The sequence below is a fragment of the Leuresthes tenuis genome, unplaced genomic scaffold (genome assembly GCF_036924035.1).
Source record: "Leuresthes tenuis unplaced genomic scaffold, fLeuTen1.0.hap1 SCAF_6, whole genome shotgun sequence".
Classification (NCBI taxonomy): Eukaryota; Metazoa; Chordata; class Actinopteri; order Atheriniformes; family Atherinopsidae; genus Leuresthes; species Leuresthes tenuis.
The window spans coordinates 1,799,284-1,869,489 of NW_027325360.1; the positions used below are offsets into that span (position 1 = coordinate 1,799,284).

General features: G+C 43.1%; 5 protein-coding genes across 8 annotated transcripts in view; all 5 read right to left on the reverse strand.

The window, feature by feature from the left end:
• Nucleotides 1–7,546: 7,546 nt before the first annotated feature.
• LOC140309354 (phospholipase A and acyltransferase 4-like) lies at nt 7,547–12,725 on the reverse strand. The gene is made up of 5 exons (XM_072387184.1): nt 12,684–12,725; nt 10,416–10,460; nt 10,103–10,196; nt 9,715–9,998; nt 7,547–7,797 (listed from the first exon to the last, which is right to left on the reverse strand). Exons 2-5 carry the CDS (start codon nt 10,416–10,418, stop codon nt 7,732–7,734), a joined length of 447 nt encoding a protein of 148 aa, XP_072243285.1. The 5' UTR covers nt 10,419–10,460; nt 12,684–12,725; the 3' UTR covers nt 7,547–7,731.
• A 3,442-nt stretch (nt 12,726–16,167) lies between these two features.
• Nucleotides 16,168–27,017, reverse strand: LOC140309002 (uncharacterized). Its single transcript, XM_072386843.1, has 9 exons — nt 26,912–27,017; nt 25,778–25,864; nt 25,427–25,559; nt 24,812–24,944; nt 24,127–24,229; nt 21,446–21,558; nt 20,503–20,595; nt 18,944–19,088; nt 16,168–18,896 (listed from the first exon to the last, which is right to left on the reverse strand). Exons 1-9 carry the CDS (start codon nt 27,015–27,017, stop codon nt 16,168–16,170), a joined length of 3,642 nt encoding a protein of 1,213 aa, XP_072242944.1.
• On the reverse strand, nt 25,943–59,783 carry LOC140309353 (dual specificity testis-specific protein kinase 1-like). 2 transcript variants are annotated; one of them, XM_072387182.1, is made up of 10 exons: nt 59,622–59,783; nt 57,090–57,162; nt 40,700–40,893; nt 39,384–39,505; nt 37,815–37,863; nt 36,956–37,105; nt 29,976–30,149; nt 29,255–29,338; nt 28,998–29,084; nt 25,943–27,159 (listed from the first exon to the last, which is right to left on the reverse strand). In XM_072387182.1, exons 2-10 carry the CDS (start codon nt 57,118–57,120, stop codon nt 27,055–27,057), a joined length of 996 nt encoding a protein of 331 aa, XP_072243283.1. In that variant the 5' UTR covers nt 57,121–57,162; nt 59,622–59,783; the 3' UTR covers nt 25,943–27,054. The 2 variants fall into 2 exon arrangements, with proteins under 2 accessions (XP_072243283.1, XP_072243284.1); XM_072387183.1 differs by lacking the exon at nt 57,090–57,162.
• Nucleotides 59,784–63,132: 3,349 nt separating this feature from the next.
• On the reverse strand, nt 63,133–64,241 carry b3galt8 (beta-1,3-galactosyltransferase 8). The gene has a single exon (XM_072386893.1). It carries the CDS (start codon nt 64,121–64,123, stop codon nt 63,164–63,166), a length of 960 nt encoding a protein of 319 aa, XP_072242994.1. The 5' UTR covers nt 64,124–64,241; the 3' UTR covers nt 63,133–63,163.
• Nucleotides 64,242–64,574: 333 nt separating this feature from the next.
• tncb (tenascin Cb) overlaps nt 64,575–70,206 on the reverse strand; it is a 53,533-nt gene continuing 47,901 nt past the window's right edge. For all 3 annotated transcript variants that reach the window (XM_072387187.1, XM_072387186.1, XM_072387185.1), the window contains 6 exons: nt 70,057–70,189; nt 69,693–69,844; nt 68,867–68,963; nt 68,439–68,600; nt 67,602–67,765; nt 64,575–65,926 (listed from right to left, as the gene is read on the reverse strand). In XM_072387187.1, coding sequence (XP_072243288.1) covers nt 65,816–65,926; nt 67,602–67,765; nt 68,439–68,600; nt 68,867–68,963; nt 69,693–69,844; nt 70,057–70,189 — 819 coding nt within the window. In that variant the 3' untranslated portion in view covers nt 64,575–65,815. The remainder of the gene's footprint in view (nt 65,927–67,601; nt 67,766–68,438; nt 68,601–68,866; nt 68,964–69,692; nt 69,845–70,056; nt 70,190–70,206) is intronic.

Sequence of the window (70,206 nt, forward strand, 5' to 3'; positions counted from 1 at the left end):
GCCCGCGCCGGATGCTAGCCCGCGCCGGATGCTAGCCCGCGCCGGATGCTAGCCCGCGCCGGGGAAGTCTCGCGGGACTTGGTGATTAAAAGACCGTGATATTTTACCAACTCAAGTTTTGGGAGTTTTCCAATGAATGTTATTTAGTGACACTGAAAGTAAAGTGAGTCCAGCTGAAGTTAAAAGTAAAGAGAGAAAGAATGTTCAAAGAATGCTAAATTCTACATTAGTTCTAAGGCTGGTAATACTTTTTGATAGGTAGTTAAAAATAGAGTACATGTTGATGTTTAGACCAGTCAATATGCAGTTAAATGCAGTAAAGCTCAGAACATATGAATCTTTCACGACTTTACTGATTTAATTTCAAAGTATTTACACCCACAGAGAAGTTTCAGAGAGTTATAGCTTTTAATCTTAATTTGAAGACTTTTGTGAACCTGCAGAAGTCTGGAAATCACCAAAGAATGCGTTTCCTCTGCCAGGCCTGAGCTGTTTCAGCTATCTGTTTGGGGGTCTGTCCACATTTAGTTTGGCCTTCAGTAAACAAAATGCAGTTTGAACAGGTTGATGTTAAGTGACTGAGCTGCAGAACATTTTATTTCTTTATCTACTTTGATGTGTTGTTGTCAACCTGCCGAAATAAAAGTGGAGCGTGAAAGTGTGAATACTTTCCAGATGCTCTGGATTTGAAGACCGTATATCCAACTATCTTCACCTTTGAACTCATCCATCTTCTTTCAGGTGTTCCTGTCATTTTTTAAAATCTTTTCACATCACAAGAAAAGCAGTAATTTCAGCCTGATAACCATCATCTGTCTAAGTATGCTAAATGCTTTTTGGAAATGAATAAAGAAGTAATCTGAAGTTAATCTGATGGTGACTTTTTGCTCTCACAAAGAATGAACACATTTTATTAACAACCATGCACGCTCACACTCACTCCTGGAGTCAGTTCACAGTCTGCAGTGAACCTGAGAGAAGCCACACCTGCAGGAGGAGAACCAGCTGAGATTTAAACCAGGAACCTTCCTGCGACAGACTCTGGGGCCTCATGACAAACTTAAAGTAATTCAAAGAAAAATCAACATCAGCTGAAGCCTTTAAAGGTGTACTTCCACCTATTCCCTGTCCATAGACCTCAGAAGTGGAATGTCTGATTGGAAGTAAAGCTATTTTTGACCTCAGGATCTGTAAGCTGTCGTTTGAGTAAGTCCACTTTCTGGAGTGTGTGACAGAGATTTGATCTTTTTTTTTTTTATTCCTCACACTCAGGCGCTCCCATTGGCTGTCGCACTCTGAGCTAAAAGGCTGCATCCCACGTCCTGAGCAGCAAAATATAAGAAATAAGTATGATAAATCCCAGCAAAGGGCTACATCTCCCTCAGAAACACACCAAAACTAATTTATTCTGGGTATGAAGACTTGGCTGAGAGTGAGTCTCCATGTTGTTGTTTTCTTTTAGGAATATTCTGCTCATGTGCCTCGAAGGACATTTTTGCAAAGTTTTCTTAATCATATCTGAGTCAGAAAACTCACACTTCAGTACAACTTACAGCGCAAAAACCAAATTTCCCTTTTTATAAGAAGAAGAAGAGAAAGAAAAACAGCTGAATTAAAACTATAAAGCTGAACATTGCTCTGCTCTTTGAAGTGATGAGAACTTCTAACTGATTATTCCCAGCATGCATCTGTGATGGAAAATTAATACATAGATTGTTTTAGATGGGAAAGGTTTTTATGTTTCTTATGAAATTTGTTTATGAACTCAACTCAACAAAGAAGCAAAGTCCTGCACAGACATCTGAATTAAGATGTTAACTGTGATCAAAACTTATGAACAAAATAAAACCGCTCCCTCTGCTGTCAGTTATGTGAAGTATGAAAGCCGCGTTAAAGATGGCGGCGCCGCGAACAAGTCGTCAGTGAACAACATGTTACGTTTTTGGTTGATTCAGGTGGAATTAATTCACTTTTAAGTAAGGTGTAAAGTAACGGGGACAGTCCCCGTTTTGGGTGACCTGTCCCCGGTCAAAGCTGTCCCCGAAAATGTGCCTGATTTTGACACTGAATGGGGGAAAATGATCGCAGACCCAAAGTAACACCAGTTATTACGGCAGCCATTTAACGCATCGCCAGAGACGACGTCATATGACGTAGTCACGCAGCAGCGTCCAAAAATCCAGAGACCAGCGCCCGCGGTAAATGGTATGTTGTGTATTAACTTATTTATTTTGTGTGAACTGGCGGTAGACTTGGCTGTGATGTAGCATTAAAGTAAGTATGATTGTTTTTCTGAATTGAAGACCTGACGTAAGGTTATAAAAGTGAGTGAACATTAACATTATGACGCTGTTTTCATATCCGTCATTAGTGAAGCTGTGACGTTAACATTAGCATGAGATTACCAGGTGATGACATGTTTTTCTCATGTTCTGCTCTTATTCTGCTCAGGCTCCTGAGGTGGAGGTGGATGAATGAGCAGATAACTGGAATGTCATTTTATGTTTTTATTTCCACCTTTTGTGTAATAAAAACTGGTTAAAATACATGAAAAAGTACTTGTCCCTGTTTTTTATTTCCTAATGATGATATTTGATGATTTTTCACAGAAATCTGGTCACCTGACTTTTAAGAGCTGATGTGTTTTCTTCTTCTCTTAAAATTAATGGCAGCTTCATGTATTCTACAGGCGCCTCTGGACTGTCCTTTATTTAAAGATGAAGTGAACATATCCAACAGCGTTTCTGTTCCTGTCTGCTCCAGAGGGTCTGAATGGTTTTACATGATTCTTTCCAATCATTTTGGTTTCACGGTGTCCTTTTGTTTTTTTCCTTTGTGTGAATCACTCCTGGGCTGACTGTACTTTAGTGTTTATTGGGAAAAAAAAGATGAAATGTCCAGAGGACGCGGTTCAAAATAAAGACTGAGTTTATTTGTAATTGATCTACAACTGATCAAAGAAAATACTGTAAACAAACTATAAAGGTTTAAATTAAGACCTTCTGTACGGTCCGTGAGGTCTAAAGACCGGCTTCAGTCAGCCAGCTTGCTCTTAAGCGCTCTCACCTGCAGGGATCACAGTCATTAATGAACACACTCACCTGTGAACATGGCCAAACTATATTCCAACAGAAGTCCAAATGCAAACTAACAAATTGGCTCCTACAAGTTGCATTTGTCCAACTGCAGCCTTTCTCACGCTCTGTTGCAGGAGGCAGAGAAAGTCATGCTGGCTCCACACACATTTTAATGATCTGATCTGCAAAGGTCGCCACAGAGATAGAAAGTTAAGTAACTGTGTGTTATTTATCTGCAACTTTCACTCCAAGACATGTGAAGGGTTTGTCATTAACATTGTTGAAAGACAGCAGCAGCTCAGTTCCTCTTCTTCTTCAGTTTAATTTAGGGTAACCCAAGGCCGCATTGAAAGAATGATAAAAGGACAATAAATTCAAAGAACTTAACATTAAAACCATTAAAATAACTAATATTAAAACAAAATGAACAAACCGACATGAAAAACAAAAGATTTACAGAAGAAAATGTACGCGATATCTCTGGTGTGGCCTTTGTATGTGGTTTGAAACAAATAATTATTTTTGAAAGCTTTTAATTTGATATCATTACCGGAAGTTGAATCCTAACGCTAACTATACTCTGGTGGTCATGTGCTGTAACTACACCCCTTAAGTCATGATGAACGTTGAAATGTCAGAAAATCTTTATAAAATCAGGTTTTGTGACGGAAGAGAGCAGTCATTAATATTTCCACAGCACCGCCATACTTAGTTATTATCATAAATGCTAGAATTTTACCACAGCTTACATTTCTTTCTGTTTCTTCTTGTCATTACTAAGTGAAGACAGACAGATTATTTAATTGTATTTACACTCTGAGTATCTGACTGAAAGTATGACAGTTCCACTATAAACTCAGCCTTATTGCACTTCTGATCAGAGTATTTGATCTATCTAACTAATTCCTGGTTAAAAAACGAACTAAGGGTGAAACTTATCTTAAACATGGTTTTACTTTGTTAGTTTGAATGTTTCCTGAAAGCATTGTTGTCTCGTTGTGTCTGAAATGAAGTGAAATCTGTTTGTTAATGATGTTGGCAACCAGCTGCAGTCCACAAGGTCAGTGTTTATCCGGTGAGCGGCGCTTTGCTGCCCTCTTGTGGCCACAAATGGTATCTATATCAAGAGTAAAGCTAGAAATATTACAAGTGAGATACACTTCCGGTAAAACTATTCAAAATAAAAGAGTTGTGTAGCGCTGTGCCGCATTTAACAAACGTAATTCTAGCGATTAAATCTGATAACAGCAGAGACTTCTCGTACATATAATGACTGAATGTAAATACGTGGGAGGCCATTTTGTGAGAAAAGCGCAGTTTTTTTATTAGCTGAAGTTATCAGGAGTCTTCCGGTGTAAACCAAGCTACAGTTAGCGCTAGCTAGCTTCTTTGTTAGCTCTGTTTATATTTAGTTTAAATGTTAAGTAGAAAATGAGTGAATGTGGTGCTAAAACGTGGTTACTTCATCTGACAGTAATCTTAAACAGACCAGACTTTTTATTTCTCGCTGTTTCCATGGTACCGGCGATCTAACTTCCGGTTACATTATGCCAAAGAAAAGAATCGGTTAACGTAGCTGTGCAGTTTAACCGCTAGAGGGCGTCCATGAGCGTTTCCAGCGCCTGCTCATGACAGATCTGAATGAACAAACACGCAATAACTTGTATTAATAAATACTATGATAATTAAAAAGAGAGAATTAAAGTCAAATTATAAGAAAGGTTCGATGGAAACAACTATGACACGTTTATTTATGGCCCAGAAGCTCAAACACTTGCATTGTAAACTTTTTAGATGAAAAATATTCAGTCAAAACTATTATCAATGATAACATGTTTGAAGATAGAATTTATTAAAATCATTAATTTCATTACCTTAAATCCTGTTCTTTATTTGAAGCCAATACTTCACATTTGGAATGCAATAAGCTCAAAATGACATCAAAACACCTATAACACTTATTTAGTCTCGTTCACACACACACATATCTCAGTCTTTACAGTTTTATACACAAAGGAGTCTACACTCCATTTTCTTGTTGGATTTGCCCCAAAACAGTTGCAGTCAAAGATCTTAATACCACTTACCTTCAAATACGATGTTTACATCAGATCATAGGACCATCCCTGCGGTTCCCTTCTGAGATGAAGATGTTTTAAAAGGGGTTAAAGGAGATGACTGCACAGCTAGAATCTAACCACACTTCCACTAAGCTGCGATGCGAGTCTGAAGCTGCTGAATAAATACTAAAAAGTGTTTTATGTACTTTGTCTAAAGCAATTTTATCAAGCTGCTCCACTGAAGCTATCTCACATATATCATATCAGTGTAATAAGATCAAATATTACTTTACATTTGTAAATAAGAAGATTAAAACAAGCAGAAAAGAAGTTGTTGCAGGCTGCTCACTTCACTCTCCTGTCCTCAGATTTATCCCCTGAGCAGGAATGGATAAATGTGCTCGGGTTGTAGGATCTGTGGGATGGAATTATGTCCTTTCTTTCATAAAGGATGGTCCTGTGTCTCCGCTACGAAAGTAGAATATAAAGAAAGCTGCGTTCCTTAGAATTTAGAAAATCAACACAGCTCTTATACTTCCGGGTAATTTCACTCAGTTATTAAACTCACGGTCTATACTTTGTTGTGTCTCAGCTACATGAAACCAACCGAAATACTGCGTGCACTTATGTTTATGCACCTAGCAGACGCTTCTATCCAAAGCAACTTGCACTGGTTTGGTAACATGGGATTTGAACCCAGGTCTCCCACACAAAAGGTGGAAATCACACCACTAAGCTATCCATGGAAGTCTGTCTTTTCATGGAAGTTTTCCCACTTGTTCCAGTTCAATTTGCTGAGAAGTGACGGGAAATGAACCTGCTGCCAGGATGACTTTGACCTGAATCAGTAACAGCTAAAAGGCCGACTGAAGGAATCCTTCAGCTGTTAAAGACATGAAACTGATCCACTGCTGACCTTTAATATCCTGGATCATAATATACAGTCATGTGACTTTATACAAAGCACATTCATTTTTACATGTTAATATAGACCAGTGGTTCCCAGCCTGGAGCCATCCCCAACTTCTTCGGGTCTTGGGCAAGACTCTGAACCCCAGGTTGCATACTGATGCATCTATTGGTGAAAGAATGCATAGAATAAAAGCTGATGTGATGTGTGAAGGTGGCATGTAGTGTTAAAGCGGTTTGAGTGGTCAGCTAGCGTGGAAAAGCACGAGAACAGTCCATTTATCAGTCATTCTGATTCACTTAATCTAATCATGTGGTCTGGTTCTGTAGGTTGGCATTAAATACAAAATGTTTCTTATGACAGATTTTGGCAATGAAACAGTTCAGTCTTGTCAGAAACCTTCTAGATGCACAGATTAGATCAAAATGAAAGCTGAGTTCACACACTGCTGCGGTCCATCTTAACAGAACCACCAAGAAGCTCTTATAGACCGAACAGACCAGAACAAGCAGCGGCTGTTTGGTCTATAAACCCCTCCATCCTTAGTGTGAAAGCATTCTGAAGTGGGACTGAACTCACCAGATAAACTATTTCCCATTGCGTCTCTCTTTAGTAAAAACCTGAAACACAGAATTATAAAATGTTAACCTGATGTTTAATTTGTCTGCTGCAGCCTTTTCTAAACACCTAAACGACTTGACCAAAGACAACAGGAGAAATGCTTTGAATGTGGATGATTATATAAGAAACACTTAGTGAATTGAAAAGAACTAAAGGGAGGGGATGGATGGATACCGGAATCATTCAAATAGTCTAGGTTTGTTACTATTTGAATTTAAAGACTAACAGCTTGGGTTAAATTATCATTTCAACAGCGAATTCTCTCGACACCCACCGCATACCGTCTGAAATGTGAGAACAGGGCAGATCTTACGGTTAGATCAGCTCCGAACCACAGGTCATCGCCAGCGGGTCCCACCTCAGTTTGCAACCTTGGTTGTTGCAAATCTGGTATTTCCACACTGACCGACCCCACAAAAGAATGCTGCAGTCATTTAAAGTCCTAAGTTTGTATTAAATTCCACACTTGAGTTCGCTGTCATCTACGAAGACAGATGTTACTATCAAAATGTTTCTGTTGTCTTCGTTTTGGAGCACTTGGCAGAGTTTGTTGCTTCGATGTTTGGAAAATAAATAACATTGTGCGATAATTTCTTGGCGATCAGATCAAGGAATCCTGCTGATGTTGAAGGGAAGCCATGACACTCACTGTAGATGCCAGGTTTGAGTGAAGAACTCTTTTATTACAGCGAGCATCTCAGACTGAGGAGAAACACCACATCATAAGTCTGGAGAACCACTTCTCTGGGCCTCATCTTTAGACGTTAAACAGTCATTTCTTAACACCATTAAAACAAGTGAAGGCCTAAAACTGCAACTCAGGGCCTTAACCTCTAACCTCTGCCTAGCCACTTAATGTACATGAAAACAACACCAGGTCATTTTATGTTGGCACTTTTAATCAACAGAACAATTATTGAGAAAGACGGAATATAATCGAAATTTGCACAAAATATTCTTCGCCGTGAAATTTCAGAAATGGCACAACATGGCATCTCAGGCAGAGAATCTCTTCCATCAGTGAACGCATCATGTGGCCACAGTGACGATTAACTTACTACGATTAGTTCCAGGTAAACATCTTTGCCAACCCCCGAACTGGTTGAGCTATCGGACCTGCTGCATTCATCTGTGGGGAGAAAACGAAGACCTTTTAGACAGAGAGTAGGAAGCACGATGAGCAGAGTTTTCAAATAGCACCTCCATATCAAAGCTTTACTCTGGTGTCTTTGTGCCTGTTTTCCCTGTGGGTAAAAGGTGATTTTTTGAGGGTTAAGACTTCGTTTTAGGGTTAGAATGAGGTTATGTTCAGGTTTAGGGTAACGGTTAGAAGTTAAGCGTTCAGCTGTGACACTTAAAGTTCGGGTAAGAGGCGAAGGAATGAATCGTATCAGCGGAGAGTCCCCACAGGCGTACTAATCAGACCTGTGTGTGTATCTGTGCGAGTACTATTTAATGCCATCACAGGCACGGATGTTTTCCATCCAATGACACAGATCAGATGTTTGCTTCCTGCCATTTGATATGATTTCATTCATATTTCAGTACAGTAAAAAACTACTCTGATGTAAGCATGAATAACTAAATAAGATCAATACTAGGTGACTTAGTGGGAGTTCAGTGTGTTGGGGGGGGGGGTTCTTCGAAGAGATGAGTCTTCTAGAGATTGTTACAGGTGGAGGAGGATGCCCCAGATCTAAAAGCCTTTGACTAACACGATCAATCACCAGGAAAATATGGGCACCTGCCAGAAAAATAGCCATAGTCAAGGCAACAGATAACCATGGATCATACCAAGAGTTGGTTTGATACTGAGCCAGATACAGCCGTATTTTCTTCATGTGGTAAAGTCCAAAATATCTTTTGCTGTATTTACTTGGTTATATATTCATGTGTAACTGGGGGATCATCGCCACTATAACCTATACACTATACGCTGTCATTACTCAGCTGATTGTGACTCCAAAGTGATGCAGGGACACATTGGTGTGGAGCTGAGCCATGAATGATCAGGAGGAACAGCAGCAGGTTAACAACTCTGACACCCCATGACAGATAAACTCTGACACCCCATGACAGACAAACTCTGACACCCCATGACAGACAAACTCTGACACCCCATGACGGACAAACTCTGACACCCCATGACGGATAAACTCTGACACCCCATGACAGATAAACTCTGACACCCCATGACAGACAAACTCTGACACCCCATGACGGACAAACTCTGACACCCCATGACGGATAAACTCTGACACCCCGTGACGGATAAACTCTGACACCCCATGACGGATAAACTCTGACACCCCGTGACGGATAAACTCTGACACCCCATGACAGATAAACTCTGACACCCCGTGACGGATAAACTCTGACACCCCATGACGGATAAACTCTGACACCCCATGACGGATAAACTGACACCCCATGACGGATAAACTCTGACACCCCATGACGGATAAACTGACACCCCATGACGGATAAACTCTGACACCCCATGACGGATAAACTCTGACACCCCATGACGGATAAACTCTGACACCCCATGACGGATAAACTCTGACACCCCATGACGGATAAACTGACACCCCATGACGGATAAACTCTGACACCCCATGACGGATAAACTGACACCCCATGACGGATAAACTCTGACACCCCATGACGGATAAACTCTGACACCCCATGACGGATAAACTCTGACACCCCATGACGGATAAACTCTGACACCCCATGACAGATAAACTGACACCCCATGACAGATAAACTGACACCCCATGACGGATAAACTCTGACACCCCATGACGGATAAACTGACACCCCATGACGGATAAACTCTGACACCCCATGACGGATAAACTCTGACACCCCATGACGGATAAACTCTGACACCCCATGACGGATAAACTCTGACACCCCATGACGGATAAACTCTGACACCCGTCAGTCCCAGCTTGAAAAGCTTGTGTGAAAAGCGACCAGAGAAAAAAGTGGTGGGTTCAGGAAACCTTAACCTCCTTGATGTGGCAGAAGCTGCACGTACCAGATCTGCCTGCCCGGACTCCTGCTCCCCATAACGCATCTCATTGGCAAAGTGTTCACAGTTGTAGGTGAAGAGGCTGTAGGAGCGTTTTTGGTCCACGTTTGCACGGGCCTCTCTCACAATCTTCTCTGGAGAGCGAGGCGTGTATTTGTGGTCCAGCTTGTTGCTGACTTTCCAGCGGCTAGTTCCCACAACGCGTTGCAGCTTCTCTTTTCTCACAAAAGCCGCCTTACCGCTGCCACTTCCGCTGCTGGAGCTGGAGCTGCTGAAGCCTGAACCCCCCTCTGAGAAGAAAAACCAAAAGACAGAAAGGAACTAAACTGATTTAAGTGTGACGTGCTAAAAAATCCTCACTACAGCTGAGTGTGTGTGTATTTGTGGCCCCCACCTTGCACAAAGTGCACAACAAAGCCTCCGCCAACATAGACAGCCCAGTGCTGATAAAGACCTCTGAAGATCTCAATCAGGTCCCCAAGCTCTGGCTTTTTTCCACAGTTGGATTAGAGGATTAAAGCAGTTATTTAGAACATTCCTTGACTGAAATGGAAATCCAAATCACAACTTTCAACAAACCACTGACTCATTCTGGTGAGACAATTTGCAAAGAATAAAAAGTAAAAAATCCCATCAGATTGAAATAATGCAAAAATGATTTTTAGAAGTTTCTACAACAAAAGAAAAATAAAGAAAATGGTCCAAACCATGTTTGAGTTTCTTCCGTTCGCAGAAACTTGGACCGAAAATACCTGCAAGAGAAAATAATGCAAACGTTAGAACTCTATTTTTCTTCTCTGTGAATGTATTCAGGGCTGTTGAGCTGGCACTCAAAGGCTCTCACTGCTTGTGATGATAACTGCATGTGATTTAGCAATAATTGAATAAAAAAGTGAATTAAACCCTGTTTCTGGTTGGTTTTCTTAAAGTGGATCCATTTTTCCCTCTTTTTGTCATGTATGAAACAAAGAAAGAGCTGAACAGCTTAAAAGAAGAGGAGCATCATGAAATTAATTACTTTCTCGTGTTTCTAGAGTTAACAGGTGAGAATGCAGAGACTGAACTTAAGGCAGTAGGTTTGACTGACACAATGCAACAGAAAGTGCTTTACAAAGCTGATAATATTAACTAAAGATAAAGATTTCTCATCCAAATCTCCAACCCACAAGCTGACGAGTCGCTCATAGACACACAGATAGAAATACATGGGATAATGTTCACTAAAAGCTGCGTCTTAACCGTCACTGACAGTATAAACAGGAGAAATAGATAAGATATTAAAATAAAATGATAAAAATGGTTTAAAACAAGTTCATTATTACTACAAAGAATATGATTGTGTTACAAAAAGGAATTAATAAATAAATTGTTCAAACTAGTTTTAACATCAGAGAAATAAGTAAATGTAAGTGAAAATATTGACTATTAGTTCTAATAAAATATATTAATTTGAAATCTTTACTAAAAAGGTCTTCAGCTTTAAAAATATTAGCACTCCCAGAAGCCAAAAAGGCCAGCAGCAGCCCCCACGGAGCACAGAACCCAGGAAGTCCACCGCAGGGACAACCAGGCATCCACCCAGAAGACCGCAGAGGAAGCCCCCGGACAGAGCCCCCATAAGCATAGGGCAGAGGCCCTCAGAGAGCCAGGGGCAACGGCCAGGCCCCAGCCACCCAGACCCCAGGAGCCCAAGCGCCCCCAAACCCCACAGCAGAGGCCCCACCCAATACCCGAGAGGGCCAAGCGCCCCAGACAGCCACAGTGGGTCAGCGCCTGCCCCGGCCCCAAGTGCCCCGGGAGTCAAGACATGAGTGAGTGCTGTGTACAGGGGCCAGAAGGGAGAGGGGTATGGGGGTATAGACCTGGGGAGGGAAGCTCCCCTGGAGAGGGCCGCCACAGACTGGCAGGAAAAGGCACCCCCGTTCCCTGGGACCCGCCACAGGGCAGGAGGGCCTGATGTCCACCAGGCTCGGGGCCTGCAGCGAACGTATTCGGGGAGCTACTGTACCCCCAGAAGGCTCCACCCCACTCCTCACCCCAGGGGACCTCTACAAAAAACAAACAAACAACAAGAAAACAACAAACAAAAAACAAATCAAACAAGCAAACCACACAATCACACCAGTCGCAGCAGCCCGGGCCTGAGACCCACCATCACCAAGGCCCAGATCTAAATGATTTTTGATAAGAGCTTTTGAGGGCTGTGTTTATGCAGTTGTTGGTCCTTTAGCTTTGCTCTCCTGTGCAAAATACAGAAGGCAAAGTGGATAAAGATCTGCTTTGTGAAGGAGTGAAACTAAGAGTTGAGGTGATGAAGGTTGTCCAGTGCAGCTGCTGTCATTGTTTTTAACTTTGCTTCTTCATTATTTATGGTTCTGGCATCCTCTTTGTCATGAAATTGATTGTTGTCAATCCCTCTTGGCTCTGATTGGCTGCAACTAAGTTTCAACATTGATCAATACATAATGTCATCTCTGGAGCCTGTTATTAGCTTTTTGGAAGACCACACATTTGTCTGTTTATGCTAAAATGGCCATCTGTGGGTGGTAAGGGCACCATAGACAAAAAGAATGGAAAAACTCAATGAAAATACAAAGAAGAAGTTGGAGTTAAGCAGCAGTTTGAGCATAAGCACAGTGTGAGTGTGCGTATGTGAACTGTTTCACAGATTTCCGCTTTAACTCCATCAAAAATGGAACAAAACCATTTAAAGCTTAAAAAGTAAAGTCAGCTGACAGGGAGCCTGTTAAGGAATATCAAGATGAAGAAGTTTTGAGTTCACACTTTATTCAAACCAGTTAAAGTTGAGCTTCTGTGTTCTGAACATCTGTAAATGATCAAAGCACAAATGACTTCTCCCAGGTCTTTAAGGGACAGAGCGTCAATCTCTCTGAGTTTAAAAAAAGATTGATTTAACAGCTGAACTGACCTGCTTATCCAACTAAAGATACAGTAAATCCAACAAAAGTACTTACTTTGTTGTGTCTCTTTGTTGAGTTCTTCTGTGGTTCTCCTACTCAGACTGAAAGCAAAAGTAAACTGGGCGCCGGCATTTCCTTCCTCAAGTCATCCGTAGTTCTATAAATGGAAGAACAAAGAGAAGAAAAAAGTCTTTTATCAGAAACTGTAACTGGTCCGGTACTTCACAAGTCATTGATCATCACATTAGACATGAGCCATTTTAAGCTTTTCATGGTGATAAAATGTCTCCAAGCATCAACAGAAACTTTTTTAGGAGTTTAAAGCAAAGAGGAGATTGTGAGGCAGATGTCATATGAGTGGTTGATGTTGGAGCGCCATCTGCTGGACATAGTGACAAAACGCAGCTCAGGTGAGTAGGTCAGAGTCGAGCTCTCCAACGTCACAGCAGGTTCTTGGCCATCGCTGCTGAAAGACCTCCCATGATGATCTCTCTCCGTTTGCTTTCGTCCCAGCTACTGTTCTGGACTACTTTTTCCCAGGCTTTGTGTTTTATATCTTCTGAACCTCATATTAAGTGCAGTCACTCATATTTACTATAAAAGCCTGACTTAAAATCCCAGCTCGACTCCTTAACTTATATTGAATCCTCATCAATCCAGTAGTTTCTGTTGTCATTTTTTACAAAAGAATATTTCCTCAGAAAGACGTGAATATTTAGGCAAAATATTCTTTATTCTCAAAACATTGAGAGGAAGACAGATGGCACAACATGACACCTCTGGCAGATGCAGAAAGACTTCCATCAGGAAACACATCGTGAAGTAACGGGGACTAAAGTATAAGTTGGTCTGGAACAGGCTGATACTGAACAATGCCAGTTAGTTTTTAAAAATCTTTAATAAACACCTTTCTCTAAATCGCCCCAACAAGTGCTCCAGTTAAGCCTCCTTTTTCCACTTCCTGCACCTGCAAACAAACACCTTTAAGACAGACAGCAGGGAGCTATATGTGCAGAAGATCTTTGTCTTTAAAACTTCATTCAAAGGATCTACAGCACCTTCTGTTGCTGCTGCTCAACACTAGATTTCCCCCCATGGGGATGATAAAGATTACCTTGAACCTGAAGAAAAGATAGAAAAATTGAATAATTCTGAAGTGATCACCAAAGCCTTAGGATGAAAAATGTTGACTATAAAAATATTAATAACAGTAATTATATAACCCAAATCTTTCTTTTCTCTCTCCAATGTTTCTCACCTGGCATGATGCCTTAAAAAGGCCTTTCCAGGTAGAGTGGTGAGAAGGAGCAGGGAGGGGCCACCGGGAGATATCCATCCATCCATTTTTTATACCCGCTGAATCCAATTTAAGGGGAGGGGGCTGGAGCGTATCCCAGCTGTCATTGGGCGAGTCACAGGGTACACCCTGGACAGGTCGCCGGTCCATCTCCCAGGAAATAATCATAAATAAATCGATAATAATAAAGCATATCTGTAACTCTTGTGAATGGAATAATTAATCAAGATATTGAATAGCTATATATGTTGTGTGGAATGTTAAATATACTGCTAATGTGAAGTTAACCTGTAGATATATAGAGATTTATATGTATAAATATAAATAAATCTCTACCTTCCCACTCATCGGTGCATTCACGGACATCCTCCAGACCTCCTCATGCACCCTCCGTCCTGCAGACAACATCCTCCCAGCCCCCAGAACCAAGCTCCAGGGCGATCGGACCTTTTCCTCTGCAGCTCCGAGGCTTTGGAACACCCCCCCCCCCAACCACCTGAGGGCTCCACAGACTGCAGAGGCTTTTAAACGCAACCTTAAAAACCTCATCTTTTTAAGAAAGCTTACTGCATAAATGTCTTTTAAAGAATCTCCTTTAAATGTATATTGAAATGTCCTCGTCTTATTTTTCTGCTCTGTAGCACCTTGAGATTGACTAAATGTAAAGTGCAATACAAATAAAAGTTATTATAATTATTATTAGTAGTGGTATATGTGCACATTGAAATGTTAATATTGTCGTGATCACTCTTGGTTGTGGGTTTTTTGTGGTTGTGTTTTGAGGTCCAGGTGGAGCTGGGCAGGTAACCAGGAAGTCCTGGACGGGAGTTTGGATCCCAGCTGCTGCTCATCCACACTCATCAGTGCTGGCTTCCTAAGGCTCTGCAGGAGCTCCATTCTTTAACAGATTAGACATTTTACTCGAATGAATTGGATTATTTTTTAATCCATTTAATTGGATTATGATTATAATGAATTGAATTCCAATTGGCTTGAATTGGACTATATTATTTAGGTGCCTTGAGATGACAGTTGTTGTAATTTGGCGCTTTATAAATAAAGTTTAATTGAATTGAATTGTTTTACTATCTCAGTCGGTAATCTGGCTCCTCAGTACTTATTTGACCACGAGGAAAAAACCTTTGTATGACTTATTGTGCCGTGGATGGTCAAACAGCTTCTGAGTAGATGGTACAGGAAGAACTCTGCTGACACAGACTTGGTCGAACTCAGAAACCTTTTATTGCCAACAGGTCCGTATCAGAATTACAGATTAATGCAATCTCTCCCTCGCTGTGGCTGCTTCTCCCCTTAAATAAGGTAAAACCTTCCCATATCTGGTAACCCTGAAGATGCTGCACGCCCCCGTCAACAGGCACATAACCAGAATATAATGTGTTCTTCTCAAAATGTTTTATGTCTCTAATCTGAGCCACACTGTACTTGAACTCTTCGCTCAGCTGGTAAGTATCAGACACTACATTACAAACAGCTAAAAAAGGCAGGGTGTAGATACTGCAGGTATACATTTAGATGGGTGGATCTGTGGGGTCCACACTCTTCTTCTTAATGTTTAAAATACCCTGGGACTGAATCAGACGAGTATTTACAATGATTAGATAACAGAATTCTGAAGGGATGCTGACCCAAACTGATCCAACACAGCTGATCAGTGGGATTACAGGCTGAACAAACAGGACTGAGGGTGATTCTTAGGCTTACAATTAGCTTTCAGTGTTAGACTTTAATGCAAAGTTACTTTTAAAAAAAAAAACAATTAGAAACAACAGCATCTTCAGCTAAACTCCCGTTATTGAGGCTAAACAAAGGTAATCGATGTCATCATTCATACAGATGAAATTTCAGTGAACTTATGGAGTATTTTTTGCAGATGGTTGTCTCTACAGAGCTGGAATTTTGTTATCCACCCTCAAACTCTGAAACTTTAAACCCTTGAGGGTCTTCCATCTGACAGAGTGAACAGCTCTATATTCTTTATGACTGTCATGTCAACACATCAGTTTTCCTGTATAGTATGATTAAGAGTTAATGCTGAGCATCACTTCTCTCAGTCGAGGCCAACTTGTCACTTGTTGGCAGCTGAATACTTATACTTATGAATATAATTTCACGTTGACGGTCTCTGGTTACAGTCCTGGAAGTGTTGCCACCAACACCCCATTTCCTCCTTTGGATTGATATCATAGATTTAAAGTTACTGTTAAAGACAGTTGGAAGAGATCAGGCAATGATGCATCTCTTCTGGTATTTCTCGTTCAGCTTTTTAATTTCTTCTTGTTGCCTTTTCTGAAATTCCTCCAGTTCCTTTTTGAGAGTTTCCTCTTTGTGGCTGGAGAGTTTGTGTAAAAGAGTGTACTCATTCTTGTGTTCCTTTTTCTCTTCCATTAGCATCTCACAAGTGAGCCTGAGATCCATTAACTCCTCGTCATACTTTTTTATCAGCGATTCAAAGTCCCTGGTGTATTTTTCCTTGAAATCGTTGAGTTCTTCGGCCTGATTTCTGGCATCATCCTCATATCTCTGTCTCATATTCTCCATTTTCTTTGCGTGTTCTTCTTGTAAAGCTCTTCTTCTGTTGGCATCCTGTTGTATTCTGATGGAGGCACATCTTATTCTTAAGTCTAAAACTTCTCTTTCCTGGTCATATTCCTCTCTCAGGGTTTGGATTGTCATTTTCTCCCTTTGTTTTCTCTGTATATTTTCTTCATAGCGGTTTTTCCACCATTGTTCTCTTTCCATCTCCCAGGCTTCTTGCTTCCTTCTCATTTCCTTTCGACTGTACTCCAGCGCTGTGCTCAGCTCTTCCGTCGACTCAGATTCAGATATTTGTCTCTCCAAGGTTTTGAGTTTTTGTTCCCATTCTTGTCTTTGGATTTCTTCCTGCTGCCTCCTCCTTTGTTCTTCTTCTTCTCTGAATTCTCTTTCTCTTTCTCTCTCCTCACGCTCACGGTTGATGCAGTTCTCTTTCTCCTTTAGTTTATTCAAACTTTCCTTTTTCTCTACTTCAGTTTTGTATATCTGTTCTTCCATTTGTCTTTTCATTGCATGCATTTCCTCTTCATGTTTCCTTTCAAGCTCCTCCATTTTTCTCGCCATCTCCTCTTCTTTCTCTTTCAACAACCTCTCCACTTCCTTCTGTATGGCTGTCTCAGCCTCTTGAAACATCTCAGTGGTGTAGAAGCTTCCTCCATTGTCCTTCACCATGCCTCTGATCTTGGTGAGTAGATCAGTGACTTGTGTGCGGTTAGCTTGATCTTTGTTGTTGAACACATGATATCTACCTCCACAGTCCTTTATCAGTTGCTTTACAAAGTCATCACATTCTTCTTTGATGTAACTTTGAATCGATACTCCTGCAAGTTCATCTCCTCTGGTGAATGTAACGATGATGAAGTTTCCTGATCTTCGGCCAAAAATCCTCTTGATCATATTTACAGCCTCTTTTTCCTCTGGGGTAAACCGGCCGATCTGTAGCACCAGTAAGAACACATGAGGCCCTGGAGACAACATGTTGATACATTTCACAAGCTCCTGTTTGACTTGATCTTCAGAGAGAGTTGTGTCGAACAAACCGGGAGTGTCGACCACAATAACAGGCTGGCCATCGATCTGTCCTCTTCCTTTTATGCAGTACCTGGTCACAGACTTCTGACTGGCTTTAGATAAGAACTCTTTATTGTTCAAAATAGTGTTCCCAGTTGCACTCTTGCCACTGCCAGTCTTCCCAATCAGCACCATCCTGAGAACCTTTTGGCTCTGGTTTTCTCTGGCCTCTCCATTATCAGTGCTGCGTTTGTCATCCTGCAGCTCAGCTTTAACTTGTATTAGCTTTTCCATCTGAGCTCTGGTGAACATGTCCTTGCTGAAGCATCTGGTCCCTTCATCTCTCATCTTTTCCACAGCCTCCAGCAGCTCTGGGATCTGCTGCCTGTCTTTGATGTTCAGAACAACAGATCTTCCTCCACAGCTCTGACAGAGCTCCCGGATCTCTATGTTACCTCTTATAAAGTTAACAAAAGCTGGAGCTGTAGGATCTGACTCCACAGTGAACAGAATCATGGTGAAGTCATTGACTCCGGAGCCGAATGTGTTCTGGATGGTCTGTAACTCTGCCTTGTCTTCATCAGTGAGGGGACCCACAGGTAGGACCAGGATGAAGGCATGGACGCCCTCAGGATCACAGAGGGAGACACACCTGAATGATTCCTCCATCACTGCCTCCTGAGGTTTTCCACACAAGGCAGGCAGCTCCACCAGAGAAAGCCGGCGTCCACACACCTCTGCCTGAGTTTTAACACACTCTGATGAGTTGGAGACTGAAGGAAGCTCTGTCTGACCTGAAATGGCCTTGGCTGCTGAGGTCTTCCCTGCTCCTCTCCTGCCACACAGAACCAGGTTTAAAGATGGTTTGATCTGTTCTGACTTGTGTTTTGTGATCTCGTCTGTGATGGTGAGGAAGGCCCCGTTGTTTTTTTGCACAATGTCCTCAATCTTCGTCATTAACTTTTCGTGGTCATTTTCCAACATGTTGTACTGTCTTCCTCCACAGTCTTTAAGGAGCAACTGCAAAGAGAAACTTTCCTTCCACTCATGTGTACTGATGACCATTGAATGTTTGAAGGCATCTTGACCAAACAAACTTAGGGAGGCCTTCAGAGTCTGTCTGTCCTTTTCAGTGAAGTCAGAAGGCTTCACCAAGAGCAGCAGAACATGTGGTCCAGGAGGACAGAGATTCATGAAGTGTTTAATCTCTTCTCTCATCATTCTCTCGGGCTGGTTTTCTGATGTTTTCTGTATAGTTAAGGATTTCTCTTTCCACTCTCCATGGTGAACAGGCTTGGTTGGATAAAACTTTGTAAAAGGAAAACCTTTTTTCTTCATGATGAAGTTACAGAATCCTGTCTTTGTTGAATAGTTTGCTCCAAAAAGCACAATGTTGAGTCCACATTCTGTAAAACAGAAGACAGAAAATCATTGAAAATGACCTTGTAAGTACCCTCATTCCTGAACTGGAACTTCTCCTGGACCAACATGTCCAAAATCAACCTTTTCTCAGGTAAAATTAACATAAACTCTGTAACCCCCTCACTGGTGGCAGTTGGAAAGAAGGAAACTTTAACATAGAACACAATGTGCTTCATCTACATAATACAGCATCAAGAAGTCATGCTTAATTCACACATTTCTGTAAGACGTTCTCAAGCCAACCAAGAGATTTAGTCTCTGCAGCAGCCCTGAGGTCTCCTCCCTGAAGGACATGTTCAAAACATCTCTTTACTGTCACAACAACAAGAAAAACACAGAAAAACACACAACCAAGCGTAACCATGACAACATTAACATTTCAATGTGCACAAACATCTCTCTACATATCAACATGCAGGTTAACTTCACATTATCTTTGACATCCACACAACATATATAGCTATTTATTATCTTGATTAATAATACCATGATCACAATAGTTACAGATATGCTTTATTATTAGTGATAAAGCATAACTCCTGGTGTACCCTGCCTCTCGCCCAGTGACAGCCTAATGGGCGTTAAAAGCAGGTTTCTGTACCAGAATCCTGAATCCATGCACTTTCCCACTACATTTACATCCGATATGTGCACAAACTACAACAAGAAGGTTTTTAGGCCATATTGCCCGACCCTAGTGTGCAGACGTCTGCAAAAAGCAAACATGCAATCCCAAGACAACCAGTCAGGTAACCCTCCAACCCTTGCCTGTGCCTGGAAAGACTTGGAGAAGTAATGCGTAAAGACCCAATATCCCATAGTGCACCTACTATAAGACACCATGAGGGTCATAAGCCTTCTCCGAGTCCACAAAACACATGAAGACTGGTTGGGCAAACTCCCTCCAGTATAATGCTGAGGGTAGAGAGCTGGTCCATGACAAAAAATGCATTCTTCCACCTGAATCTGAGCTTCATGAATCTTCGAGACTTTTCTCTCCAGTAGCCTGGCATACTTTCCAAGGTTGGCTGAGAAGAGTTATCCCCCTTTAGTAGGAACACACCTTCTCTATCACATTTTCTAATAGAAGGACCCTCGCCCCAATCTACCGGTCAGGGCCGGCTCTACGTAATTTAGTGCCTGGGCGAGATTTCTCTGCGATTCCCCACCCCCCACCACATTCTTCAGTATCATTAAAGTCACTCAATGATTTCCAAATTACAGGACATCAGGCATTAAACACATCTGCAGCATAAATAAGGTATAACAGTTGTATTGGTCAGTACTGCAACATTTAATTACAGAACTCACCCGCTTTATGCTGACTTCCAGAGGTGGGTGGTGTGGTTGATGTGGAAGTGCTGCTGCTGTATGATGCCTGACTTGGAGCTGTATTCAAACAGTGCACATCCATACTGTCACACCACTGCATTAAGTTTGTCGTGTCATTCCATTTCACTTAATAAATCAATTAATTTCAATTGACTAAAAATGACATTTACTGGCATTACTAACAAGGTTTTACCATTCAGTAACAACAATAATGACACAGTAGTGTGTCAGAGACCACAAACAATTGGACAAACTTACATGCTTCAGAGAGCGGTGCTTCTGTGGATGTGTGATCAGAAGGCCCCTCTCCAGAAGCTGTTTGAGGTGTCTGTAAATATTTTCTGAGTTCATCTGGACAGACGGAGTAAATGTATTACATTACAAGCAAAAACAAGTAATAAGAAGAAGAAGAATAAAAAAGCTTGCATCATCACTTGGCTTCTGCATTTCAGCACAATATCAAACGTGATAAAACAATAGGAGAACTAAGCAACAGCAACTGTGTCAGCAACTTCCGGTTTTCAAAATAAGATGCCGGTAATTCAAAGGCAATCGAGCTCATTAAATCTATTTTATCGAATTTTGATGTGGTATAAAACCTGTTTCTTCCATAAATAGTTAATAAAACCTATACCTATAAGTACATCATGTACTGCTGCCATGAAATACTTTTACTGTATACTTATTAAGTCGCTTATTATGCTATTTATTGAGACTTACCAACAGATGGAGCAGAAGGTTCTGTCCTGCGTTTTATGCTCGGATGGTCACAGAGCACATGCCTTCCATTATTCATTTCAATGATTTGTCTCATGTCTCTCAACATTTCAGATAATTCAAGGTCTGCCAGCATCATTGACCTGTGACTGCATCTTCTGATCATGTCCTGCAAAGCTGGCCGATGTAAGTCACGGAAACTCTCATGTAGATTGGAGCTCCTCCCTCTGAGTGTTGATATTAGAACCAATGAATGATCAAACGATTCATTACTGAAGAGTTCAAGGACTTTGGTGAGGGTCCCTTTGTGCTGTTCAGTGAAGGTTTCCGACTGTAGAACCAGAAGGAAGACGTGAGGCCCAGGAGCAGAGAGTCTGATACAGTCCTGCACATGTCCCCTCAGAGTGTGTTCAGAGATGTAAAGGATATCCGGGGTGTTGATAAGAACTGCATTTGTTCTCTGAATCAGTCCACGGATTTGTACACAGCGGTCTGGTTCTTCCTTGGTGTTGAATGCAGCCTGTCCCAGTAGGAAGTTTGCTACTGAACTCCTCTCAGACCAGCTGTTCCCCAGAAGAACAACCCTGAGCTCAGACACTGAAACAGCAAAAGATTAAGACAAGAGGATATATTTTTTCAATTCATCTTAAGAGATGAAATGCCAGATTTGTACGTAAGTAGAATTAGTTTAAATGATCTTAAGTTAAAACAGCTTGAGATTCATAATCTCAGACATGGTCAGGGCCATATCTGGGTGTTTTTGTGCCCTGAGCTTAATTAATTAATTAATTAATTAATTACAGGAAACACAATAAAACTGTGTCATTAAATCTGAACATTAGTCATTTGTTCATCAATATATAATGCACTTCACTGAACAAATGAGTCGGTTTTAACAGATCTGTTTTCTGTGATAAACTTCTGGGTGAATCTGGTTTTCAGAGTCATAGTTGTCCCGGTGTTTTGTCCTTATCAGCCAAGTTGAACAATGACGAGAGATTCTCAGCCTAACGGGTTTATCAGAGATGTGGCCGCCTCAGCGGTGTGAACTCTGCCCTCAACATGTCCCGACTGCATTCAGCGGCAATTTAAAGAGAGCCGTAGATTCAGTTCTCATCTAAGGGCTGCGAGGCAGAGGATGGAGCAGCAGTTTGTGTCGACATTTCAGGGAAATTTAGCTCTTAGAGAAGTTGGATCCAGGAAATGTTCTGGTCACAGGAACTTCACACGTCACGACCCAGTTGTCTGCTTTTTATTTCCTTACAGGCACCTGTGTTCAGTGGAAACTCCAGAATTTCCTTTTTCAACAAGACCCGTCTGTCAGAACCGAACCCTGCATCTCAAATGAACACTTTAGGTGATTTGATCGTATCATGAGTGGGTTTTTTTTTTGAGCATATAGAAAATGATTTCCAGAACCCTTCTGATTATATAGATAATCCAAATCAGATTAAATACAGAAAAAAGAGAAGACTGTTTGCATAATTCATCTCCTTTGAGCTCTGCTATAATTGGGAGAGATGGTACGAACAGGAAGTGTTGTAACGCTGCTCAGAGCCAGTGAATTTCTTTCTTTTGATGCGTTTTCACTTTATCAGGTTAACGCTGAAAACAAGCCAATGAATGATCAAAAGGCAGAAAATAATCTAAACCGGCAGGTGTTTCATTCTGGCTCAAAAGGATGCGTCTTTACTTTTTATTGAAAGTATCTGCATGATGCTTCCACACTGATTATGCTGATCAGCCTCGCTTCAAAGACATGTCATTAAGTCTGGTTCTGAGCGTATTAAGTGCTCCAGTAGCCAGACGTGATGTTTGTTCGATCCCAACTACACAAAACGACGGAGCGAGATTTAAGATAATAGTTTGGTTAGTATATTACTGACTCTAACAAAAGATCCAGGCCTTAAACCTCAGGGTTGCCGTTGTGTGTGTTGAACCATTTAAGCATCACAAAGACAAAGCCTCAAGGAGGAAGCAGTGTCACGTTTACACATGTAGCTTAAAGTAAAGAACCAATTTTTAATTGTGTATTTGTATGTATTTATAATTGTAAATTATATGCATTTAGACAGTTTGTTCATGGCAGCCTGTCAACACACATGTTCCCTGATGTCAGACAGACATAAACTTGAATTTTTACACCAGAAACATGAATTCCAAAGAGCTATTTTCTAAATACTTGGCATGTCCGAGAACTGTGTGTAGTGTCTCTTAAAAAACTGGAGAAAACTGGAGGACAAAAGAAGAAGTGTCAGGCCTAAAAAACTATCTACAGCAGATGAACAGGATCTGAAAGTGATGTCCTTAAGAAAGAGGAAAAAATCCAGCTGTGACCTGACAGGACCTGAGAGATGCATCTGGACCTTCAGCTGATCCATCTACTGTTGGCCCAAGCCTCATCAGAAATGGGCTCCATGGAAGGGTGGCTGTCAAGAAGCCGTTCTTAAGGAAGGGAAACAGGGAGAAAAGGCTGAGCTGTGCCAAATGACACAAGAAGTGTGAGAGTCTGTGGTATTTCCTGTCTCTCTCCCTGTTTTTCCTCCTCTAGGCTTTGTTCCTGCGTACCTGTGGTGGCAGTAGGTGGAGCCTTGATTACTCCTCCTACTCACCTGTGGCAGATCAGACTGTTCCAGTTAAAACCTCCACTCTTCTCTCCTCTTCTTGTTCACCTAAGTCCGACTCCAGTCCTGGAGGGCCGCTGTCCTGCAGGTTTGAGATGTTTCCCTGCATCAGCACCGGATTCAGGTGAGATGGATCACTTCAGAAGATTGAGTTCTGCACAAGCCTTCTAAGGATGCATTGATTATAGAGCACACTGAGAATGAGTAATGAAACATGGCCACTCATGCAAAAATTGTATATTAAATGTATCATTTTACTGTGATAAACTTAATATTATCTGTAATGACACAGCAAGATTAACCATGATGCTGTATAAAAAAAAAAGCTATAAAAACATCAACTGTGTTTCAGAATAACGCTTAAACTGTGCGCTCTATAGGAACTGTTACCTGTTACAGTTTAACTCGTGGAACTTGCTCTTGAAACACATTAATATGAGGGATGCTTTCAGTCGTCTCCTACAAGTAACCTCAGCTCTGGCCAACTTCAGAATAAGATGTTAAAGCCTCCATATTTGCAACAAATGAGATGCAGTAATACAGCAGAAGAACAATAGGAGCATCTTGGAGTCATCCAGAAGGCTGAACCCGCCAGTGACAGCTTCCTGCGTCACTACTTCCCTCCCCAGGAAGAAATCCCTTCCCTGAGATGTCACCCAGATCAGACCGTCTTAAAAGTTACAAAAGAAGGGCTGTAATGTGACCCTTTGCCAGCAGAGGGCAGTGTGAGAATTATATCTGAGAAAAACGGGTAATATCAAGTGTTTTATCCTCATTGTACTTAAACGTATGCTTTCCAGGTCTTTACTGGCTACGTTATGACTCTCTGTAGTGTCTCAATAACCTTTCCAGCACACTAAATATTTAATTTGGACTCATGTGCAGAGCCCAGTAAACAACAGAAAGAGAGTTTACCGGCTGCCTGTGCAGCAGCTGCAAGTCTTTGCTTTTTCTTGATTGGAAAGCTGCACAAAAAAAAACAGAAACTCTCTCTATATATATATATATATATATATATATATATACTTTTTCCCAGTTTACACATCTTAGTCCCTCCAACTCAGGATGCAAGCAGAGGAGCGAGGAGTCAGGCTTTTAATAAATCCCACATCCTTACCTTAGAGCTGTGGCATCACTTGTATATTTCATTTACTGAAGAATTTCCACCTGATGAACACAAAGTTGTGGATGCTGACGGGGTTACCCTCTCTTTAACAGGGGATAACCCTGCGTATCCTCAGCCTCCTCAGCTCTTGATCATCTCTCCTCCAGCTGCTCTTTGTGCTGCTATCGATTTTCTGGGTCAGCGGCAGAGTGAAGACGTGAAAATCCCAGCTCTGAGAGGAATCTCCAGCCAGGCTGTTTGCATGCATGAAAAAAATGTTGGACCCAGTTTCTATGGGTACTTAACAGTTTATTATAGTTATTGGTGCTTTTGAACTGGTCTGTCTCTCAGGTATAGCTTCTGTCAGGTATAGCAGGGACAGGTTGTAGCCCCCTGCTACCTTGACCAGAATAAGCTGTTATAAGGAGTGGAAGAATCACCCGATTAGATTTCTGGAATGAAAAAAAGAAACTTAAACAGAGATTACTGTATGTGGAGTTATCCGTGTCCTTAACTGGAACAAAGTCACAGCAAAAATGTGAATTAAAGTCTCATTTCAACAATAAAAACTCAGCATTTGGCATGAATATGTTAATATGACCTCACCTTATCCCCATCTGTGCATATAGTAAAGACAAAAAGCAACTAAACAATCAGGGATTCTGACTCACACCCAGTGAATTATGACCTCTTAATGCTAAACCCGATTGTGCTCACAGAGCTGCCTCAATCTCACTCGGCCTGACTGAGGCTCATGGAGTCAGCGAGGGCCTCATGAGCGGCGAGCCCCAGTGAGGAAGCACTGCACTCCTGCCATGGCTGCCTGCTGCAAGCCAGAGGGATGCTACGAAAGCTTGCTGCCCCCACGACTTCAGCACAGAACTGCTAATAAGGACAGAGAGAGAGCAACTCTCTACTTACAGTGTTTCCCAGATAAATGGTTGGAACAGCATTCATGACGAGTTGAGTGGCAGATTTCTGATATCTGTTGTCAAAATGCAGACTCGTGTCCTCTCGTTTATCTGTGGAAACTCAAATTTTTAGCTGTTTTAGCTTTCATCACAAGCTCTGCCGTCTCTCCTCGTACCGGGTGCCAGTTTCTCTCTTAACTGGTTCCTTACAATAAATGCAAAACATAAAGCTCCACTCAGCTGCTGGGACTGGTTCCTTCGGTCTTCTCCACAGAACAAAGAGGATAAAACAGGACAAAAAACACAGAAGGGACTTTCAGCAGAGGGACTTGAGATTATACTTTATTTTTTTACGTGTTCCATCACAGAAAGCCATCTAAATCTAAGAGTATAGAAACCAATGCATTTTGTATCTTAGCTGCCTGAAAAATATGAGACTATGAAGAAGCTAATGTGGACCCATTCAGACCTAAAAACAGAAATATGAAGCAAAATTACAGCTTTTACAAACAGCTCGGAGTGACTGATGTCTGAAAAATATCAACGAAATACAACAAAAATACAGATGTTCTGTGCAGAACGAGCTGAAAACTCATGGAGAGAAAAGGATTTGTAATACAGATGTTCTGTGCAGAACGAGCTGAAAACAACTCCCCATGAAGAGAAAAGGGTTTGTAATACAGATGTTCTGTGCAGAACAAGCTGAAAATAACTCAAGAGAAAAGGATTTGTAATACAGATGTTCTGTGCAGAACGAGCTGAAAACAACTCAAGAGAAAAGGATTTGTAATACAGATGTTCTGTGCAGAACGAGCTGAAAACAACTCCCCATGAAGAGAAAAGGGTTTGTAATACAGATGTTCTGTGCAGAACGAGCTGAAAACAACTCATGGAGAGAAAAGGGTTTGTAATACAGATGTTCTGAATTATTGGTCGTCTTATGGAGATAAAAGTAGCTTAAACTGTTAAAAACTGATCAGAATGATCTGCAGATGGGGCCAGTTTCCCACAATCCTCCTCAGATGTGAAACCCAACAATGTTTCAGCCTCAGCTTCTCAGCCTGCTGAAGCAGTTTTTTTTTTCATAAATGATCTCTCTGAAGTCCGAGTGAAGAGCCGAGTTCTCCACAAGTCCGTTTCTGGACAGATGGAGCAAGAAGAAGAAGAAGAAATACATCAACAAACTGCAGATTTACAAAAGAAACTAAAACACAAAGCATGAAGAGCTGATGACCTTTTCTTCTCTAAGAGCATCTACCAAACACCTGTACAGTAAAATGTCAAAGCAAGTGTCCGTGAGAGGCTTCCACCATCATCTGAAGAGAGGCTGCAGGTCCGCAGGGCCTCAGCCACGCCTCTGAAGCAGAGGAAACTAAACCCCAGCTCCTCCTGCCTCCCGTCTACACAGTGACCCATAATAATCCCCGATGAGGGACCAGAGGATTTGCGGCGCTCAGCTCGTTGTTAGGTCCGGTTTCGGCGGCGGCTCCAAGCTCTCGGCGGTTTCTCCCAGTTCATCGAGTAACTCTGTGAACGCAGGCCGCCGGAAGGACTCCACCTGGGAGGGGGGACAGGGTGCAGAGGATGCTGTTAGGAGATTATATTCAGGTTCTGTGCCTGAGTGGAATGTGCCTGGTTTTAGATTCAGCCATTACATTATGACCACCCGCCTAATATAGAGCGTTCTCTCCTAATGCTGCCAAAAGAGCTCCGGCCAGTCAAGGTCAACCTTAGAAAGGATGCTTTGGGCCCTGTGGGGTGTGGGGAGGGTCTCCATGTATTGGATTTGCCTCCCACGGATGCTATCAGATTGGTATCTGGGTCAGGGGAACACCTCGGACTCTTTGACATGCGTTTTAGCCCCTCCTAGCTGTCCCTGCCCGGCTCAGTGCTGTCCCTCTGGCTGCGGGGGACGACTGGTCCTGGCCTAACCGGGGGCTCACACCAAAAGCGGCGTGAGCGGCCAGCTGCCATTCATTTTCCATGTAAGCCGGCGTTGTGAGCGACGCGTTGTGGGCTTCGTGAGCTTCAAAAGTTGAGAAAGGCTCAACTTTATGCAAATGAGCAGTGACGCGACACGACGACAGCCAATTAGGGCCGATCTGGATTCCGAAGGCGGAAAAAAGGCGGAAAAAAGCGGAAAACGGCAAAGCACAAACACAAAGAAGGCCGCCAAGAGTACGATGAAAGAGGGAACCGATGTATGGATGGAGTATTATATATATCTGCTAGTTGCTATACATATAAGCCCCGCCCCTTTGGCCGCTTCCGGTGGCAGAAGAAGTAGAAGCGACGGGTTGTGAGCGTCGTGAGCAGCTGTGGTTGCTCACACCGCTTTTGGTGCGAGCCCCCGATAAATCTTTAGGCAGGTGTCAGAGTCCCAGGATGCAGGTTTCCCAGCAGAACATTGCACCGGATCAAGATGAGAAGTGTTGCACACTTAAGCCGTCAGTGGTTTTAATGTTATGGCTGTTTTTATGTGCTGGTTTGGGTTGAGTCCACAGCTGTGTACAGATGCTGACATGAGAACCTTTAATTACCCTGACTTGGCTTTGTGTCAGTCAGGCTGCGTCTTTCCTCAGAACCAGAACAAAGACCCAGATTTACTGCAGCTTTGCACCTGAAACGAGCTTCACTTTGTGGTTAAAGAGTCGATGACTTAGAGCCCCGAAGGTGGAGAGACGGTCAAGTATTCATGGGTTTCCCTTTCAGACTGGAAAGACTTTGAATAAATGACTGAAACTTGTAATTTACTGCTGATGTGGCAGAAAACCAGTGAGACCAGCAGCGAGTGAAATGTAAAAATGGCATCCAGCAAAAGTGATTCTATTCATGACCATTTCAGGGGGAGGGGCTTAATTATCACAGAAGGACCAAAAACACCTTTTCTTTTTGTGATCTGAGCCAAAGAAAGAATCAAAAGGATCTGAACAGGTAATGTTCAGATGACAAAAACACTTTCTGCTGTTCTTCTTGGACTGCTTTGGTCATTAGTGACATCACTGAGCTGTACCCCTGTTTATAGATCATGGGAGCACACTCTAATCCGCAGCTTGTTGCCCCGCTGCTCTAAGATCCACAGTAAGAATAAAAGTCAGTGTCTCCTGAAGGTGAATCACTTCAGAAACCAAAAGGAGGATCAAGCTGTTTATACTGTACGGGTCAGCAGGTGCTTCTACGCTTAAACCAATCAGACGATCAGAAAATGATCAATACAATCTGCAAAATCTGCAATTATATTATAAGTATGATAATATACGACAAAAAAAAACCCATTTCAGTCCAGTCTGTCAGGGGTCTGTAAATGTGATGAGAGAGCTTCTGTATCTTGTGCCTGGAGGATGCTTCAGGAATGATTCCAGTTCTTATGCAGAGCGCTTCCTTTGATCTACATACCATGCAGCAGCTGGCTGCCAACTCCAGGACACGCTGGGGGCAGTCGGTCATCATCTCCCTGAAGGCCTTCACGTCCAACCCGTAGTCCTAAAAGGCATCATTTCCAACACTGCCGTCATTATAGAGACTCAGTTATACCAGAACAAACCTAATGTTTGACATCTGAATGTTTGTCAGTGCATCCCAACACAGAACACGCTGCTTTTCACATGCTGCTGGGATGCTTCTTAAGGATTAGGCCTCTTGTTGAGCCCTACCTGGGTTCTGGGGAGGATTTCCGGGTCGGCCGGGATCCTGGCCAAGATTTCACAGAGCACGATGCCGAATGAGAACACGTCCACCTAAAATGAGCGAGAAGCAGAATGAAAGCACAGACAGGGTTGTTTCAAAAAGCCATCCATTATTTTGGGAGTTGTGACTTTTCCACATGCAGAACATTAGCAGATGAGCATCTTTGTCACTGTTATCTAGCCAAGAGTGCTTGGATTTAGGCCCCGTCCGGCAAAACTTTTACCTTAGCTGCAAAACGCTGCCTTTCAGAGGGCTGGGAGTAAAGCAAATGGATATCATCTGGTTGGTCCTAACAGGGATCTTTGCAACCTTCCAAAGAGTTTAAACTACCGACATTCTGCAGAAATAAGGTTCATTTGTGCCTCAACTCTTTGCCAAGAAAAGCCAGAAAGCATTTTGAAGCTTAGTCGTACTTTAAAAAAGGGGATCTGTCAGCAAAGGGAAGGCCATGAAGTCCCCAATAAACCAGCTGTGGACAGAGCAGTCTTTAATTCCAACAAAAACCGGAAGCATGGTGGAAATCATAATAAGAATCCACTGTGCAGCTCATGTTATAGATGAGTAAGGTTTATTGTTTTAGGGGCACATTTGAGTTATGAACCCGGGGATCAGGATTGCAAAGGCAGGTTAAGATGTTCCAATGTCCATTTTTGCAACAAATAACTGAGGACAACAGGTGAGTGCTACCTTGCGGTCATACGGCTCTCCTCGGAGCATCTCGGGGGCCATCCAGAAGGCTGAACCCACCAGTGAGAGCTTCCTCCCAGGGTCTTTCACTGGCAGCTCCACCACTTCCCTCGCCAGGCCAAAGTCTGTCACCAAGGCCTCCCGCCCCCGCGGTGTCAGCCGAATCAGACAGTTCTGTGGAGACACAGGTACAAGAGAAGTAATGCGACACTTCACCAGCAGAGGGCAGTATTACAGCGACATTTAGGCTGTTTTGTCCTCTTTGTTTTTCATTTAAAAGGATAAAACGTTTGTAAGTGCTTCCACTGTGTATCCATGTGTTTCCTGGTTCAGTTGAGACTCTCTTTAGTCTTTTCTCTCATCAATAGATTCGATAACAGCCGCTGTCAGCACCTATCCAGCGCACTAAATAATTCACTGAGACCACATGTGAGGAGCCAAGTATGCAACAGAAACTAAGTTTGAACGACTGGCTGCCTGTGTGGGACAGAGAAGCCTCCATCCCAGTGAACTTCTGGCTCAAAATCTCCATCTCTGCAGAACACCGACGGTCCGGGCTGAATTTCCAGGCTGAAAGCAGGAGGTGTGATGAGAGGCAGGAAGCAGGAGGGCTGCTCAGATGGAGTTGCATAACAGCAGTGGGCGGCCTCAAACATGCGAGTGTAATTGCAGTTTAATTTGCTGATGCATGCTTAGACAGGTTTGCACTTAGGTTGCATTTATGTAAATGTGTGTTTCTGTTTGTAAGGGCGTGTGTGTGTGTGTGTGTGTTTCTGTTTGTAAGGGTGTGTGTGTGTGTGTGTGTTTCTGTTTGTAAGGGTGTGTGTGTGTGTGTGTTTCTGTTTGTAAGGGTGTGTGTGTGTGTGTGTTTCTGTTTGTAAGGGTGTGTGTGTGTGTGTGTGTGTGTTTCTGTTTGTAAGGGTGTGTGTGTGTGTGTGTGTGTTTCTGTTTGTAAGGGTGTGTGTGTGTGTGTGTGTGTGTGTGTTTCTGTTTGTAAGGGTGTGTGTGTGTGTGTGTGTGTGTTTCTGTTTGTAAGGGTGTGTGCGTGTGTGTTTCTGTTTGTAAGGGTGTGTGTGTGTGTGTTTCTGTTTGTAAGGGTGTGTGTGTGTGTGTGTGTGTGTTTCTGTTTGTAAGGGTGTGTGTGTGTGTGTGTGTGTGTGCGTTTCTGTTTGTAAGGGTGTGTGTGTGTGTGTGTGTGTGTGCGTTTCTGTTTGTAAGGGTGTGTGTGTGTGTGTTTCTGTTTGTAAGGGTGTGTGTGTGTGTGTGTTTCTGTTTGTAAGGGTGTGTGTGTGTGTGTGTTTCTGTTTGTAAGGGTGTGTGTGTGTGTGTGTTTCTGTTTGTAAGGGTGTGTGTGTGTGTGTGTTTCTGTTTGTAAGGGTGTGTGTGTGTGTGTGTGTTTCTGTTTGTAAGGGTGTGTGTGTGTGTTTCTGTTTGTAAGGGTGTGTGTGTGTGTTTCTGTTTGTAAGGGTGTGTGTGTGTGTGTGTGTGTGTTTCTGTTTGTAAGGGTGTGTGTGTGTGTGTTTCTGTTTGTAAGGGTGTGTGTGTGTGTGTGTGTGTGTTTCTGTTTGTAAGGGTGTGTGTGTGTGTGTGTGTGTGTTTCTGTTTGTAAGGGTGTGTGTGTGTGTGTGTGTGTGTTTCTGTTTGTAAGGGTGTGTGTGTGTGTGTTTCTGTTTGTAAGGGTGTGTGTGTGTGTGTGTTTCTGTTTGTAAGGGTGTGTGTGTGTGTGTGTGTGTGTTTCTGTTTGTAAGGGTGTGTGTGTGTGTGTGTGTGTGTGTTTCTGTTTGTAAGGGTGTGTGTGTGTGTGTGTGTGTTTCTGTTTGTAAGGGTGTGTGTGTGTGTGTGTGTGTTTCTGTTTGTAAGGGTGTGTGTGTGTGTGTTTCTGTTTGTAAGGGTGTGTGTGTTTCTGTTTGTAAGGGTGTGTGTGTGTGTGTGTGTTTCTGTTTGTAAGGGTGTGTGTGTGTGTGTGTGTGTGTTTCTGTTTGTAAGGGTGTGTGTGTGTGTGTGTGTGTTTCTGTTTGTAAGGGTGTGTGTGTGTGTGTGTGTGTGTTTCTGTTTGTAAGGGGGTGTGTGTGTGTGTGTGTGTTTCTGTTTGTAAGGGGGTGTGTGTGTGTGTGTGTGTGTTTCTGTTTGTAAGGGTGTGTGTGTGTGTGTGTGTGTGTGTTTCTGTTTGTAAGGGTGTGTGTGTGTGTGTGTGTGTGTGTGTGTTTCTGTTTGTAAGGGTGTGTGTGTGTGTGTGTGTTTCTGTTTGTAAGGGTGTGTGTGTGTGTGTGTGTGTGTGTGTTTCTGTTTGTAAGGGTGTGTGTGTGTGTGTGTGTGTGTGTGTTTCTGTTTGTAAGGGCGTGTGTGTGTGTGTTTCTGTTTGTAAGGGTGTGTGTGTGTGTGTGTGTGTGTTTCTGTTTGTAAGGGTGTGTGTGTGTGTGTGTGTGTTTCTGTTTGTAAGGGTGTGTGTGTGTGTGTGTGTGTGTTTCTGTTTGTAAGGGGGTGTGTGTGTGTGTGTGTGTGTTTCTGTTTGTAAGGGGGTGTGTGTGTGTGTGTGTGTGTTTCTGTTTGTAAGGGTGTGTGTGTGTGTGTGTGTGTGTGTTTCTGTTTGTAAGGGTGTGTGTGTGTGTGTGTGTGTTTCCGTTTGTAAGGGTGTGTGTGTGTGTGTGTGTTTCTGTTTGTAAGGGTGTGTGTGTGTGTGTGTGTTTCTGTTTGTAAGGGTGTGTGTGTGTGTGTGTGTGTGTGTGTTTCTGTTTGTAAGGGCGTGTGTGTGTGTGTTTCTGTTTGTAAGGGTATGTGTGTGTGTGTGTTTCTGTTTGTAAGGGGGTGTGTGTGTGTGTGTGTGTGTTTCTGTTTGTAAGGGGGTGTGTGTGTGTGTGTGTGTGTTTCTGTTTGTAAGGGTGTGTGTGTGTGTGTGTGTGTGTGTGTGTTTCTGTTTGTAAGGGTGTGTGTGTGTGTGTGTGTGTTTCTGTTTGTAAGGGTGTGTGTGTGTGTGTGTGTTTCTGTTTGTAAGGGTGTGTGTGTGTGTGTGTGTGTGTGTGTGTTTCTGTTTGTAAGGGCGTGTGTGTGTGTGTGTGTTTCTGTTTGTAAGGGTGTGTGTGTGTGTGTGTGTTTCTGTTTGTAAGGGTGTGTGTGTGTGTGTGTGTGTTTCTGTTTGTAAGGGTGTGTGTGTGTGTGTGTGTGTGTTTCTGTTTGTAAGGGTGTGTGTGTGTGTGTGTTTCTGTTTGTAAGGGTGTGTGTGTGTGTGTGTGTGTGTTTCTGTTTGTAAGGGTGTGTGTGTGTGTGTGTGTGTGTGTTTCTGTTTGTAAGGGTGTGTGTGTGTGTGTGTGTGTGTGTTTCTGTTTGTAAGGGTGTGTGTGTGTGTGTGTGTGTTTCTGTTTGTAAGGGTGTGTGTGTGTGTGTGTGTGTGTTTCTGTTTGTAAGGGTGTGTGTGTGTGTGTGTGTGTGTGTTTCTGTTTGTAAGGGTGTGTGTGTGTGTGTTTCTGTTTGTAAGGGTGTGTGTGTTTCTGTTTGTAAGGGCGTGTGTGTGTGTGTTTCTGTTTGTAAGGGTGTGTGTGTGTGTGTGTGTTTCTGTTTGTAAGGGTGTGTGTGTGTGTGTGTGTGTTTCTGTCTGTAAGGGGGTGTGTGTGTGTGTGTGTGTGTTTCTGTTTGTAAGGGGGTGTGTGTGTGTGTGTGTGTGTGTGTGTGTGTGTTTCTGTTTGTAAGGGTGTGTGTGTGTGTGTGTGTTTCTGTTTGTAAGGGTGTGTGTGTGTGTGTGTGTGTGTTTCTGTTTGTAAGGGTGTGTGTGTGTGTGTGTGTTTCTGTTTGTAAGGGTGTGTGTGTGTGTGTGTGTTTCTGTTTGTAAGGGTGTGTGTGTGTGTGTGTGTGTTTCTGTTTGTAAGGGTGTGTGTGTGTGTGTGTGTGTGTGTGTGTGTTTCTGTTTGTAAGGGTGTGTGTGTGTGTGTGTGTGTGTTTCTGTTTGTAAGGGTGTGTGTGTGTGTGTGTGTGTGTTTCTGTTTGTAAGGGTGTGTGTGTGTGTGTGTGTTTCTGTTCGTAAGGGTGTGTGTGTGTGTGTGTGTGTTTCTGTTCGTAAGGGTGTGTGTGTGTGTGTGTGTGTGTGTGTGTGTGTGTGTGTGTGTGTGTGTGTGTGTGTGTGTGTGTGTGTTTCTGTTCGTAAGGGTGTGTGTGTGTGTTTCTGTTCGTAAGGGTGTGTGTGTGTGTGTGTGTGTGTGTGTGTGTGTGTGTTTCTGTTCGTAAGGGTGTGTGTGTGTGTGTGTGTGTGTGTGTGTGTGTGTGTGTGTGTGTTTCTGTTCGTAAGGGTGTGTGTGTGTGTTTCTGTTCGTAAGGGTGTGTGTGTGTGTTTCTGTTCGTAAGGGTGTGTGTGTGTGTGTGTGTGTGTGTGTGTGTGTTTCTGTTCGTAAGGGTGTGTGTGTGTGTTTCTGTTCGTAAGGGTGTGTGTGTGTGTGTGTGTGTGTGTGTGTGTGTGTGTGCAGAGGTGATGCTTCAGCAGTCTGCCTCTTTTTTCTTTCCTTACCCCACATCTTTTCCATCCACCAGCCTGTCATTAGGAGGCTACTGTGGGGAAAAACCTCCCTTTCAGTCTCTGACTGCACATTTAGCCACGGCCCCTCACTTCTCTGCCAGGGAAATCAACAGTTTGGGGAACAAAAATGGAAAGCGCTGGCAGATACCAAGATGATGAGGAACAAAATACTGAATAAAAAGGGTTCTTTACTTTTCAAGAGGCATGAACGCTGATTCACTGAAGCTGGAGACTTACTGACACATTTTCACAGGGCCTCAGGTACTTCAGAAGGATTTGGAAGGATAGATCTTTTGGATGGCCTGAAATATTGGTGCCACAAACTTCACATGTTCAGCACCTTAGCTCCAAGTAATATACTCAGAGGGGAAATAATCAAATCACAGAAGTATTTTCAGGAGGACGGGGAAGATGCTGAATAGAATCAGGTATTGTTGCTACACTAAGAGCTACTAAACAGAAGCACTTTGAATTTAAATATTCTGGAAGCACCAGAAATATGAGAAACCACATTCCAGCTGGTTTCCAGCTAAAACCAAAGCTTCCATAAGAGGGTGAAGTGAGTTAAAATCTCTGTCTTAGCACCAAGATCCCTTTGGAACATCAGCTTCTTTTACACATGTTCTATGTTTATGAATTTGGCCAAATTTGATGCTTTTATCCAAAGTGACAGTAGGGAGGTAGTCCCTTTCATGCAGGATTTGACCCCAGGTCACCCACATGGAAGGTGGCAATCTTACCGCTTCCTATCCAGCCCCACGTTCAAGCCAGAGGCTGCATATCGCTGTAGGTTAGTTGCTTTATTCATTCATTCATTCATTCATTCATTCATTTATCCATGTTGTTTAATAAGATTTGCTCTACAACTTTGTCCAAATCCATCTACAGCAACACATCAAACCTCTTCAGCATCGTTTCAGGCACCAAAATGATATTTGGTGATCGATCATCCAGTTTTTCCATTACATTGTGACTACGGTTACCTGTTAAACCTGTTAAACCTGCGACACCAGCGGCTGTAACGGGACGCTGTGCTCATCTCACGGATTATTGGACCTGGGAAATATGGTTCTTTGACCTTCTTGGGATTTGAGTTTGGCCTTTGATACTCTTTCCTGGTTTTAAATCGCTTCTTTGTAGACTGAAGCCTGGAAAAGCCTTTAAATGAGGCGAGAGTTTACTGTGTTTCCATCTCCAGGGTACAGAGGTCCAGTGAAGCAGCTGAAGATGGGTTCAAAGGTCGTGCCCCATGATGCAGGTGAGGTGGGCTCATGGCCTGAAAGCCACGATGAGGGGGACAAAGCCTGGAACTCATCTATCCTTAACCGTTTACTTTTAAATGTAATCGTGAGATTAAGGAATATCCACATTCCTCCCAATTTGACATTTAGGAGCAATACTCTGAAACTGCCTCACAATGTGTCGACCTCTGTCCACCTTTCCTTCTGGGACTCTCCAAGCTGCCGTTCTTACATCATGTTCCTCCAACTGTTTCCTTTTACTTTTCAAGCCTGCTGTCTGATCCTGACGTGTTGCTGCCATCAAACTCAAGATGAGCTAATATTTTTCATCACTTCTGTGTTCTTTTGTAAGTGAGGGTTCTGCTGGCAAAGGTCCGTGCAAATCTGCCATCGAGGAGAAGAACGAGGAGAATTAGACCAGAGCCAAATGAGCAGCCTCGTGCTGACGTGAGAGCCGACAGGTCATGTGTGCAGCAACAGCACTTAGTTAACAAGAATCTATTAACATGACAATAGTGACTGTCATGATGTCCCTTTGCATTTCTGGCTGCTTGTTCTGGGAGGCCTGGCAACCAGGGGAGAAACAGCACCCACACACAATCACAACCGCTCTGGGATGGGCGAAGGAGTCGAGGCTCGTACTGCAGGACAGTCAGAGGACAAATGAGAGAAGAGAGGAATGTCTGCAAATAAAATCAATGCACGACGGGCATGTGAAGTGTTCATTTCAAGGATAATAATCTTTATGTATTTAGCAGACGCTTTTATCCAAAGCGACTCACAGGTAGGCAGATGGGGTTAGGGGGTCTTGCCTAAGGACCCCTACTGGAGACAGTTTCATGCATATAATAATAAAAAAAAAAACATGTTGGAGGATGCAGGTGAAACCATAAACTCCCAGGGGAAGGATGCTGGGAAATACACGCACCTTTCAGTAATATTTCTAAGCTTTTGTCCAAAAAAAAGAGAGAGTGTAGGATAAACTATTACCAAAGGGTTCCACTCCAGGCAACTGTTTCTTGCTCCTTTAAAACTCTTTAAAGCATTGGTTGTGATGTGGCTGTGAGCAAATGAAACTGAAAAAGCAGCAAAACACTTTGTGAGACCTAAACTGAGCAGTTTTCTGTTCCCACGCTCTCAGCCTTGGTTGTTGATGTGGAGAGAATCCCTCGGTGGTAGCAAAGTGATTCTCAGCATCTGAGGAGACGAACCTAATGATGAAGGACTAACGTTCTCACCTTAGAGTTGAGATCTCTGTGGTAAATGTTCTTGTAGTGCAGGTAGATCATTCCTCTGCTTATGTCACAGGCAAGGTCGACCTTCTCTCTCCAGCACAGGGGAACATCTTTCCTGGCCAAAAGCTCCTCCAGGCAGCCCCCGTTTACATACTGAAACACCAGCCAAAGTGCAGGTTACAGGTAGGAGTGAAATGTGAACATTTTCATCAATAAGCTGGATCTTTATTAAGCTCGTTAAGTAAAAAATGTCACATGTATAACAATGAAATAACGTATATTCAGCCATCAAGCATCAAGATGGGACAATTTCCCAGAAGAACTGATTTTAAATGTTGTTCACTGTATTCAGAGTCCCAGAAATGGAAATAAAGAGAAATAAAGAGATAAATGTGCTTACTGCTAAGACACACGGCAGTTAGGAGGCTGAACACGATCAGGTAACTGAAACACCAGCACAAGACTTTTCAAGCTCCTCTAAATAAGAATTAATGTTCAAACCTTGTCCTACATCTTTACTTCAGTGTTTCCTGAAATCTGGTCTCATTTTAACTGTTTTAAATAATGTGTCGTTATAAAAAAAGAGTATATTTGGGATCATGACATACAATAGACGAGTTTCAATGAGAAAAGGTCAGAAAACGCCACAAAAACAAGGGAGAAACAGTCGGTAAGATTCCATGTTTAAAACAGAAAACGTCGTTTTGTGACGGCGGCGACACAAACTCAACGAGTTTACTCAACATTTCTTTTTTTGGTCTAACGTGAGGCGTTTTCCACACTCTGAACAGAGCCAGACGGTGAGAATACAGTGACACTGACTCACAAGCAGCCAACAAGAGGAACAAAGAGCAGGACTCACCTCTAAAATTGGATAGAGTTTGTCCTCCCGCACACAGATGCCCAGATATCTGGAAACAGAGGCGTGATATTTATTCTACAGCATCAATAAATCAGGGTTATCTTTGGAAATCCCCACAGGCAGCTGGAAGGTGCGACTTTATTTCAGTGGAAGCTGGAAACAGATGTTACAGATGAGCTGTGACACATTGTAACGACAAACGTGATGTTAGGATGCTAATGTTAGCAGTTAGCTTGAAGCACATCTGTGACCCCGCCCCAAAAAACTGCTGACATGGCTGTGGACTGATAAAAGAGTACGTTTTAACCAACTAGTTCCCACTAAAGTCTAGATGTTTAAAAACCTCATGAGCAGGGGATTTCTCACAGCAACTCAGTCTATTTATATGGAGCCAATCCAAGGCACTTTAAAAAGAAAGTAAAAGTAAAAACAGTCCAAATATTAACAGCTCTGTGCCAGTTCTGGCAGTATGGACTCCTGCAGCTTATGTGCAGCATCCTTACTGCTCTGACCCGACTAAATGGTGAGAGCTTGTCTCACCAGCATATATCTGCCTGGCTTCACGCCTTTCATAAGTGTAGCAGATGGAAGCTGCTATTAAACAGCACCAAAACCTAATTGTGTTTGTGGCAGAAGGCACAGTCAGCCACAGTATGAGAAGGCTTCATATTTTTCTGCTGTGTCAGATCACCTGCTACTGGGATGTTGATGCTGCTACCTGTCTGCAACTTTCCTTCAACACAGCGATATCAGAGATTATGTTACACACTTATAAAGAAATATAAAACGGCTGCTTGACTCCAACTTCCATAGGGACCACGTAACTTATGTCCTCACCTCTCTATCAGGGATGAATGTCAAATTTAGATCTGATTACAAACTGTGACTGACTGAGGTCATAAGCCTTAAAGTCTCCAACCACAGAATCCAACCCTGCCTGGATTTAAATGGGCAAATAGTTGAGAGAATTCCAGTGGAAAAGTCCTGCAGTTATTTAAGTTAAGAGCTGCAGCATCTCGTATTTCAAACATAAAGCCTATAAGGATGCATCCTGCGCTGTGGAAAAGACTTTGTTTCAGAACGTTGAACTCATTGGTTTGGCAAATAAAACCATGAAGAAGGTTGCTGAAACTACTAAAACCAGGTTTAGAAATGTCTTTTGAAATGTTGAAGGATAGCAGTGAAGCACCATTTTTGAAGAAGAAGAGATGACCATGTAGAAGCATTTCCACGTCTGCAGAACACATTCAGTCCACATCGTCTCTGTTCTGTGCTTTATTTATCCGTTTTGGCATTTTCGTACACTTAACTTTACATGGTATATGTAAAGCTCTGTTAACGCTCTGTTACTATTAGATCTGTTCTGTAGCCATAAATACTGTAGATTCCAGACTGAGAAGCTGTGATGTAGGATGGAAAGTGTGATATGTGGGAGCAGGTGGAGTCTGTCTAGACACAGAGAGAAAGACTGTGTGTGTTGGAAGGGAGATCCTCAAGCATTTTATTCAGCTTACATCAGAGATGGCTCCATTAAACAACCCAGAGGCTTAAATGAGAAATTAATCCTACCTGACGATATTTGGGTGGGAGAGTTTCTGCAGCAGGCTGATCTCTCGAACGATGCTGTCTTGGTCCACGTCATTTTTGTAGATCTTCACCACCATCACCTTCCGAGTTGTGCTGTGTGTCACCTGAGGGGCAGAAGGCTTCTTTAGTGGCAGCAGAGGGAAGAATAAGAGCTGTTACAACATAGTTATGGTGTTTTTCCATAAGCCAAGTATAGTTTCTGCTACAGCGCCACCTTTCTGTAGGTGGGATATTCTTCTGACCATCATATTGGTGCCACCTGCAACACATCTTATTGACATGACATAAAATCTGCTCAAAGACAACGAAAGAGGCTAAGCTAACGTGGAAGCTAGTTTGCTAACAATGGATTTGTGGTAACAGTTGCTATTTGTAAACATTCAAAAGCATTTAATGATATTCAGCAACAATGTTTACATATTAAAGAGACATCTCTTTTTGTGAAGTACTTATGAGTCGTCAGAAAACAGCAGTCAGAACGCTCTCACTTTGGAGAGTCTGTAGGATTCCAGATGGGTCGGCTAGCTTAAAGCTACTCAGAACGGGGCCGTAACAGGAGTCATTTTTTCTTCAGATAAAACAACTTAAACCTCAAAACTTTCACAGCAGATTGAGCTACATTGTCTGTTCGTACACTTTGCATCAGATAGTTTAGTTTGGATAGGGAACGCAGACTGTAGCCACACAGGCAGTCTGTGGGTAAGAAAGACGCGTGTAAAAATCCACAATAACACTTGATTTTTTTAGTTGGCATTTCAGATGGAAAAAAACTTTAATGTAAATGTATTGGTTGCCGTAGGACTAGCTTGAGCTCATCCAACAGGAGTTCTTCTGATTCTCCAAACTGAGAGCTTTCCAACTGCAGGTAAGACAATGACCATCACACACAACCACATTTTTTATTCATCATGCATTGGTAATAATGGACAAAATTTGTTTTCTAAGTTAATTGAACTGCAACAAAACCTCTCTCTATCTAATCCAATCTGACCACATCAAAGCTCTGACTTCCCAATCAGTCACCCACCCTGTGGCCTCATTCCAGCTCATTTAATCTGGGACAAAGCCTCAATCTATGACAATTTGCTCCCCCTGCTGTTCTGTCAAAGCACTGGTGTAACGTTGGGAATTATGTAAGGTGGGTGAGCATTGCGCCCCCACAATTTCCAAAGCTTGTGGGCTAATCACAGTATGGCAAGAATGCTGCAATTAGAGGCTTGAACAAAGCATTCTTTGATGGCAGCTCACATGTAGGCCAAAAACATTCAAATCACAGAGTGGGCGGAGAGAAGAAATACCTTATAGACTTTGGAGAAGAAGCCACTCCCGATAAGCTCAGCACTGAAGTTTTCCCAGAACTCCAGTTTGCGCACAGCTGTGCGGAGCTTCTGCCAGCGGTCAACATGGTAGTACTTGTCTGAAGACTCGCCATAAAGGGTGGGACTGGTTGGCTCTGAAGACACGTCCACATCACACATTCTGGAGATGTCCGCTGGGAAAGTAGAGACATGTCGAGCTTTAGGGTGAAACTGCTTTACGGCAAGAGTATAGTTCAGTTGCAGGGTTGAAAAAAACAGTCGAAAGACTCAAAGAACCAAAGAAACCAACGTTTCTGATGGGATCACAGCTGTTGTGACTACAGAGAGCTCTTGGCCTAAGTTCTAATGCAGGCTTTATACCTTTAAAGTTCCAGGACTACAGCTTAGGTGGCTGTTCAAAATGGTCTTTCTGATAGTTTTCTGCAGCTGGAGGTCGCTGTGACCACAACATGCCATGTTTAAACAGGATTAAACACACAGAGAGACAACCTCTCTACAATCAGCAGTGACCACATTCTGAAGCACAATGTTTGGATCAGATCAACACAGATGTTCAATCCCGGTACATGATGCCTTGGATAGTTTTAGACCGATTTTACTGCATATACTTGAACTTCTATTTTCAACACAATCATTTTAAAAAAAAAAAAATAAAAAAATCACTTGCAGCGCGTAACTTCTGTCGCCCCCTGGAGGATTTCTGCGGTATTACAACGATGCGACCGGCACCTGAATATGACGTATGGCCCGGCCACGGCGGAGCCGATAGGTCTCTATTGTTTTCAATGTGTGAGCAACACCGGCGGCAGCTCCCTTGTTTCAGCTCCGGAACAACAGGCAGCCATCCAATAAATTTACCGTCACAGCACACAGACTCTCAGTGAGTTACACTCAGCAACACGGCTACAAACCATGTAACTTACTGCTGTTAGGCTAACAACACATTCCATTCATAGCACCATTTCCAAGAAAACAATAAAGTGCTCGGTCCAGTGCATGTAACAGCAACACATCCTGCTCGTAAAGAACAGAGTCACTTACTTATCCTGCAGCATCAGAGCAACATGTGTCCAACCTCAATCTAATCTCCTCCTTCAGGACTCTCCATTGAGGAAAAGCAACACGCAAACTCTGATTAGTCTTCTCCTTTTGTCTCTCTCTCTCTTTGACAACAGACCTTCTGCCAAACGGGAAGGCATTTTCTTTTTGGTGCGATCCACTTCTGAACCTCTTGGACGCTTCTTCGGGTTCTCCGCCATGTTGCTTCTCACAGCTCTCCTCTCTTCCCGTTGTCAGAACCGAGTCGAATGCGTCATTTCCTGTGCGCCAGCGCGGGAATGTCGCCCCCACGACACCAAATACTGAAAAATGCCGCCAGGTGTGAATCAATCAGCGTTAATCAGCGTTGTATCATCTCCTCTTGTAGTAACTTGGGTGAAACGGATATTTATAGACACGTAGAAGTTAGGCACTGCAGCTTTAACTAAGCAGAAATTTTTAACTTCATGTTAAAGTATTCAAATATGATATTATTTAATCAAATATATACTAATTCACATAAATGTCCCACAGACAAAATATCAAAAGAGCTAATTCATTAAAAAATTTAAATAATAACATAATTTCTTTTTGTTTTTTCTTCTAAACTATCATTTGTTGATTTAAATTTGAACTTCCAACTGATCCAGGATATAATGTATCGTTACTGACCTTTGTTCACTCTGAGATTAAGATCCTGCTTCTCATAATTCAGACTAATCAAGGGATGCACCAAATAAGACTTTAAAATACATGTTTAATATCAACGCTTGTCTTGTAATTATATTCCAGCATAAATTAGCCCAATACATCTTAAATTGCTTTCATTCAACATCAACTGATCACACCAACACAAAAGCTGTGTGATGAGCCAAAGGGCAATTTATGCTTTTAACAGCATGAAAGCAACCCTGTATGAAAGAGAAACTCACAAAAGGCTTAATTTCACTGTCCCACTTATTGCCTCCACTTCACAAGGCAAAACAAAAATGCTGAATAATGTGAGGCTTAAATCAGCCGAGGCTGGTCGCTGAGCAGCGACATCAACCTGCACATCTGTCCCGGACATGTTTGTCCTCAGGAGGTGGAGTTTGATTTCTGATGGGGCTAATAGCTGAAAGCAGTTTTCTGTGGAACCACACAGTCCACATGGCATGAGTTTACCATTAGCGCTGGACAATATGCTACAATAATATTTCTATATAATGTTTTTCATTGAAGGTCTTTTTCTTATTAGCAAGACAAAGCAAAGCCATACTGTGCTTATATCTTAACAGCATGGCTTTGAACACAAGTCAAAATGTCTTGGTGATGAGCTGCCAACAAATCCAGACTCATTAAAAACAGAAGATGCATAATGAAGTAAAAAATACAATGAAGGAGGTTCTGATTTGGATCATGCAGCTACTGTGGGACCCAACTCAAATCTCCTGGGAGCAGGCGGTCAAACAGGACACAGTAACAGAATCAGCGAGTTATTAAAAGATTCAAACGGGGGCAAGTACAGCATAAATACTCACATATGAACAAGTTTCTCTGCTGCAAACATTTGAATGAAGGAGGGGAGCCGATATAATATCAATAGATGTATTGTTGTTAGAACTCAGAGCGTGCAGAAGGGGCAGGAATGGGATTAAGGAAGGAGTCCCTACTTAAGAAGGTCTCAATGAACAAGGCAAAGAATCTGAGGTGATCACTCAGCCTCCAAACTCCCAAAATACCGATCGGATCGGATCTGAAGGCATCTGTGGGCGCAGCCTCAGTCTGCAAAGGCTGTGTAAAAATCCCAAATACAGCATTTGCTCAAACCGCTGTGAAACTTTTGAGGTTTGAGATATTTTAGGTGGTCAAAAATTCACTTTTCTCACGGCCCCTTTTAAACTGCTTTTAGCTTTCGTTAGAAAGATTTGTTATTTCAAACCAACAGCATTCTGAGCACTGTCTAATGTCTGCAGGTCAGATGCTGACGACATACAAGCCCACTTTAAACAAAGCTAAAAATCCCCTTTAAGGTCCAGCAGGGCATCTGAGGCAGATCCTTTAAGAGAGTCACAGAAGCTGCAAGTTGAAACCGCTAAAGATTAGAGTTGTTCTAGCTTACAAACCGACACCATGTGATCCTAAAACCCTTACTGATGTTGAGATTATGGGCTGTCAAGCCAGTAAATGGGAACTCCACTGTGTAACATTTGTGGTGTACTGCACAAAAACCAAGATCTGAACAGCTCAGGTCATCACCTTGAGCCAGTTTGATAGTTATGGTCTGAGTTAAGTTCATTTTAGAGCTTTATGTCCAATAATGCCACAACATCCATGACACTGACCCAATAGAATAAATTATGTGCTAAAAGTTACAGTGTAGAATGAAGTGAAACTGATCCTAAAGCTTGAGACACTCGATAAGAGCAGCAGATTAAACAGATAATTCTCCATGTATCCATAATAATAAGCATTTTACAGCTGTTCCAACATGACTGCTCAGCTGCTTTAAGTCTGACATGTGGCTAAGTGAGTTAAATGCATCACAGCGAAGCTTCTTCCTCCGTTTGGGGGAGTCATGACCTACTTCCAGCCACAGAGGGCTGGTGTGAGAGCAGTGAAGGTCAGAGTTTGTTCTCTCCACGACAACAGCCTTACTCGCCTTCACGATGACGCCTGTGGGAAGCGCATGCTGACACGCTAACGCAATTGGCAGGGTTCTATCAATCAAGTCGGGGGAATCAACCCCAGCTATTCATGCTGCTTTTGTTCGGCTTCAGACTAAACAGTTACTGCACTTTCAGCTCAGACGCTGTCACAGTGAAACGCTCACAGAGCAGCCTCGTCATCCGGCTGTCATTCTTTTCTCATTCTTTCTTGGCCCTTTTGGTTCACAAACTTTTTTGTCTCCTAATTTGGAGGCTGTGGAAACATAATGCTCCAATTTTTTTAGTTTTTATTAATTTTTTATTCAATATAACCAAACAATCACCTGAGAATTGACTGTTGCTTCTGAACTGACTGCATATGGTAACTGTTTACTATGGAAACATTTCTGAACCTGAACACTAATGAACACTTTTTTTATCACGAGGGATGCAGAAATGTACAAATATCTAAGGTATAGTGCTTGTACATGTACAGAAATTAAACTCTGGTTTCTTTCTGGGGAGGAATCAGCACGTAGGACAAGTCATTTCCTCTGGTCTGCCAGATGCAGGATGGAAACAAAGGGATGAAGAAGGGGAATTTATCTTTTTTAGTGTGATGAAATTCATAGAAAAACAAACAAGAAAAACACAAAGTTGCTGTAATCTGTTTTGTTGAGAAACCCAAAGCTTTTGGACAGTTTCATTTTAACATCCGGTAGTTTCCAAGACTCTGATTCTTCTTCTTCTTCTCTTTTCGGCCTCTCCCTCTAACAGGGGTCGCTGCAGCGAGTCGATCTCGCATCATTGATTTGGCACATGTTTTACGCCGGATTCCCTTCCTGATGCAACCCTCAACATTTACCAGGGCTTTCCAGTTCCAAGACTCTGACTAAGAACCCTTTTTCTATGTCATCTTTTTTCCCTAAAAGGAATTAATTAAGATTTAGTTTAATCCAATCATTTTAAAGATTATCTCAAGGACAAAATACTTTGTTTTTTGCATCACAAACATCACACAGAACGAGCCATGTGACCACATTTATCCAAACTAATGCCTGCGAACTGTACATACTGCTGTCTTTATGTACAATTAACCAGATCTGCTAAGCAAATTAAACTCCTGAAAAACAGGCGTACAACATGTCCATGTTGACAGAACAACTCTGTCTGCTGCTCTCCATCGGTGACGCCATCCAAAACTAAACAGTGCAGAAAAGCACGGACATCTCATCTATTTGTGGGTCCCTGAACACTTTCACGCTGGCAGTTTGTTTTTACCACAGGTCATGATTACAACGTGCAAAATCCACATTGAGACCTTGGAATAAGAGTTGGCTTATAAACATCAACACTTTCCATTCCTGTAAAGTTTCTTTAAACTTTATGAACAGTCAATGAATAGTTTGGCTGGTCTTAAAAGATGTACAAAATGCTCAAGCTTTGAGCTTTGAGGGAAGGTTAGACAAGCAAAATGCAGAAAATATGTTATCACAGCCCTCTGTGAGCTTGACCTGCGTCTGAGCCCCACACGCCCCACCTATAGGACGGCCGAGGTTGGCCGGGACCGCACTGACGTCTTCCCGGCTGATATGGAATGCTGCCGTACCGCTATAAAAGCTTCACACAGCAGTGAGATTTCCCCCAAAACCTTAGTAGCTAAACAAGGTTTATCCTGGAGGTAGGAAAAGCAGAGAGCATGTGTGTGTGTTTATGCACTAAAATCTGCCTGCTGACGGGCTGTGTGTCAACCCCCAAACAGATCTGCGTCATCCGGTGATGTCAGAGAGCCGACTTACTCATGGATTCACACTTAAAGCCAACACGGCACAAATCCCACCATGTGAAACCTTTGGCACTCTGTACACCAAACAGGTGCGAATGAATCTGACGACACACTGAACTCCAACAGGACCGTCTGTACTGCCCACAGCTAAGTACACATGGACACAGGTGGGTCAAAAGCAATGAGCACATAGCACCATTCCCAAAAGTTCCCATCCATATGAAAACGAAAACACAGAACAAACAGCGGCAGCTACCTTCACATACAGAGAATGGGAGGCAGAGCCTTCAGTTATCAGGCCCCTAAAAGCAGAATGGGAGGCAGAGCCTTCAGTTATCAGGCCCCTAAAAGCAGAATGGGAGGCAGAGCCTTCAGTTATCAGGCCCCTCTCTGTGGAACCAGCTGCCAGTAAATATCCGGGAAGCAGACACCCTTTAGGCTTAAAACTTTCCTTCCTGATAAAGCTTATAGTTAGGGATTGGCTCAGGTGACCCTGAAACATCCCATAGTTCTGCTGCTATAGGCCCAGCCTGCTGGGGGACCTCATCTGTCACACCTTTCCTCACTTTGCTCTCTTTTTCCCCCTGTTTAATTTCTCAAATGATTTTATGTCCCTGTGACATTATTGTGGTTATTAACTTGTGTTTCCCTGTTCCAGCAGGTATCCTTTGAATGGTGTTATGGTGTTTTTCCCCCTCTTTTCCCTCTTTTCTGTCTTCTCAAACCCCAGCTGGTCGAGGCGGATGGCCACCCTTCCTGGTTCTGGTTCTGCCAGAGGTTTCTTCCTGGTTCTGGTTCTGCCAGGGGTTTCTTCCTGGTTCTGGTTCTGCCAGAGGTTCCTTCCTGGTTCTGCCAGAGGTTTCTTCCTGAGTCTGGTTCTGCCAGAGGTTTCTTCCTGGTTCTGGTTCTGCCAGGGATTTCTTCCTGAGTCTGGTTCTGCCAGAGGTTTCTTCCTGAGTCTGGTTCTGCCAGAGGTTTCTTCCTGGTTCTGGTTCTGCCAGAGGTTCCTTCCTGAGTCTGGTTCTGCCAGAGGTTTCTTCCTGGTTCTGGTTCTGCCAGAGGTTTCTTCCTGGTTCTGGTTCTGCCAGAGGTTTCTTCCTGGTTCTGGTTCTGCCAGAGGTTTCTTCCTGAGTCTGGTTCTGCCAGAGGTTTCCTCCTGGTTCTGGTTCTGCCAGAGGTTTCTTCCTGTGTCTGGTTCTGCCAGAGGTTTCTTCCTGAGTCTGGTTCTGCCAGAGGTTTCTTCCTGAGTCTGGTTCTGCCAGAGGTTTCTTCCTGGTTCTGCCAGAGGTTTCTTCCTGAGTCTGCCAGAGGTTTCTTCCTGAGTCTGGTTCTGCCAGAGGTTTCTTCCTGGTTCTGGTTCTGCCAGAGGTTCCTTCCTGAGTCTGGTTCTGCCAGAGGTTTCTTCCTGGTTCTGGTTCTGCCAGAGGTTTCTTCCTGAGTCTGGTTCTGCCAGAGGTTTCTTTCTGGTTCTGGTTCTGCCAGAGGTTTCTTCCTGGTTCTGGTTCTTCCAGAGGTTTCTTCCTGGTTCTGGTTCTGCCAGAGGTTTCTTCCTGAGTCTGGTTCTGCCAGAGGTTTCTTCCTGGTTCTGGTTCTGCCAGAGGTTTCTTCCTGGTTCTGCCAGAGGTTTCTTCCTGTTAAAGGGAGTCGTTCCTTTCCACAGTCCCTCAGGCTCAGGACGGGAGATTGGACTGAAGACAAGTTTCGGTGCAATCTGTTGGTTTCCTTAGCTCGGATATTAATTTTGAATTGGCTCCATATGAATTAATTGGATTATAATTACAATTAATTGAATTCCAATTGGCTTGAATTGGACTATTTTACTTAAGTGCCTTAATTGTTGTAATCTGGCGCTTTATAAATAAAATTGAATACAGGGTGATAATACATTATTATATTATTGTTTAAACCACCTTTATTGACAATCCAAAGGTGTCTGCTGTCGTACATAATCGCCCCGCCTGCTGAACAGAACAGTTTTCTGACAGCAGGTTTCATCTTAGCCGTCTTCCCCAAAATCAGCTCACTACAACCAATTTATTCTCAAGGTTTTCACGAAAACCAGAAGTCTGATCGAGTCTCATCTAAAACAAGGAGGGGTGATGGTTCTCTGTTGGTTTATGTGACACCGACCCTGCATTCTGATGCCTCTGTTCCTCAGAATAATCACAGTATCTGCACATTTAAATGCAGTTAAGGAGGTTGGCATGGGTAATATCCCGCTGGTATCTCCCACTGCCGTGTCAGTTGGTTCATGTTATGACCCGAGACAGACCAAGGAACAATACACAATCTGCCAAAAACAAAAAATAAATCAATAAAAAGTGAAAAAAACTTTTTTTTTCAGTCCATAATTAAATATTAAAGTCAAAGACAGAACATCTTCACCCTGGAAGGAATTTTCCAAAAGGTTTTAGAGCCCAAAACTGTTTGCATATAAATCATAGGCATAAAATAAAATGATGGTAATCAAAATGCACGTATTAGCACAAATGAACGCAGCTGCAGCCTCATTTGAGCAGCATTAGCATAACAAGAGGAAGTAGGGAATAAAAGATACTCTATGTATATCGCTGCATGTGGTCCTATACTGGACACCTATACAGTCTCAGGTTAGGACTCCATGCAGCTCTTTGCTTGCACACATGTGCTAGATGTCGTCGCCATAGGCTTGCAGCACTACAACAGGACGGCTAGAAATAGCTGCTAAAACATTGCTGCGTGGACTCAAATGTGCCATAAAACAGTCGATGTACTCAAAATTCAGTCAGCTAAGGTTTTGCTGCAGATCCAACACAGTCAAAGCATCAACAGCAGGGTGCACGCCAAAGTGGGTTAGCACCAGCACCATGCTGGTCTGTGTGAGTCTCTGGATGTTAAACAGCTAGCACGAGCTAATACAGCACAAAGGAAATTACAGGGATGTTGAGGACTCTTTCCAACCAGAATTTAGCAAAGTTAATTTGATATAATAAACACATTAAAGCTGGGACTGTATAGTGGTAAGATTGCCACCTTTCATGTGGGTGACCTGAGTTCAAATCCCCTGCATGAAAGGGACTACTATCTCCAGTAGGGGTCCTTAGGCAAGGCTCCCTTACCCTAACTTCTTATAAAAGTGTCTGCTAAACATAAACACAAGCTCTACCCACTGATACAGATTTACAGTCTTACATTGTGGTTGAAGTAATGGCTTTGATGATGTGATACTGAACATACATCCGAGCTGTGGATAATTCTACCAACCAGACAGTGTTTCAGCAGCAATTCGGTCAAAGCCGACAGAAATGCTAAAAGAAAGCAACTGGGAACGACTTACTGGGAAGTTCTGATATAAGATCCGACTGATATAAGGAGGGAAAGCTTGCTTCCACACTAAGCTGATACAGCAAATACAATAACTGACCACAGCCAATAATATCAAAATCTCACCTCAACAAATGAGTCAAAACCAAATGTAACCTTTGAATTCTGAATCCAGACATTTAGCTGCACAACAGATTCAGAGGCACAGTGATCTCAGGCGTTAAGCATCTAGAGCTGCACCAAGCAGAGGGTTAATCTGCCCTTAACAGCACTCCAGTCAAGACATTTTTTAATGCATTAAAAGCTGAATAGTTGAACTAAGCCACAGCAGCTATTAATTGCTTCATGGATTTTCCAAACTGGAGCAATGCTCGACTCGGAGCCACGGCAGCCTCTAAGCTCTGCCTTCATCTGCAGGTTTTCAAAAGCAAAGATGACAGGAAAGGGTTGGTGTTATCGATTGACTCATATGTCAATCAATAAGGGAAGGCCAGAGCTCGACCACACAGTTGTGGCTCCATGCTGCAGCAATGCAGAATTCCACTTAATATCAAACACCAGAAATTACTAGGGTCAAATAAACACAACATTTGTTTTAATACAGACAGTGAAACCTTATTTAAAAGGGACGACTTCATCCACACGCATGGCTTTATTCACTCCGGTAAGAACGTCCATCTTACTCAAAGTCGTCGTTCACGTCGTCAAAATCTGATAAATATCCTGCCATGTTGCACAAAACTATTAGCAGCAAACTCTGTGTGAAGTTAGCCGACTGTCACAGAGCACGGAGTGAATAAACTGTGCTGCAGGGGGGCGTGTGGATGAAGTGGTCCCAGTAGAGTGCCTGTGTAGAAATCCCTCCGTTAGCTCTCCTATAGCTGCAAGTAGCCACATAACAGCAGCTATGAGCTAACAGAGCTATAGCACACGTTCATTCATTCATTCTTCTTAAAGTATTGGTGAAATAAAGACAGATAATGCCTTATTTAGAGGCTGCATCCTCTAAGCCCCGTTCACTCCGTTATATGGATCTCCAGTTATCTAAATATCTTCCGAAGGACGCCGACTTTCACCAAACTGTTCTCTGTGAGTAGATGAACGTATTTCATGCCAGAAATAAGGTCCAGGTTTAAAAATACCGGTTCCCCTTTAAGTAAATGCACTGCCCCATTGAAAGCATCTGGAAAAATATAAATATATATCTAAGCAACTGTGCAAAACAAAGAAAATCAGATTCATACATTTTTACTTGACCACTTTTTAGGTGTTAGCAGACCCTCACAATCAATCAGTGCACCATAAAAACCACAGTGAAGATACACTATAGTATATATAATCAATCAATAAACAACAATAATGATGAGGCCCCCAAAAGGCAAAAGAATGAGCTGAAAAAGGCTCGGCACAGCAGACAGAAACAGTTCAGAATCAGAATCGTGTTTGTTGGCCAAACATGTTAACACACACAAGGAATTAAACAGTTATAATTCTTTAGTTTCTGTCATTTTCTGGTAATTATTGGTGCAGAATCACTCATGAGCATCAAAAGATGGCCTTTTTATTTCATTACACAGTGATTATAGTCTTACCAAACTGACACGAGTCCCTAATTACAGGTAAAACTGCACCAGCGCACAAAGCAAGGTCCATAAAGACATGGATGAGCCAGTTTGGTGTGGAAGAACCTGACTGGCTTGCAGTCCCGATCTCAACCCGATAGAACTCCTTTGGGTCATTCATGTGCTGTACTCTGAGAAAAAGGCCAAAATACCTCTTCCTGAACTTCCCTTCACTTCAGTACCAGTGTTGGCTGCATACAACTGTGACGTTTTCTCTGTCTGTCCAAAACATAGCGACCAATTTAACTAAATCAGAAGCTTCCTAACTGTCCACTGCTCCCTTCACTCGAGTGAATGCTGGAGGGAAAAAAGGCGACGCTTTGTGCGACCATCGAAGATTACGGAGACTCTGTTGCATACGACACAGTGTCACACATTGTTCGTTAGAATAAAACCAGAGATATATGCTTTTCAAAGCATGTGCAATTCATGCACAAACAGATAGGAAAGGTGGACGAAGGCCTGATAGAGGGGAAAATAACTCTACATTAGGTTTGAACACTCAGGCTTATAGTTTTATATGACCTTTGTGTAAAAGTGAAGCGCCTAATAAGCTAATGAGCTGCAGTCCAAGCTTAAAGGTTCTAATTAACAGGGAACATCGTTAGTTCTGCATCATGGATCAGATTATAAACAATAAAAATATGACAGATCCATGTGCACGGCTGTTGCACTCACTGTACTATAATGAGCCGTCATGCAAACTGCAGCAGAAATAAGGTCGTGTTTAAAGTAAACCATAATCGAATTAAGCTGTGTGGGAGATGCTAATGCTAATGCTAATGTTAAACCCTAATATTATATCCTGCAGGAGTTTTCACATGATCTGGCAAGACACACTGCTACTTTCTGATAACTTTAGTCTCCACAGTTGGCAGTTCTATTTGTATAAGCTGCTTTCAGCTTCTTTTTTAGGAGCCCAGTTGCTTGTTTTGGACTCGTTTTAAATATGTTGGGTCGCTTGTGTCTGTCACATAATCTGGTAACAGTAGCTTTAGCAGCCGAGTCGGTCCAGAACAGAAAGGCTGGCTCTAAAAAGAGAGCGCATGTTTGGTTTAAGAGAGAAACAGCGGGTGGAAGGTTCTGTCTTTGCAGAGATAGAATGAAGGCTTGGATGGTGCTGATTAATCAGACTTTGTAATGTGTATGTGAGATAAATGGGATTCCGGTGACAGTTCATGAGGGCATCTCAGCTGTTGTAAACACGCTCTTTCTGTGGATCATTGTTCCTCAGGAAATGCGTCTTCGTGCTCCACTGGCCTCACTCACTGTCTCTGTTTACCGTGCTGAAGCTCAGGTTACGCTGTTTTGTATCCTACTTATGAGGCAAGTGTCCCTGTGGTCACTTCATGAGCCCGAACAACAATTTATCTTCCCGCTGGAATGTTGTGCCGTCAAGCTGGATCATTTAGAAATTAAATACTTCTCAGTCTTAACTATTGTGATTGTGAAACTATAATGAGAAGGGAAACACTCTGAGATACAAAAGAAAGCTGTGGTGGTACATCATCATGGCAGCAATGAGCTCTGCCCTGCGGTACACCTCCAAATAACATGTGGTTATTGTCACAGCCCGAGTTCGATGGAAAAAGACGTAACAATAGTCAGAGTTAAGGGTGAAATGTCTTGGAACTATTCAAAAATCATATTTCATGAGGGAACAGTTCAACAACTAGGCCCTGTAACTCAGTTTGATGTGTAATAGGACACTTAAATTATGGGTTAGGGCCTTTCTTTCCTTCCACAAAACCCTTTTTTCCCATTTTAAGTTTGCACTTATTGTTTATCAGTGAATAAAATAAAATCCTTCTTCACGTGGCTTGAAAATGACGATGAAATGCTCATACGGCACCAGATTTGAAAGGTAAAAGCATGCAAATGAACCTCCGGGTTGGAAAGGGAGATATCTACATATGTTCTGTGAAGTCTAAATGAGTCACTTTCTCCATAATGCAGCGATTACCTTTCATGTTCTTTAGCCTGACACAGATATCAAAATGTGTGCATATGCTTTAATCTGAAAATAACAACCATTTTTAAGTGATAAACGCAGGCTTTTACATGCAATAAGTTCAACAACTTATGGAGAAAAGCTTTGCTATTCATAAGTTTAGATTAAACTAATAATATTTTAAAATAAGAGTAATAATTGACATAAATCTCTGTTAGTTGTGTATCAATCAATGCAACATATATTGATAAAGGAATAAAAAGGTGACTTACATATTTTACCACATAAATATATGTTCTTTGTCATGTTTCACTGCTACTACCCAAAAACTCACTCCTGTACATTCATGCAGCATCTTTGACTGCTCTGCTGCTCTGAGACCAGCTGGTTGTTGAAATACAAGGAACGCTGCATCAAACACAAGATAACATCAAACAGCCACAGCTGAGATATCAAATCACCAGGAAATACCTTTCTCAGTAAAAAACACTACGGCCCAAAGGTGAAATCATCCAATGAATCATTGAATGTTTCACAGTTTGCCCAAAGCAGGAACTTTATCTGACTGTAACCATATATTCTCTGAGCCACTTTTCACGAGCACGTGACACGGGAGAAGAATCCAGTGCTACCCAGCAGAGAGAGCTGTAAAAGGATAGCAGAAAAACACCTCCACGCAGTATCAGTTGTACAGTAGAACCTTCTGTTCAGTGCTCATTGTTGGTTGTAAACACCATAAATCACTGTGTTTTTCCAAATGCAATCAGGCCATCTGGGAATTGGAGAGCCTCAACGCCAGCCACTGTGGTTATGCACCATCTAAACAAACAGTGCAGTTTTCATTACACAAAGCAGCGACACCCTGACCGCTGGTGGAAATGCCAGCAGAGAGATGCTGCACTCCAGTTATGGGTGAGTGGGCTGAAAACAGTGCTAGAGGTCATGCAAAATGTGCCTCCGTTCCATTCTCCTGCCTCCCACCACCACAACTCTTCAGACTACTCAGAATGGTTGATACAAAGTTCATCAGAACACAAACAAGCTGGTAACGATATTAGTAACAAACTCATGTTTTGCATGTTTGAGATGAATTTCCCAAATCTGAGAGTTGAATAAAAATGGGAAATAATTGAGATTATTTCTGTGCCATACTGCTAACATGCCATTAGCACTAATTGCAGGCCTCTGCTAACAGACAGATTATGTTTTTATGCACATATTGTGGGACTCGCTTAACAAATTCATGCTTTAATCAGTTTCTAACTGACCGAACACAGTTTATAAGCATTCTGTCCACTGCAACAAACACATTTTTAACAGAATCAAAGATCCACAGCCTGTGGATCCATAAAATGAACCCAGATGAATGTATTGGAAAGTGCTGGAACTGGTTATGTTTACAAAAGAAGGCCAAGAAAAGGATGTTGGAGCTTGTTAATCAGCAGATCTTCCACACCGTCACAGCAAAACCATTCACAAGTTTCCTGGAACTGGAAACCCGCTCAGAGTGCATTGTTCCTTCCAAGAAAGTAGTTTGCAGTGTGTAAGAATCTAAGCAGGTAGTCTGTAAACCTTTGGTTCTCCTGTTCTTTGGCAAAGTCGTTCAGTTTCTCTGGCTTTTAGGGTCCATTTCACCAAAGCTGACCAGGCAACAAGGCACAGACAACAGGAGGGTGCTCCCATACTTCTCTATCATTCACATTTTATTCATTCTTTTACATGTCTTACAACATTATTATCAAACAGTTTTAGTTTAGTTTATGTAATGACGACAGGACGGATCTTTTGAGTGATAGAGCATCCCTAACAGAAGATCCTCCCTCCTTCCTGCTCAGAGCAGAAACCTTCTGCCAGGTGACAGATGTTGAGATAACAGCACAAAACAAGAGTTTGCAGCTTCCCAATTCAACCAGACTGTTGAGCGGTGCTGTGTCAGGTACTGAGGAGGCAGTAGATAAAGCTAACTGCACTTATCCATTTCACTGCTTTTTTTTTATCTCCTTAAAGCAAACACTGTAGTTAAGTGAAAAAACATCTTTCAGAGCCACCGGAGCGACTGCTGCAGGGACCCAGAACTAACAAGTCAAGGCTTAACTGTGTCTGTTGCCGTCAGGTTATCAGATTTTTATTGTAGTCAAAGATGAGCCAGAAGCTGCTCAAATAAAGCCGAATGGAATATATACCAGCTCCCCAGCCTAAAACAGCTGCTACAATGATCGATGGTGCCGTCTATCAGTCATTAACGGCATTCCTGACACCTGACAACCAGATGTTTGTTGTCTCGTGATGTAAATGTAACCCAGCTATCCCCAGAGAACGAGCTTTATTCTGTCCGGATAATGACATAAATCAACCTGGAAATTGACGAGTTGAGCTATCTTAACATAAAGACATCACAGGATAACCAAATGATGCCGTTTGACAGTCTTTTGGCTGAAGAAAAGAAGCCGTAGAAGATGAAAATAAATGAGTGGCAGCGAAAGAATGTGGAAAACATGTCGAAATGTTTATGTGTTTGTGTTATTTACAGAGGAGCAGAAGCTCAGCTGTATGCTTCATGTACAGTACCTCACAATTCAAATGTTTTCATTGCCCATTCTCCCAGGTTACCAGCTGTAGCAAAGCACAACTTTCCCCTTTTTTCTGAATATGTGAGTCAAGTCATGACAGAGTGCCGTGTCAGCACACACTAATAGTTTTCACTGTGCAGTGAGGAGTCAGATTATCAGATGGAGAAACAAAGAAAGAGGCCAGACGGGGCACAGGGAGACATCAAGGAGATGAAGTCGCCAGGATTCAGCTGTGTTGATGAGAGGAGATTATTCTCAGCATCCACCATCTGTGAGCTGAAAGCAGCATTAATGACGGGGGAATCCCTTTAAATTCCTTGGATCTAAGGCAGCAGAAGTGTTTCCAACCACAACTCTGCTGCATATCAGTCCAGATGCCTGTCCTTAGTTATGGATAAAGGAAAAAGGCCTGCTGCAACTCACAGCCAAAGCAAACATGGACCCTGCAGCTAAGCAGCGGGTCGCAGTACAAGTGTGAAGGCCAATAAAAAAGCAGTTATCTTTGAACTTGTGCTCGTGTGCAAACAGCTGCAAGAAGAATCTCATCACATTTAAAATAGAACAACAGAAACACAACACAAATATGCATTATTTTATACGTGCACAAACAAAAGAAGTGAAGATGCTAAAGTGAGATCTATGAATGCGCTGAATCATTACGTTAAAAAGGCCTGAATATGCACAGTGTTGCTGCTTCTCTGTGGCTTTGCCTCCACTGAACAGCTCAGTGATCATTTTTTCAGAAGTTTGCACAAAGCTTTATGTGATGAGCTTTAAACTTCAATCAAAGCTAAATCTGATCATTGTGGATAAACCAGCTTTCTGATAAGCATCGTGGAGCCTGTAGTATTAAGGAGGTGCTGTAACACTGGGGGAAATGGCTTCACTGCAGTGATGGCTGCATCTTGGCAGCCGTTTAGCTTGCTATGAAACTGAGGCAGGAAACTGAGGCAGGGGGCATGTTATTGGCTGAAAGGTCAGAGCTGTTGACAACACTTCTGTCACGCCAGCTTTGAAGCAATTTAAAAACAAAAATGTCTGTAATCCTGCTGAATAAGCGAGTAAATGTCCAGCACAGCTCCGGCTGTGAAGCTGAAACGTTGCGGACAGAAGAATCAGCTGAAGTCGTAGCCTGTGAGGGACGTATTGAACATGGGGGGCAGGTAACAGGACACTTGTCTGACACACCATCTTTGGACATGTTTAGACCGGCTGGATGCTGAGCAAATGGCTTTCTATTTCAGAACAATGCAGAGCTAAACGCATTTACAGTGCGGCACATTCACCTGCTTAAAGTGCCAGTTCGTGTGAGAACAAACAGCAACGGATGTGACCCAAAGACATCAAGCCCTGCTGCCTCCACACACAGGTAACCACTCCAGACATGTGGTTTCTCAGCTCAGTGTCGGAGCGTTTTTGCAATGCAACAATGTGAGGAAAGGTGAAAAGTATGTGAACGTCTCAATACTTACTCCATTGATTTAACAAGCTATTCATGTGCATCTTGTAGGTGGTGGGACAAAACCAGAGGTCTCTGTGCAGAAACTGAGGAGGAACCACATACATGCAACAACAAGTGAGCGAAAAGCACGAACACAGGCCACAAAACCAACACAGCTGACAAGCAGGCAACTGAAAACTAGCAGGAAGACTGACGTGAACACACCAACGTCCCATTTCAGCGACTTTATTACGGAGACGCTGGCTCTTAATGCGTCAGAATAAAAACCCAAGTGCCATGAAATAAGCACTCAGGGATCTGCTGTGTGTCTGCAGAGCTTGAGTTACACCTGACAGATTCTTTTTTCAGTGGTTTTCTGCTCATCTGGTTTCTGATCACACCTCCCGGGTCTTACCAAGAGTTCTGAGCAGCTCAGGGGTTTTTCTCTCATCAGACTGTGACGTTTTAGGGACTTTTAGAGGAGAAATGAGCACTCTGAAGGACTCATTCTATCCTTGCTGTAATGTTTATTCACTAAATGTTTTTTAAAGCAGCATTATTTGATCTTTTTTTTTTTAAATCTACTCGGGGGCATCACAGTGGCACAATGGCAAAAAGTTTCTCGTCGCACAGATTCAAGGATTCAAGGAGTTTTATTTGTCATTTCAGCACATGTTAACATGAGATGGAACCAAATGTGTTTCCCTGGTCCCAGATCAGCCCAAATGTACAAAAGTATCGAATGAATATAGTAAACTAAGTATAAATACAAATAAAAGAGAATTAGAATGCAAATTTAACAAGTTTTATACCCCATCCTTTGACAAAAGTCTGTCATTTACTCCTCTGTTGGCTCTGTTTTAGTCTCCTCCAATTCCCAAACAAAGTGTCTAAGTCAGCTGCTAAGAGCTTTCCTATCTTCACAGCTTTGTTGCACCCATCCAGTGGAGTTTTAATCACTGCTGTCCTCTGCTTTTTACACAGATGTCTGGAGGGAGCAGCGCTGAAGGATACAGACTCTAAACAACCAGTTGGCAGACAGAAAAGTCTCATCAGAAAAATTGGAATAGGTGCATTTGTCCTTATGTAAAAGATGTGGAAATGTAACACTCCGTGGTTATGAAGGAGGAAACAGAACACCGACACAGGATGTGATGGAAAGTCTCCCCAGGCTGGTGTTTCCTGACAGGCAGCTTTCACATGAAAGGATGGGAGTCACAGCCCAGAAGTAGTAAGCCCAGATCTTTGTAACAGATCCTACTATGTGCTTTATATCTAACCCACACCATCTACCTTTAACCCCCTAACTATTCACTGTGAGAGTACAGTGGAAAAGTGAGGAATCACGAGTGGGAGGGAAATAGAAAAGTGCGAGGATGAGGATGAATTGTGCATCGCGATTCTGAAACGAGTGATGCTTTGCTCAAAAGTCCGTGGATTCTGCCATCCTCCCTTACTCATGAAGTGTTTGAGGCCCAATGGACACCATGACATGGGAACATGTGCTGATGAATCTAAACTTTATCTGCATCTGTGTAGGAAACGGACCACATTGTTTCCACATGTGTGTGTGAGTCGATATTAAAGTCAACCAGAAGTCCATTCCTGTAATATCAAATTACTGTAGTCATGTTTCCATCCCAGAGTGATTCAAATCATTGGGAAATTAAAAGAAATCCGAATTATGGCGTTTCCATCATAATTTCCGATGCGATACTTCTCGATGCGCATCTAAACGCACTTTGTGTGACACTCGCTTTCCACTTTTTCACCTCAAGTTTATAAAGAATTACAACTTTTGGTGTGCTTGCAAGCAAACAATAGTAGTTGCGGTGAAATTTTAAAGCAAACAGTTTTTAAATGAAGGGAGAGTAACACACAGAGCGGTTCATATCTTAACATCGGGCACAACATCTGGTGTTATTAGTTTTGTCCTGTTGTGTAATTCTAAAGACATTTTCCATAAAACTGGAAGGGAAAACTGCATCCAAAAGTAATTTCCTTACATCGAACCACACCGTGACAGAGTGTTTAAGGCAGACCAAACACACATATGTGGAAACATTAAAGCGTAATAGAAACGGGAATGTTGTGAGCGACATGGCTGTCTGAGGCTCTGTCATGAGTTCACTTTGTTAGAGATGCTCCAAAGACTTGGATGGGACTGCATCAGGTAAGAATGATCTATGAGAAAAGAACTTGCAAGCAACAAATGTAGCCCTCCACAAAAGTACTGCTGATAACAGGACAACATGATCTATTAGTGCAGCTTTAAGGACAAACGCTGCGTAAACCGAAGAGGCCAACAGAGCTCTGACATTACCGAGGCACACATTTGTTCAAGCAACTCCTCTGTTAAGCTTTTTCAGTCCGTCACATTAATCCGAACCCCCTTAGATCTCCAACCTTTTAGGTTGGGAACCGCTGCTCAGGATCATTTAAACTATTTATTGCCCCCTGTGATCTGAACTGACAGCACTGAGCCTTTTGGATCCGCAGTCAGTCATATTCCTGAACTAAGTTTAATGACTTTTACTCAAAGAACAGCAGAAAGTCTACTTACATGCTGTCCCGGTGCTTGTTTCTTTCTTTAAACTGTCGACACAGTGGTTTGCATCGTGTATCCGCGCTGCTGTGCAGGAAGTCCCGGTGAGAACACTTCTGCCTCACTGCGTCTCTCAGATGAATCTGGACTGATATACGCTGCGTTCAGGTCCCCGCTGCTCGCTTCCAAATGCACGTTTCAAGGGTTGTCTGAGCCAGCTTCACGAGCACGTCGGTGGATGTAACTCCTCCCCCGAGCAGAGGAGGCCGGGCCGGGCCGGGCCGGGCCGGGCCGGAGCGGGTCGGGCCGGAGCGGAGGAGAGCTGCAGGCGGCTTGGGTGAAGTCGGGAAACAGAGAGCAGATTTTCAGTGATGGTGCTAATCTGTAATTCTATTCACAGCTCCTCTTCAGTATGTTTTTCTGCCACTTGTTAAAAATCAAATTGGTTTAAATCTTTATTTCTAAGAGCCAGGAGTCACACAAAAAGTGCAGACTGGATGCTGAAGTTCCAGAGAACTCCTCTTTGTCAGATCAGCAGTCAGAACAGTGAGAGTTTGTACTGAAGGACATGATTAATACTGTACTGCAAAAGTTCTGTGAGTTTATTGTTCAAAAGTGCATGCAAGCAAAGCAATCTGTTTCAAAATCAAACCCTTTGCACCCTTTGCATCTAAGTTTTGAGTAAAACAGATCTCCCTGTGTGCGTTTGCTCCAGTTTCTGCCCACAGGCCACAGATATGCTTGTTAGAATTAAAAAACTACGGGTGATGCTTTAAAGGGCCCACATTGAAATGCTCTCCAATCATTAGGATTATGTCCTTTGTGAGAGTAAAGGCAGGCACTGGGCCCTCAACCTCTGAACTACCCTTGTCCCATTTCCCTATTTGACTGATTCTTCAGCTTCAGGAACATCTTAGTCCCTCCCACCAGAGACATGAGAGAGAAGTGGAGGCAACCAGCGTTTTAAGAAAGGAGTCCTTGCTTAAAACTAACTGAATGCAATATGTAGCACAGCAGCAGGGTTTCTCCACAGTTTTCACAGTCAGTTCCTGTAATTTACTACCAGATGTGCATGAGTAGGGGAAAATGTTGCCTATATTTCCATTCAGAGTGAGAAAAATGCAGAGAAAGTTACTCGAAGGAGACCACAGGACTCCTCCGGATGCATTTTACGAAGTGAGATATTCTCAGATCCTCCAGGTGTTTGTCTGAGCTCGGGTTCCGGCTCCCAGATGGATGGAGGACAAAAAAGCTACGAGGTTAGACTTTACCGGCAGCAAAACACAACATGAAGTGCTGTTTACGCCGATCAGAAGGATCCAGAGAGAGGTGGGAGTGTTTTGAACAATACTGAGTGCTGGCACAGAACATAAACTCCCACTCAGTCAGTGTGGGGATGAATAGATGTGAGCAGGCAGCACAAAGCACCAGACACACAGGGACAGATTCATGTGCTGAAACTGGGCAATAAAGGTGACCGATTACCAGCAAATCTTATCATATACCAACATGACATAAAGATAAATCCTTTTTTAATTAAAGGAGTGCAAATACCCTGCAAGGGCAGTGTCACTTAGCTGATTAAACCTGTTCTTTCTTTGGACCTGCAGCCCTGTTGGAGGAGAAAAGCTGTTTGGTTTACTGAGGAGGGATATTTGCAGAGTTCAGCTGTGGTTTGCCTTCTGCAGCCTGCTGGAGTCGTGAGGCTGCTGCAGTTTGCTGTGAGGAAGCCATCAGACGACTGTTTCTGAGCCCACGCATCTGTCGGCCTGCAGGCTGCAGCCACCAGTGAAGCAGCTTCTCTTCTCCACTTCACCAGTCTGGGAGCATCTTTATGTACAGCAGCTCTATGAGTGAGGTCATGGGTGCAAGAATTCAACAAAAGCAGGTGCTCAAAACTTTTATTTAGTTTGGCAGGCAATAATTCCAGCAAACGGTAGCAAATCAACAGTTCAGCAGCACCCAGAGACGCCAAAGAAGCAGCAGCAAAGGTCAGTGCATTCCAACAACTAACTGATGGCAAGAGCTCCTTTTAGGATATTAAATACAGCATTTCTATCAAGATCTAAATCTACGAGGCATTGAACAGCTAAACTAAAGCTTCCCTTATAAAGATAATGACTCATTTAATGAATCGCCAACAGCTGATCTCCAAGTCATCTTCTGGCACATACTGCCACCAGCTGGTTGTCATTTCTAAGCACAGCATGAACAGGCACAGTGACAGACTCCTTCTTTAAAGGCACAGCAGCACATGTAAACAGCAGGCAGTTTCACCCTCAGACGCTCACATCTTTGGGTGAAACCAACAGTCAGTGCTGCAAGTCAGTCCGTCTCACCTGGAAAACTAAAAGCTAAAAGAATCTGAACCTTCTTCCATGAGGTCCCGTGTTTTACTGCATGTGGCTCCGAGCACAAAACCCAACCCGTCAGGCACTTCAGGCACCGGCACACTTGGAAGGGGGCGGCGTACTGGAGGCTGCTTCAATAAGCCGGTCAGACTGTGGCTCCGCCTCCACTCGCCACAGAGCGTCCGTGCAGCACGCCACTGTGAGGCAGTCCTATCTGACAAGAAGTCTTTGGTGTAAAATACAAGTAAGAACGACCTCCAGCAGCAGCAGAGGCACACTGACTCGCCAAAGGAAATAAGGTGTCCAGAACTTTAAAGCTAGTTTCCCCTCTGAAGGCAGACAACAGGCGGAGGCCGTGTTTGCATTGCAGAAATATCCCTGTGAGTCACAGGTTTTTCATTTGGTTTCTTTGCCAACATTTCCCCTGTGGGGTTGCATTCTGAAAAACCCGTTTACATTCCTGGAGAGTGACGAAACGGTAACCATGGAGACAGAGACGCTACAGCAGCTGAGGGCCTGAGGCAGGAAACTCAAGGAGGAACCCAGAAAAAGTGTCTTAACTTGGTCTGAAGGAGGATTTCAGGCTTCATCCAGTAAAAACATGTCACTTTCTCTACAACCTGATTCTCTAAAGGATCTGATTGATTAATTCATCATCAGTATATTGGTGATCAGAGTGCTGCTACTTCTTCAAACTCATAAAAAACCCAGAATGTTCCGTTTCCTGTGATACAGGGATGAGGAAAATCAGGAAAACAACCATGAAACTACACAATTCTGTCATTCTTTCTTAAAAAAGTGGACAAATCGCTGCACCTCAAAACAAATGGAAGAAAAGCAGCTGATAGGACGTGGATCCACTGTTTTAGGTCAGCCTGAGGGCAGAAATCTGGCATTTTCATTGTTTTATGATATTTGATCGACCTCGTGATCAATTAATTTACTGAAAAAAGAATTAAGTGGCTTTTAAATTCAGATTTTTGTCACCGTATAACTAATAAAATGTCATATTTGACAGATGAACAGTCCTTCAATCCCAAAATACCTGATTCAGTTCCTTTTTAAAGTGACTAAAACACAAAGAGACCCGATTATTCTTCTGTGACAAATCACTACAACTCTAAAAAACGCCCCCCCCAACCCTCTGAACACATACTTTACCCCCCCCTAATGGCTTTGTTTCCTCTCCAGCATGCACAATAAATGCTGTCAGCAGCCAGCGTGGCCTTTGGAGAAGTCCTGCCAGACATGCAGCAGCTCTGATGGCTTAAACCCGTTGACAAGGATCAGTCTGGTGAAGGCGCACCGGTCATAGTCCAGCTTTTGGATTTCAAACAGGTTCCCGAGGAACAGCAGGCGGTGGGAGTACACCGGCTGGATGCCCAACACGCGCAGGCACAGGCCCACGTACACATCCTCCAGAGGGACTGCCCGCACGAACCTGGACGCCCAGGAGATCCTTCCTGCCAGGTCGGTGGAGAAGACGTAGCCGGCCCCGGACACATAGGGGGGGAAGCTGCCCTCGGGGTACAGCTCCTCCGGCAGATACCACTTGCTGTTGGGGTCTCTCCTGGGACGGCCGTCTCGGATCACTGACCCAGTGATGAAGCCCAGCCTGGGGGAGCTCTGCAGCCGCTGGAGGAGGAGGTTCACGTTCACGAAGATGTCAGCATCTACCTTCATGGCATAGGAGGCAGAAGGGCAGTGGGTTGCCAGCCATTTCATCATCATCATGGTCTTAATGGTTAGGTTTTGGTAACTATCCATGAAGTTCATCTGGATGATGTCTCCGTGCAGCCGACTCTCCTCCTCCAGCATCTCCTGGATGGGGGACAGCTGCCCAGCCGCGGGGAGCCCAGCATAGAACAGAGTGAGGGTGTCCCGACCCGCGGCGCCCCACGTTCTCCTCACGGCCTCCCGGGCGGCAGCCTCGTGTGGGGCGACCGGCACCATGAAAACCAAGAAGGGGCTTCTGTCCCTGCACACATCGGGCTGGTTGAACAGGTACTGATACGTGAGAGAGGATAAGAGCCGGAAGTCCTCCACAGGAAGGGGGCTTGGCCCCGCTGTGCGCCACAGTGCTGCACTCAGGAGGAGGTGAGCGGACAGGACCAGAACAGCCGAAGCAGCCAGTAACTTAAGCAACCTGCTGGAGAAAAGTTTCCGCATCGCCTCAGCTGAGGAGCTCCTTTAAGCCGCCACAGAGACCGGGAGCAGGGCCTCCATGGCCCCTGAAAGACCGACACAAGACGGTCTCACTCAGGAAGTCCTCCCTCGGTCATCCTCAGTGGGGAGAACGAGGAAGTGAGACTGAGAAAAGCAGTGACGTAAACCCGAATGCACGAAGAAGCCCGAGAGTCGAGGAAGCAGGAGGGGGCGGGGCATCAATACGGCTGATATGTATTAAAAAGGTCCGCCAAATTTTATCAATTTATAATTACATGTTTCCATAAAAGAGCATTTCCAGTTTTCCTGGATGGATGGACACAGACTTTTGCACCGTACTGAATAATAAAATAAGTAACATGACCTGGACTCAGTAAATGAACAGGAAGACCATCATATGTGGCTGAACGCTGCAAAGATTTAAGGAATTAAAGAATAATTCGGTAAGCATTGGTGTTTTAAACAAACTGTTTTATTGTTATACAGCTTACAGAGACACATCTGTTTTCACCCAGTTCTAAACAAACGAAACAAACGAAACAAACTTAATTTACACAGGCATTCCTCAGAAGGTCAGTGGTTTAGTATCCTGCCGTAGCAGGTGGGGGTGTGGGGGTGTTGAGGGGTAGAAAGAGTAACTAATTCCTAGTTTTGGCCTGTCCAAACACTATCTTTTATCAACAAAAGCATGGAGACCTTACTATTAACACTGGAATTCATCTAGAATGGGCCTTTTCTTATCACAAAACATTCTCTTGCTCCACATATATGTACTGTATTCACATTTTGCAAAAAGAAACAACAAATAATTGAATCACCGCATGTCTTTATACTGAATAATAGGTCCTGCCTTGGAGTCATAATAGAAACAAAACATCTTCTTTTCTCTGCTCTTTAGCTTTTTAAAACACGATACTGTGGCTGAAGCCTGACGCCTTCAGGAGCTCACATGACAAATAGAAAAATGACCATTTACATGGACATGGGACTGGAAGGTGAGACTTTTTCTTTTTTCATTCTTTCTCTTCAGATGTCAGCTCGTGTGGCGGGGAAAGGGAATCTGGGACGGATGAAGTGACGCTGAGATGACAAATGGCGAGTTTCACGGAGGTGTGGGACATCTGTGATGCGTGATATTTCAGGATTATCTCTTTTCAAATCTTTTAATCAGATGTATAAATGTACAGTTCTGTACAAGGAATAGAATTTCTCTAACAATCCAACTGAATCGTTGCTGTATGATCCTAAATAAGACCACATTGTACAGTTTTACAGCAGCCTGTCTTTTTTGTGGAACCCCAGATGTGGCGTGGATGTAAAAGAGGAAACCGGGTCGATGACACAGCAGAATGCACAAGACGCATTCCAGCCTCCTGACAAATTGACGAGATCAGAATCGGGGGGGTGGAGTTGCTCTCTTTGGTGCGTGAGTGGAATCTGTGTGGGCATAGATTAAAGTCTGTTTTTTTTTTAAATGCTTGACTTTTTCCGCACTGGCAGCATTTGCATACTTTATCAGCAGGGTTGAACTGAGGGTAACCAGACAGGGAGGAGCACCGGAGTTGGGGGGGTCTTGGTGGAGGCTTTGGTTGCTGCAGGGTCTGTGGGTGTGTGGGGGGGTTTATGGGAGTCCGGACACAGTAGTAGCATTGTTGTTGTCGTTTTTGTTGGTGGTGGTAGAGCTTTCCAGATCATTTATGATCGTTTTCTCCTTCCCTCCAGGTTTCTGAAGTTAGACGGTCGGATCTTCATCTCAGCAAAATCAATTGAGTGCTCGTGGCCTTTCCAGTGGAACCAGTTCACACCCTGGAAAAAGAAAGATGGGGCAAAAACACAGGCTGAAGAACAAGTAACTCGCCATGTTTCTGTAACAGATTCATATACATCAACATCTTTGACTTTCTATAATTACAGAACAGGTCACTTAGCAGGTGTTTGTGTCAAGTTCAGCAGTTAAAGAAGTGCTAAGTTAGTGCAAACTGGGTGTTTCAGAACATAGAGATGCGTCTTCAAGAGAGTTCTGAGGGTTCAAAGCAACGCTCCTGCTAATGTAGCAGGATATATGCTAATATATGCTAATATTTGTTAGCTTGTTCCAACTTTGTGGAACCGTAGATGAAAGCCATGAGGCTGCCCTCCTCGTAGGGTTGGCAGAACCATGTCCCACACACCATCCCTGAGTGCAGTGAGACTGAATATGGATGAAGCGCCTCGGTACATGACTGAGAGACAGATGCAGCATGGTCAGAGAAGGATAACCTTTCAGTTATCATCCACAGATATGGGTATACCGCATGTGTGCAGCATCTGTTGCCCTCTGATGGTTACATTTATGCTACCTGAGCATCTCACACTCACAGACTTATAAAGTATAACACCACTGAGAAGCCACTGAGTGCATGGCCCAAGGAAATGGTTTGTATAGCAAAATAAAGGGGCCCTGCCATCAAACGGTGTTGTTAAAATCCTAAGAGGGAAAATATAACGTATTTTTTCAGTTGAACTTAAAGGATGAGCCACTACAGATGGTTTCAGTTAGAATGACAGCATCCTCACAACTTTAGATGAATGTATTGTATCCAATAAAACCCTGTGGGATGAAACATTATCAGCTGACAGGGTGTCAAAGGATGTTCTGAAATAGGAACAATGAATTGAATTCCAATTGGCTTGAATTGGACCATATTACTTAAGTGCCTTGAGATGACAATTGTTGTAATCTGGCGCTTTATAAATAAAACTGAATTGAATTGAACGAGCTGAAACATGCGGCGAGTTGCAGAAACTAAAGGATCTACGAACAAAAACTTACTTTAGAAAGTTAGAGACTATGTTGTATAGAGGGGTCAGCGTATATTTATAGGAGTTTAGCAGGTGATATTTCCACCCTTTGCATCATTATTGAATAGGAGACGACTGGTGAAGGGATGATGCACGGAGCTCACTGCATGCAGTGAAGCTGCCTTTGTGCAGTAAAAAATAATAATAATCCAGCCTTAGTTTAGCTTGTTTCATGCTATCTTTACTGCAGCCATTTGCCATCTGTATCATCTGTTATAGTGCATATCTAAGCTGTCTCCTGAGAGCTTCTGCAGCTCCGGAAACGAGCCGCTGCAGAAGCATATATTCCATAATATTCCATTTGTTGGCCAAATGCAACAATTGCAACGTTCCAAAAGAGTGCTATGATCTCCGGTTCCTCCTCATAATTTAATCTTTGCTTGATTATCGCAGAATTCTCCAGAGACGAGTAAAAGATGAGGAGAACGGTTCCCTTTCGGCTGTTGGGATCCCATCACAGATGCTCTGAGAGGCTCAAAGATCTTAATTAAGTGAAAAATCCCTTTAGGGCAGCCCCCTCCAGCACTAAATGTAAAACAGGAAATGAGAGAAAAACCCTTTTAATCAGCCTTAACAGGTGGCCGTGGCTCACTGTCCTCCGGCCGGAAGGTTTCCGGGACACAGAGAAGCTGAACGGTACCTTGCTGTGACTGTTATCGCCGTATCGTCCCATCAGGTTGACCCGGTGGCAGTTTTTATACCAGAAGGCTCCCTTATAGGACAGAGCACAGTTGGTGACGGCAATGTCATTGTCGTGGTCATAAGTGGAGAACGGACGCCCGTGGTGGTAGGTCATCGAGTCACCTACCGACAGACAGCAGAGGGGTTGTCATGGTAACAGTTTTACCACAATATCAATTTCAGCTCAAAACAGGAGGTGAAAAAATCCCTAAATGCATTCTGAGATCAAATCACAATGTCATCATATGTCATATTAACACAATATCAACATTTAATTCATTTAATATTAAGATTATTACAAATTATTATTATAAAAATGTCAGAAATGCTTTAGTTTTCCTCCAGATCCATCAGCTGTGAAAACATGTGATTTAAAAAAAATGGACCAAACTTCACAAACGTCCCTTTTTCACAACAACGTGGAAAAATAACAGAAATAATTCAGTTGGAAAAATGAGTCACTGCCGTACTGCAGCTTCGGTTCAACAGTTCACAGGAAAACAAACCAAGTCTGAATTCTATGAAAGAACGTTTGTATCTAAGATCCCAGCAGAGACGCAGCTGAGCCTCGACTTCTGATAATAAGCAAGAGGGACAGAATTACAACTGATAAATCAGAATATGCAGTACTGCTGCTGGAAATATCAAATATCTGCTCATTTCAGGCTCAATGAGCCGTGAGATTCCTGGGCTGAGTTGGTCCAGTGGCTGGCCGCCATGGACAGGATGTGGTAACATGAGCAGCTGCTCAGAGATGGACAAAAGCATCGGGAACATGGAGGTTCATGAGCTCTACCTGCCGTGCCGCTGTATCCTCCCACATGGACTTTGTATCGGGTCCGAGGTTCAGAGACGGAGAACTTGTCGTACTGAGCGTAGGCCGTCTCTCCCTTGTCCCTCAGGTCGACTCGCAGCTCGTACTGACCTCCAGCTGTGATCTTATGCAAGTTGGACAACCCTGAGTGAAAGAGGAGATGCTGTTAGAACAGACTGCAGTGAAGAATACAACAAGACACATTTATTCATACCACCCATGTTCATTTAACATAGAAGATCATTATTTTTAATTCTATTCGGAAACTGAATCACTGCAGAAAAGTTTCCAAAGAAATCCCTCCACAGAACTTCTTCCAAAATAACTGCAATAAATGTAGCATCACAGAATGCATCATTATGCAATCATCTCATCTACGACATGCAGTGAACAGATTCCCTAAACATTACCGAGCCAGAATTCATCATTCATGTCTCCAAACCCGGCCGTGTAATTCTTCCAGTTGCGGAAAAACTCCTGTCTGCCACTCTGACGTCGGAGAAAAACCTACGAGTGAAACCAGAAGGAGTCAGATCAGAAACCAGCAGCTGAGCGTAGGTAATGTGGGACACACGGCAGGCTTAAAACTCAGCAGAGAGGTGACTCAGGCTGTCAGCTTTCCCCTGATATGAAGGCTTTAATCTCTATCCAGATTACCGGTGTTTTCTCCTTTCGGTGCCGTTTCCACACCACAGGAAGCTCATGCAAAGTATGTAAAGATGTAAAGATGCTGAATCCTGACGTTTGCAGTTGACACGGAACAAGATTTTCATTGATTAACAGTTGAACTCGCTGGCCAGGAGGCGAAACCTTTGCATGTGTTCATCTCTTGTCTCAAACACAAGTTTTAGAGGTTGCCATGGCGCCCAGAGTTGAACCTGAGGTCACGAAGCCTCTCATCCTGCTCGGCTGCACGGGCCCCGGATCTGAGGCGAGCTACACCTTCAGTGGGGACTATTTCTACAGCTGTCATCTTAAAAATGATCGATGGAAATAAAGGTGACAGGACTCACTGTTAGGGAGGAACTATAATCCACAACTAACACAAAATCAGTTGTTTTAAGGACATTTTAAGGTCAAATACAACGAATGAGCGAATGACAGGAAGTATAACTGGAGATGAAATGCTCCAAGGAGGAGCGTAAACCGGGTTTCTGTGTTGTTCTCCCCAACAAAGCTGCACTTATCAGCACATATTGGGAAAATATGGCCTGTCCCAGTCAGCGGGTGACTTACGATCCATCCGCCGCTGTCGGTGCTCATGTCGCAGTAGACCTGCAGGGCCTGGTTCTCGTCTCCACTCAGGTAGATGGTGTAGAGACCAGATGAGGCGTCCCCGTTCAGGAGGGCCTGGGAACAGTCCCTGGGGTATCTGTACAGCACACCAGCTGCACACACAACAGATAAAGATGGATTTATGAAGCCGTGCTGCTGTGAAACAACAAGAGGGTTTATCCATGATCAGAGAAAAAAGAGCGAATTATCCCAGAAATAAAAGTAAAAGCTGCGGTTTTCCACAGATTAAAAGGAGTCCTGAGGACCTCGTGTCAGGAGGAGAGTGATGGTGGCGACCCCGGTCTGTGGGGAATGCCTTACTCACTGGTGGTGAAGACGGTGGTGATGACTCTGCTTCTCTTGGGACCGGCGAGGGCCTGCAGCCGGACCGAATACTCCGTGGAGGCGCTGAGCTGAGCCATGTTGTAGGACTCTGCGGTGGGACTCAGGACCACCTCCTGGGGAGGAAAGACAG

Bases quoted from the DNA above. Each gene is read 5' to 3' on its own strand.
- LOC140309002 (XM_072386843.1), bottom strand. From the start codon at position 27,017: ATGGGTCACTGTGTAGACGGGAGGCAGGAGGAGCTGGGGTTTAGTTTC. The intron at 24,230-24,811 runs GTTATCCCCTGT...GTGACATCTCAG, and splicing joins GGAGGCTGAGGATACGCAGG to GGAAGGGATTTCTTCCTGGG. The intron at 20,596-21,445 runs GTACAAATCCGT...CCGTCTGTCCAG, and splicing joins AGGAAGAACCAGACCGCTGT to ATGAACTCAGAAAATATTTA.
- b3galt8 (XM_072386893.1), bottom strand. From the start codon at position 64,123: ATGCGGAAACTTTTCTCCAGCAGGTTGCTTAAGTTACTGGCTGCTTCG.
- LOC140309353 (XM_072387182.1), bottom strand. From the start codon at position 57,120: ATGCACATGAATAGCTTGTTAAATCAATGGA. The intron at 30,150-36,955 runs GTGAGAACGTTA...GTGTCTCCACAG, and splicing joins ACAGAGATCTCAACTCTAAG to AACTGTCTGATTCGGCTGAC. The intron at 29,085-29,254 runs GTAGGGCTCAAC...GATGCCTTTTAG, and splicing joins AAATCCTCCCCAGAACCCAG to GACTACGGGTTGGACGTGAA.
- LOC140309354 (XM_072387184.1), bottom strand. The intron at 9,999-10,102 runs GTGGGGGCCACA...TTTTCTTCTCAG, and splicing joins TGTTGTGCACTTTGTGCAAG to AGGGGGGTTCAGGCTTCAGC. The intron at 7,798-9,714 runs GTACGTGCAGCT...TTCTCCCCACAG, and splicing joins AGTCCGGGCAGGCAGATCTG to ATGAATGCAGCAGGTCCGAT.